The following is a 63,817-nucleotide window of genomic DNA, read 5'->3' as shown; positions in this document are numbered from 1 at the left end:
TAGAGAATATAAGTCTGTTTCTATATAATAATATAAATATTATCAGTGAGATGTAGAGAAACTAATTATTTATATTTTAAAATAGAAGACTTTGTCAATAATTATATTAATATAGAGTTAATTCTTAAATTCAATAGAAATCTAGTATTACTGTTTCTCAATCTCTTACAGAATCTATTAAATATTGAGATATTAAAACTAGATTTAATATATCTCACTATACAGAAATTAAAAACTCAGTCAGATCTTAAGATATACTGATTTTATAATTATAAATATATCATTGTCTGCTGATCATATATTCAATACTTTTACTGAGATATTTTTTTATATTTTTCTGCTGAGAATGAGTCAGATTAAGAGAAGTGATACAAGAGTGAGACTTGAAATTAATGTCTTAATACATTAAAGATAGACAGAGTTTTCATAGAGATTACACTTCAGATATATCTGTTGATTATATACTTAATATTATTATCAAGATATCTTTTTGTATTTTTCTGCTAAGAATGAGTCAGATTGAGAAGAACAGTATGAGAGTGAGACATAGTGTTGATGTTTTAAAATATCAAAGATAGACAGGGTTTTTATGAAGATTACTTCTCAGATATCTTCACAATTACAGATCAAAGATCTTTCAAAATCAAGAAGATTGTTGTATATAACTAGGTCTCTTCACCTTATGATTCATATGGCAATTTGGGCCGGGGTTGTGATGTGATAGGGGTGAACAGGGGATAATCCCATACAGGAGTTTTGAACAATGAATGGTTCATGTTTGGCTGATTAACTTCACCATCACACGGGGTTTGCGGTCAGCGATGGGGTCAAAATACTCATATTATTGAGGGCTTTTTGATGAATCTATCAGCGAGTTCTTATTCGAAAAATTGAGCGAGTTCATGATAAGAGAGCTCATCTGCTCAGATCAACTTCTGTATATCATGAAGAGATTATAGAATATAACTTATATGAGATAAGAATCTGAACAGAATAATTTTATAAATACTACAGTATTGAATGAATTCTTCTATAAGATGAGAATTATAATTATTTATTAATAGCAGTTGATAACTGCTTATTTAATGCTTTTTTATCATCTTATTAAACTGCTTCATTCGTTCAAATTCAATCTCATCATTTGTAAAGCCAGACATGAATACAGTGATAATGTAGTTGTTCGATAAGCTGAAGTATATATATTAATTCTCTAGATGAATCTTTGATTTTATTATAATCAATAAATTTAAAACTGTGTCATCTAGACTGATTACTAGACTGATCTCTAGAATCATGAATTTCACATTTGATCTCATTTGGTCTGGTTCTATACATTTCTTAGTGTGAGTCTCACCAGAACCAAGCCTTAAAAAAATCTGAAAATGAATCATTTCTGAGAGAAATGGTATGAAAAATGACCAGATTTAATTCAAGAACAGTGAAATGAGAGTAATTTCTCAGAATAAACTGTGAAAGATGATCATTCTTTCAAAATCAGAATGAGACTGAGACTGAAGATCAAATTCAGTCTTATTCAATTCATTCAGTGATTACTTATATAATCAGAATTTGATAATAATTATTAATAATGCTCATGAAACAACTAAATACATTCTTATACAAGTTTATTCTTTACTTTCTTATGAAAACTATACTTCTCTGATATACTGTGATCAGAGATATTAAACTATCTGATAATTCTATATTTTATAATCATGAGTTTCTTGATTGTTTCTTCTTGTAACTATTCTCAGTGATAGTGATAAATATCTCAGCTTGAGTTGAACTTTCACTCTATTCTCATCTCTGTCAATGAAATTGTCAGAATATTATATATTATCAGTGCAACAGTTGAATATATACTCTCAACAATTTTTCATAACTCTAGAATTGATTTAATATATACATTTATTGAATTATCTTGAAAATAGCAGTCAAATTCAGTTTTATAAGTATGTAGTTTTACCTGATTTTCAGTTGCAATCAATGTATGTAAGTTCTATTTTAAAGTTAGTATTATAGTTCTATATAATATGAAGTATTATCAAAGATTATTACTTACTAGAGAATTGTATTACACTGTCTTCACATCTCTAACATCTGCTTATTCAAATCTCTGATAGTTAATATTGTAGTAGTCTCAGACTAATTTAATATATAAGTCTCATTTCTTCTCTGTTCAATCTTGAGAAGTGTAGATATTAACTTAACAGAAGAGATCTAGTAGAGCTGCTATAGTATAGTACTCTGTAAAAGATTGTTCAGTTTTGCTGTAGTAATATACCAGTTTAATTCTTACAGTAATAATAGTCTGTGCTATAGTATCATTCTAGACTGAATTTCTTTTTAAGTGATTTAACTGCTTCTTAAGATAAGTAAATAAACTGTTATACACTTATCAGGCTGACTGCAGCATTAATGTACAAGTAATTGAGACTGTCTTTATTATCTTATAAAACTGAAACAGTAAATTAATTACATATTTCAACTGAGTTCACTTCATATTAGAAAGTTTCAATATCTGAATCTTTTTCTGATCAGAGTGTTACACTCAATAATTAATTATCTAATATAATTGAAGAGTCTGAATAGTTATCTTATATATTGAACTTTACTATATTCTAATATTCTGTATCATATTCAGTGATGTGACTGATTTATTTGTTTATTAAATATCATGAAATTATTATTATTATTTAGAGAAGATATAAATTGCATTAACAATGTTTTGAATCTGTGATATTTAAATTATTAGTTAATCTATTCAAAATTAACAGTAGTGTTATTAAAAAGCATTATTAAAAAGCAATATTAAAAAGTGTTATTAAAAAACATTATCTTTTATAAAGTGAATATAAAAGTTACTTGAGTAATTACTTTCATCTCATTCTCATCTCAAGAATTAGTCATCTTATTATTTTTATCTTAATGTCAAGATTCTTTATCAGTGTTTATATTACAAGTTGAATCACATAAGCAATGCAGAGAATATGACCTTGTTTATTATTTCAGAAATACAAAGCTAATTTTTACTTCAAGCTATTCATCATAGTGTAGTTATTTGCAGCATTATCAGTTATAATTGTAAGAAGACTGAGACTAATATCTCAATAGTTATTTTTAATCACAGTTATTAATATCTCTATTATATAATTCTCAGTATAACTACTGATCAATGATTCAAATTTAATTAATGTCTCTTGATAAGTTCAGTTCTCATCAATGTAATAACATATAACTCTTATAAATGTAAGATTGTTTGTACTAGTTCATGCATTTACTGTAAGAGACACTCTTCAATAATTCTTCAACTCTGATTCTAGATATTGTATATTAACTTTGTAATATATCTCAAGATTAAACTGAAGACAGAATTGATGTGAAATATAAAGATTTAAATTAAGTATTTGAAGAAGTGTTCAGAATTCAGAGTTTTCAATTAATTGAAGAGAAAGATTCAGAGACATATATATATAAAGTAATTATTTATAAAAGTTATCAGATAAGAGTTATGAAATCAGAGTACTGATACATGATTATTTTCATATAATTTTCTTCAAATTAGAAAGTTAGTATTATCAAAAATCATTATCTAATAAAGTAACTTATTAGCTCAGTAGTAATTTTCTGATTATATTTCTTTTATTATCTGCATTCTGATAACTTCAGATGTCAGAAAATTCCTTCAAAACTATAATTAATTCATGATAAATATTTCTGAATAGAGTTACAGTAATTATAGTAGAGAGATAACTCTTCAGTAATCTGTAATATAATCTATTAATAATTATTTCATAGTTTATCTCAGTGTTTATATTGAGTTTTTCATAAATTTCATGACCTGAAATCAGATATGAAGAATAAAGTGATTATTCATTATAATTGAAAGAGAGCATTCTGTGTTGAATTGTAAATAACATAGACTTTGTAATTCACAGTGATTTCTTAAAGAGTTTATGAATCTTCAATAGAAGTAAAAGAAGTGAAAGAAGTGCATTCAGAAAATATAATAATAATTTAAGAAAGATAATAATTTATTTTCAATAACTGATCACTGATATGTGTAAGAAGAATTAATATAAGAGAAAATAATCTTCTTTCTTAGCTTAGTTATAATTTTAGTACTAACTCAGATTGAATATCATTGATGTATAAAAGTAAATAAATAATCTTGATTAATGTCTATTATATTTCTTGAAATATATTAATATTATGAAAGAGAGTATTATCAAATTACATTATTAGATGATATTATTAAAAATATATTAATATTGTGAATATTAATATTGAAAAAATGTTGATACTTATACATTATGATGATATGATAGTTGAATATATATATATATATTATTCCTGATATTAATAATTGATTACAACTTATACAATAATTTTTGAAAACTTAAAATTAATTTCAATTATTAACTAATAGTTATAAACTTATAACTAACTAATATAAAAAGAAAAAATCTTTTTCTACTTATTATCTTTCTTCTCTTTCTCATTCTTCTTATCATTCTTTATAATTCACTTCTCATTCTCATTCTTCTTCTTCTTCTTCTTATTTGAGATAATAATCATCTCAAAATCTCTCTCTGCTGTCTTTTCAGAGAAGAGTTTTCACTGCTTTTCTTCAGTCAGATTAATCTGTATCTCAAAATCCTGTATTTTCTGATCTACTGTCTCAGGTTTCACCTTAGTAATAAGCAGATTGACATGCTCAGAGAGCAGAACTGTCTTCTCAATGTTCTGAATTATGAAGCACATTTGAGATCTGAACAAGGTCTTAATTCTCTTCTTCTCTGTCATCTTCTGCTAATTAATTAGAGAACAGAAGTGTTATCAAAAATTATTATCTCTTAATAAAAAACTTATCAGTTTTGACTTCTTTATCTCTCACTTTAATATCTTCTCAATCTTCTTCTATTACTGTTTATTTACAGTAATACTCTTCTTCTCTCTCTCTCTCTCTATCTTAGTCTTAAATCATTCTCAGAACTTCTTCTGATTTTACTGCTACTGTATAAGACTCTTCACTGTCTTCTTTTTTAATCTCTCACAGACAGTATTATCTGCATTATTTCTATACTTAGTTCAGTCTAAATCTATCAGAAGTGTTACTTAAAATCATTATCATTCTGCTTTCTTATGAAGTCTCTTCAAGATATTATAATATATCTTACAATCTGTCTCTCTGTACTTAAATATCTTCTTCTTCTCTTTCTTCAATCTGTGACAGTGCTCACATGTCTTGGTGATCTGCAGGACCGCAGAATATTTGAAGAGAGATAACATGATTCATTTTAATAAGTATTAAGAAGAGATGAAGATAGAAGAGACAGCTAGCAATGATATAATAATGATAATAATAATGATAATAATAATAATCATGATAATGATGATGATGATAATAGTGATAATAATAATAATGAAAGAGAGAGTGCATTGAAATATATTATTAACTTATTAAGTATAAAGAGACAAAGAAACTATTAACAGTTTTCAGAGATGTACAGAAACAGCTACAGTATTATATAGCAATATTATCTTCATTCAATACATGCACTATTGATATTCTTTGTATGCATTTATTATATAATCTATATCAGAGATACATGCAGAAAACAGATCTTTATTGTTAGAGAGAATGATTACAGTGATTCTCTGTTTTCATATTATAAAGATAAGTAATTCTCATTTCTTTCTTCTCTCTTTTCTCTTCTTCTTCAACTCATTACTAAGTTCAAGCTGGTATGAAAACTATTAAAACACTCTTAGAAACTCTCAAATTGAAGAGTATAGACTAATCAAATTTTAAATACAGATGAATTAAATTACATTCAATAATACTAATTATTCATTTCTGTCTTAATAAAATAACAGTCATATCTTCTCTCTTTCTTCTCAAATGAAACATGATCTGTGAAAAGTAAGTATTATATCAGATTATAATGATTAACACAGTCTCAGCATGCAGAGCTGTATATATACAGTGCATACTGAACTGAGAGACTGCATGAGTTGTAAACTGACAGTAGTATTTCAGAGAGAGCTGTATAATGTGAGAAAGCTGCAACTCTTAGTTATATACACAGAGAGTAAATCACTGCAGTAAGTATATATACATTGTATGAAAGTAATTCTTTTTAATAACACTCAGTCTCTGATATTATAAAAATAGAGTCTCTCTGTGAGATCTGTTTTTATCAGAAGTCAGAGAATTTTATATTTCTCAAGATCATCTTTACATATCTTATCTGTGAAATTAATGAGAGAAATCATTGATTTCAGCATTCTACTCTTGATATCATTTAAGTGATAGCAGAGTTCACTCTGATCACACTTTTTAAGTGTATATTTTCTAATTATTCACATTTATACAGATATATACTGATTATTTATTAAATAATATTAAGATAATAACTCATTGCAGCTATGTTACTCTCACTATAAGAGATACACAGTTGATAATAAACATTGTAAAAACTCTGAGAAGTAAGTATTTTAGAGATGCTACAGCTCTGTAATCTTGATTTTTTTTATTTTTATTTTTTATTTTATTCTTTTTCTTTTCTTTTTTTTGTCTTTCTCTTTTTTTTATTATTATTATTATTATTATTATACTTTCATTATACTCATATGCAAGCGGAGCTTATAATGAGTTCTTGTATGATGTTAAATACAGATCAAGTGTTAATTATACAGAAGGAAATACAGGTGTTGAGACCATGTCAAGATAACAAGAACATAGAAAAATACAAAGAAGTGACAATTAGATACATACGATAATAACTTCCCAGCCCAGGAACATAGAGTGATTCATTGAAGTGATTTGTACACCTCTGTATTTATTAGAAACCTGAGGTGCTTGAGTTCCGGATTTAATGTATCCTCTGCGGGTTTCGAACCCACGCGCCTTGGTTTCCCACGCCAAGGTGCTACTAGGTGGCCGCATTAACCATTCGGCCACTGAGACTCTCTTTTTTTTTTTTTATTGTGATTTTTTCTTGTTTTTGTTTTGTTTTTTGTTTTTTGTTTTTTTTTTATATTTTATATTTTTTTCATAATTAAAATTATATGAATTATGATCTGTGTTTAGAAAAGTAATAATATTTGATAATACTCTCTGTTAAATTTTCAATAAATGAGTACTATATTATAATATTATGTAAGTAAGAAATGATTTCATAGTCTCATTTAATATCATTCTCAATAATGAAATCAGAATGAAAATGTGACTAAGAATTCAAATATATTCTTTATCTGAGACTAGATTTTTATTTAAAAAGTGAATCTGAAATCTTTAATGTTTAAAATAACATGATTTGAGATCAATGTGATGAACACAAATCATGATCAGAAGTAATGCTTTTAGACAATATAATAACTATAAAGTTTGATTCTGGTCTTAGACACAGTCACACAGTCAGTCTACTGATTACTGAGACTATGAATTTTATATTTAATTTCATTTAATCTGATCTTATACATTTCTTGATATAAATCTCACTGAGACTAATTCTTAAAAAAACATGTAAAGTGACTATTCATCAGATCTTAAAATGAGATTATGACTTAGAAAAAATAAGAAAGTGATTTCATTTAATCTCATTTAATTTCATTCTTAGTATAAAGTCACTATTTTTAGACATTTTAAGGTTTTTTTAGACTATTTTTAATTTTTTAAAAAGTAATACTTTTTAATAACAATTAAATGAGATTTAAAGTCATTTAAAGTAATAAAAATAATTTAAATTAAGAAGTGAAAATCATAATGTTATTTAAAAAATGTGATAAAAGTAGACAGTAAGTCTTACTAAGACAGTATAAAACTACTATCTAATGTTAAAACTGTGTAATAAAATTAATTAAATTAATAATAAAATCGTTAAATATTCTGATTCTGATCTTAGATATAGTTACACAGTCAGTCTAGTATTATCTGTATTAACACACTTTATCACTGTTATTAATCTGCAGAAGTATAATAACTGTATGACAGAGTTCATATCTTTAAAGATGATTATAATTCACTGTTCACATTATTCTTCTTCTTGAAATTCAATCTCATTGAAGTTGTAGATATTACAGTGAAAAAAATGATGTTAATTAAAGACAGCTTTATATTAATTAAATCAGTTGATAATGAAGCTTATATTCTTATAAGATATCTATTTTGAATTTATAAGCTTTTGCTTGATCTGTTTATAATCTGACAAATGTTTGATAAATTGATATATCTATATCTTACTTACTGTGAGAGATGCAGTCCCTGAATCTGTATAATACTGTCTCAATATGTGATTTACAGCAGCTTTGATATACTTGATAATGAGCAGGTAAAAATTAATATTCAACTGATGAATTCATATCTTAATTATCTTTCTAACTGTTATTCAATGCTCTATTCAGTGAAACTCTCATAGTTCTTGATTTCTTTCTGTTGATTCTCTTATATAAGATAATATATGAGACTTTGAATTCTTGTAACAGAGATGTGATTTTTAATTTTAAATTACTTTTATATATGTTAATAGCTCTTTGCAACTGCTTCTCAGTGTAATTAGAAGATTTAGACATGATTATAATTAATGATGATTATTTGAAGATGAAGAATGAAGATATTGATAATATTTTCTGTATGATATTGTTTTCTGTACACTGTGGCGCACTCACTAGAGAGAGTGAGTAAGCATGGCACGGTTATATATATAAGTTATTATATTCTTTTTTAGAACACTTTTCAATGAAAATTCTTGAAATATTAATAATTAAAGTTCATTGAAATAGGTTTACAGAGACGGGATATGTCTAGCGCATTTTCTATTTTCTCACATCACAGTATAGTAATCATAATATTTTATATCATACAACCACATAAATTACATTTTGTGCAATTTTCGTCTTATATGCGATTTTCTACATGGCGTAGACTTGGGCAGAAGAGGGACAGGGCGGGATGTGTGATCAAAGCGCAGTTGGCACACGGATAGGTAAGAGAGAACACTGCGTGCATAAGAAGAAAGAGAACCTTCAGGGCGGGGAATTATGATATGAGCAACGGAACAACGGGTAGTAGAACAAACAAAGTTAATGAAGAAAAGGAGGAACTATTAAAGGACGTATTTCAATAAGCACGCGGTGAAAACAAGAAGTGGGAAAATTAACGAAAGGGGGAGGAAAAAAATCACAAATCAATATCAAAATCGAAACACGCAAGCAGGCAAAAACCAAATCTGAATATGCCAACAGAATCAAAAAATAGGACACTTCCCATTCCCACAGCGGGTTTCAAATAACCCAAGAATATGATCAGTGCCACAATGAAGGAGAAGTGTAACAAACAATTTGGCAGCAGCAATTTGGCAGCAGACATGGGCAAAACGGAGATTTCCAATCCACCTGTCCGATCAAAAACAAGAAGTGGGACAAAATGAAAGAGCCATACACAGGTATAGATGGTTTTTAAATAATAAAAAAGGGGAGAAGAATCAATGGTCATGGTTCTCCAAGACAAAAAAGGAGACGGGCATGGAGATTTAGCGGAATTGGGTCATAGATTTTCGAAGGCAATTCTAATGAGAGTAGGGAAAGAGAACACAAGCGCAAAATAGGAGAAGAGGGTATTGGGGATATCATGAAACGTAGTAATAAGTGTAGAGCAAAAAGGGGACGAATCACAAGTCCGGAAAAGAGATAAATAGATAGATAGATAGATAAATAAGAGAGCTGATCGCTCTCAAACCTCCTCGTCTTTGATGCGGGCGCTTAGGCAACTAGGGCGGCCAACTAGGGCGGCCAACCAACGTTGTCATTTTGAAACTTAGGGACCGGTTTTCTTCTCGCGTTATTTGTAGTTTTGGATATTCGGGTTGCCCCTTGAATCATGCGCGGCTCTTCCATGTGGTTCGGATCCAGCTTTGCGGGAGCTATCGAGAAAAGGTTAGCGAAACAAAGTGTCAATAAAATCAAAACAATAAAGTATAGGTGTATATTCAGAGATGAATTCGACGATGTATTTCTGCAAGGGGAAATAAAAATAAAAGCAGGAAAGAAGGCTAGCATTAAACTAACCTCTCGCAACGGCGCTTTTCCAATCATTTGAGTTGGTGGCCTGATGCAGGCTGCTGGGTATATAAGTTGCGCTTGCCGAGCGCCAGAGATGGTCTGACGTATCCGATAAGAAATTGGTTGTCATGCGACCTGAGAAGATCGATGTTCGGCCGCGGTTGCGTTTTGATAATATAATCTCGTCAAACAGCGTAACTCGGGGATCTCTGGATGAAAGAGATGATTGTTCGCGCTCGCTGATAAACTCATTGAACCCTGCGAAGAAATGTTAGAATTATAGATTTAGACAACATCAGTCGTGGCTCTTGGCGAGGGGCATGTTTGGATACTAATATATAATTGCGGGTGTCTTATGTCCAACATACCTTGCGTTTGTTGGAGTATAGTCATGTATTCCGCGTGCTCGTGTGGCAAGCTTTTGAGAAATGCATCCATGTTGAAAGTGTAACTCATACCGGCCTTTTTCTTGTCCCCCGTTGCAGGTCGGAGAAACTTCTTATATGTGTAGAGCAGACTTGCGAAGCACCGGACAAATGCGGCACGGACCTGTTCAGGATTGAACGCAGCTGGGCATACGAGGGTAATCTGGGATGCACAACGGGTATGGACAATTGTGCTACACGATGAGCATTTGTACATGCCTTCCTCGGCCTTTTCGTCACATATCGAACAAGGAGTCCTGTCATCCCATGGTTGTAGTTGTAGACAGTGTCCCTCTACCATCGTGGTACCAGCAGGGTTACGTAGTGGTTGTTGGGACGAGTTCGGCATGATAGTCGACGCTGCCACAGTGGATTGCGCATATATGGATGGTGCATAAACAGATGTCCCGTTGTCAGTATTGATAGTTGATATAGATAGGCTAGAGGTATGGCTGAGGAATGGAGCACTAGGTCGCCTGGGTATACTGGGCTTTCTGTCACCGAACGACGAACTTCTGCGGGAACCGGCATCGAAATGACCTGATCTCTTCTCCCGCAACGATGATTGGAGGGCAAATCCTGAATCGTTGCGAGATATAGGTGTGGGAGGCAAAGTGGGGAATTTATTTGAGGTCGGAGAAGAGCTGCCAGAAGCTTTTGGGGAGGGCGGAGTGCCAGCCTTCGATGTTGAGCTTGTTGTCGGGCGGTCATGCCCCCTAGAAAAGGGTACATCATTCCGAGCGTTTAAAAAGACATTAAAAATTGGTGAAGTTGGAGAGACGGAGGGATCCTGGCCGAACGCCGTAGAATTTACGCTCACGTATTTAGCGAGTTGAGTGGGCGGCGCCCTAGGTGAGAAAATCGATTGGTTTTCGCCAGGAAATGAGTCGAATGGATAAGTTTCAATTGCATAGGAAGGGGCTCCAGGGTGAACTCCGTATCTATTATGGAGAGGAGCAGCCATTTGAAGGAGGGATTGTAGCTTGCGACGATGATGGCGAGGTAAAGGAGTAGGTCTCGCCGTGCTTTCGATCTCATTTTGGTCGAGGTCTACAAGTACAAAGTCATCAGAAGGAAGCTCCGCCTTTTCGTACCTCCGCTCAATTCCCACAATATAGGGGCAAGGCGCTTCGAGTGCTTGGATAAGCCGGGCAGGTAGGATAGGGATAAAGACGCCTGTCCATTGAAATGGAAAGAGCAGATCAACGAGGGCTTTGCTCGCCAAGTGCAACATGGCAGCATGAGATGACAGGAGAATTATACGGGATTCAACAAGGATGTACTGCAGTTTAGTTAGGCAAGGAATTCAGGAAAGTTTGTGTTTAGAACAAGGCTTGACTATAAACTTACTTCGAACAAGATGATTATATTTGAGATTGAAAGCGAGCGGAAGAGTGCATACAAGTCGGTCTATGTTTCGGTCAGTCAAAGTCTTGAACCAAGTGGGATTTACCATGCCACATACATTTCGAGAACCAGGCAATTCATTGATCGCTTCCTTTCGGGCAAAAAGACGCAATTCTCGCACTGCGATCTCAACTTGGGTCTTCGAAGATAAGGGGCTAAAGGCTTCGGTGCAGAGGTTCACAACATAGCGCTCTAATGGCTGCCACCTACCTACCTTAGGAGAGCTAGCAGGGACCCTTTGCACAGCACCATCAGTCATTGGAACAATAACGGCCCGCAGCCATTCTTTCCAAAAACTGGTCATTGATCCATCTTTTCCTAAAATTCCGTATGCTCTCGGGATCCAAAATCCTGTATCCCCGTCAGTGAGCCCGTCAATTTTAGTTGCAGCACCTAGTCGGACCGGGCGGAGGAGATCGGCCATGAGCCCAATTTTCTCCTCCACTGAACTTATCTCATCTTCCAGCTGGTCCCTGGAGGCGGAGCCTGAAGGCACTGAAGGCAGCTGAGCAAGTAGCCTGGATAGCTTCGCTCGTTCCATGGCCAGTCGTTCACCCAGGCTGGCAGCCAGTTCCCGCTCCTCGTCCGTCATGTTGACTCGCCTCCACTCCTCACATCGCTTTTCCAATTCCTCAGCAGCTCTATGGTTGAGGGGAATCCAAATCGTCACACAGACACCATGTAGCTTAGATCCATCTCCTGACGTCATTGCGAACCCATGCCAGGTCGAGCGGGGTCTCTGGTCAGAGGACACGATATTGATATCATTCGGGAAAGCAAACATTGGAACGTAGTCAGGGAAGGTGCCTCTCTGTTTGGTCTCGTCTGGGACTCCTTTCGGCGGGTATCTGTCGAGAAGGACAGGTTCGAATTTACGCTTCAGTGGGTGCATATTAGGAGATACATCAAGCGGTTGAGGTACTGGGATTACCGAGTTGTAGTTACTTAGTCGTCTGGAAGTGCGAACAGAAGCTGTAGTAATTAGTATTAGTTAGCAGAATCCAACTGAAGATATAAAGATAGGGAAGGTTCAGAACGGGTAACAATATGCCACTACTCACACTGACGTGCAAGAGATGGTTGTCTCTTCATGCTGCTCATGTCCCTAAAAGACATATGTCTGCGAACGCTACCAATGCTCGACTTCAGCGGGTTGACCTCCTCTGCCACAATCTTCTGTGTCCTAGGTCGTGGTTTGGGCCGATTATTGGCGACTACAGCACCTGCACTGAGCGAGAGATCGGACAAAAATGAGTCCCTCTCAGCAGCAAATTTTAACAATGCTTTGTCAAAGTCGCCGTCACTGAGTAAAGAGAGTCCATTTGGAGATTGGGAGCCTTTGATGGTCATGCTGCTCCGGTTACTTGGTGTTTCAGATGCCATGGATCGATAGGATAACCTCGCCTCGTCGGATGGTTTTGGTAGCCATTGGGACGAATTCCGCTTGGAGGACGGCTGGGGTGATCCTGAACGAGAGTGGATTGCCTCTTCTGCATCTGCATCTTCTTGAATTGTATCCGTTACCGGCAGCGATTGGGAATGGTTGGCTTTGTACTCCTCCCCAAGCTTCGAGAATATATCCAGGATCTCCGGCCCATCGACACCAGCAATCCAAAAAAAGTCTGCGAGGGGACCCGGGAGTGATTCAGCAGAAGGTGATGGAGCCATGATGTCCTGTGATTACAAGTCGTTTTGGGATAGCCCTCCTCTCTTGTTATCGTTGGTATGAATTTTCTGGACGGAGAGAGACAGCGTTGTTAGAGCACCGCTAAACAATAGATCGCCCCCCCGCACCTCGATATCATAGCCTTTCGCAATGTTCGAACGGATCTCGGGTTATCCGACGGCTGGTGGCAGAGATGCAAAACAATGGAATCCCAGGCAAGACAAACAGATAAAGAGGAGGAGTTCGGGAGGATGAGCGATCTCGTTGGGCTCTCCTTGGTGCTTAGGGCGAGGGAGGTGTCGTTGCGTTTGGTTTTCTGCCGGCAACTTGGATCAGCCACCATTTAAAGACAACACCCACCAACGGTTGGAGGAAACTGGGTGTCCCGCTAACTAATTCCTGCGCCAGACGCCACTAGCAGGTCTCTTGGCGGCTGGGGTTATTGATTCAAACCAGGTAGTTATGGTTTATCGTTCGTCTCTCGTCTCTCGTCTCTCGTCTCTCGTCTCTCGTTGTGGAAAAAGAAAGGAAAGCTTTGTAGGTGGAAGCAAAACCCCGTCCGTTTGCTTCCTTTTGCTTCCTTTTTTGTCTTGGTTGGGTTCCTTTCCCTCCTTTGGCTACAGAGTAACTCCGTACAGTGTAGTGTACTGGAGATAAATTTCTTAGTTTGTGCTTACAGTCCCTGTACATGTATTATATTGCAGTGCAGGTCTTACGAATTTCTAGCTGGTAGAAAAAAAAAAAAAAAAAAAAAAAAAGACATCGTGGCTGCTTCTGGAAGGTCGAGCTAATGGGGGAGTCTGCCATTCATTCCAAGTCACTCCAAGGACCCTGTCCTGCCCTACCCCGCCCGCGACTGACAGCTAACAGGCTCGATAACTAATAATAACTGCTATAAAATGAAAAGCCAAGTATCAATTGTTTGGACAGACCCTAGGGAGTCCCACGGCTTGCATTTCTCCTTGCCTGGCTCAGCTGGGTCCTAATCACCCGCTACGTGATTATATTTTAATTTGCCTGGTGGTCGTCGAAAAAGTGGCAGATAGTTAGAAGAAAGTGAAGGGGAAAAGGTTATCATCAGCCGTTGGGCTCCAGAATCCCGCGAGGCCACCAACCAAGTCTCCGCGAAAGTTAGGTTTGACTTGTTCAGGAACCAAAAATAGTTGAACCATATTATATTCCACCGAGTTTCAGGTCGTTTTGCAGAAGGCGACCTGGACAGGAAAACCAATCATTAGTGGGGAATACTTCAGCCAGATACAAACTCGTCTAACTTTTGCTGTCGACCTGCAGGCAGGTGAAACAACTCTGGGTCACTGTGAACTAGCGCTTAACTTATTAGGTTCTACCAAGGGACGGTCGTATTCGATGCTGCCAATTTATGGTCACCACCCTGGCCTGGTTGATGAAGCAGCGCAAAGGCGAGCGGTCAATGTGGTCTCAAGGTCGCCTCACCGCGAGCTGCAGCGTGGAAGAATACAGAAATAGATACACAGATATATATATATCCTACAGGAGGGTATTATTCGCTATGAACGTTTTGATATGTGGTTGAACACAGAAAGAACTATTTCACATGCGACAGCCGACCTGTGGAGACAAACCGCTGCTGCTTGGCTCTGCCCGCCCCCAAACACGGGTGCTATGGGCGGAGTCGAGGTTCCCAAATATTAATAGGCCTCTGGATGGATGTCATGCATATGGGCCAAGCGCATCAGAATGAATTTTTTTCGGCTCCACTGTCTTGTCCTCAAGGGCGCTGCCAATCCACAAGGACAATGAAGCAGAAAAATCTTACACGTGGCAAGATGGCATTTCTTCTCTACATCTTGTATTTGCTTTTTCGCTGTGCCGAAAAGATCAGGAAATACAAACTCAAGCTTGTGGGAGTTGTATTTAAACGAACAGATTTAAAACGAACAGAACAGCGAACACTAAAATATTCAGGGGTAACTTAACGTAATCGGAGATGATCCCTTGCGCTAAAATCTTGGCCGTGGCACCCATCCACGCATAAAAGTAAAATGTGCAGGGTTCAATTATTACGAGGGATATCTCGTATATGCTATGCTGGAGATGTTTCTCACCATTCATATCCTCACGACAATTATTTCTCAACAGCTCAGATGCTCATGGCTATTATCATGATTAGACAGTAACTCGCAAAGTAGTATTTATTAGTTATTTTTGAGGCCGGGCGCATCAACGATAACAGATAAATTATTCGACAGGCCCACAATTCTCCCCAGTCAGTTGCTATGGATGTTTCGGTTAACATGTCAGGGCAGACTCTGCAGAGCCCTTGAGAACCCGGGGAAGGTCCCGCCCCCAACTCCCCGCCACATGTTGATACCAATCATTCCCAGAGATCGCCCTGGGGCCCCTTGCTTGCATTCAATTCACCTTTGGGTTCGTTTTTTGTCAGAAACATATGTTGAGACCCCGACAATAGAGATAATTTGCTTGGGCCGCTCTGGAAGCTCTCCCCATTGATATTCCCTTCCTGGTCCCCCCCCCCCCCCAACAGAAGAATTTCCAGAGGGGCCTGAGGATTACCCCAGAGCACCAGGGAGTCAGTCGATGTTAGAAAACAACGACAAATGTAACGTCTTCTATCAGGACAGCATGCAGGTTTCGTGTCAACTCGCTCCCGTGGGTGGTTTTGACAAGTGGATTTGTCACCCGAATATACTCTGTATACATTTCCCACAACCCTGGGGAGAAAGAAGCCCATCACAGCCTCTTAACGCGAACCACAAGAACTATCAAGAAGGCAAGCAATCCCAAGAGAAAACAAATACAAAATGGAATTTTTCACCAACGTGCTTCAAAAGGGGTGATAGTAAGCCGGCTGTTCTATAGGGCAAGGATTTCGGAAATTTCGAACATATCAAGGAGACCCCTGGGCATCATGGGGTACTCTGGAGCAAAGAAATGATTCCTACCACTATCCTACGTAGGAATCCCGGTAGCCGCACGCTGCACTTTGGATTTTGCTTCATCCAAATTGGCTGCTGGGTTAAAAATTATCAACATTTCTTTTGCGACTATGATAGGTTGTCGGTTGTCTGAGCGTGAAAATACGGAGAAGGGGGGGGGGTTAAATGAATACTTGATTCGGTTCCACAGGGCAATCAATGTATTGTACATGTACCATGGAGGGCTCGGGCAGCTGCCAGTTCCCAACACCATGCATGATTCCGTGCCTTCTAGCTCTAGCGTGAGACTGATGAGATTTTTTGAATGGCTGAATGGCTGAATGGCTGACTTGAACAAAGCTGAGAGATCGAGGAAAGAGGCATTTTAGTTGAGTGCCTCTACCAACTGTCACAGTGGCAGGGGGATATTGTTAGTAATTATAGCAGTGGGTTTCGTGATGTTGGGTGACTGGGTATACGTTAAGAAAACCTCCTGAATCAGCTTTGAGATTATAGATATCTACTAGAATGGCGTGAGGTGCAGTTGCCAGCTGGAAATCGACAAATGAATATGCAGAGGCTAACAGGTATTTCCCATACAAGAGTCATGTTGTTACAGGATGGCGCAGGTCTAGCGGGGACGATAGATTGTGAGTTTTGTCTAGCTCATCCGACACGATGGCCAGTCCTTCGGTACACCGAAGTCAGGATGTTCGCGTATATACTGCACATATCTCTACTCTGTCTTGTACTGTCCAACGCACTTAATTTACTTGAAACCTAAGTAGCTAATAGATCAACAAATCTTCCAAAGCAATTGAATTCATATTCCTAGAGTTTGCTACATGATATCACCGTCTCTTTGTCATAAGATTCCCCGTGGTTAAAAAGCCTCTATCTCCCATGCTGCCTCGCCATTCAATAGACAACTGCCCAAGGATAGTCCGGCCATCTCGACTTATATCCTTCTGCAGGCCTTCGAGGCCCTCCTGCTGTCCATGCTCTTGTTCCACCAAGAATGCAACTTGAAGAACATCACGAGGGTTTAGCGTGGGCGGTCCCACACTCGGTGAATCGGATCGTTCAAAGTCCCAGTTTAGCGACCTTGACTTGAAAGGTGGTTTTGGATTAAGAGTAGTCGACTGAAAACATACGAAGAATTAGCTGGGCTTTAAATGAGGTCTTGGTTGTAGGCAATGGAGAACGCTAGAAGAATCCAGGAAAAGAAGTGAACGTTTGAGAACATACTCCAAGAGATATCGCTCCATCGCCAACGTTCTCTAGTTGCGCTTCAAGTGCATATCTCAGTAATCGCGTCTTTCCATAGGGACCAAGCGCTCTATTGTCTACTTCGAGAGGTGATAGTTCTGTCGCCTTTGTTCGTACACTTAAACATGGCTGGGCAATGAACTGGTAGAGCTTCCGGAACGTGCGTACTCGTCCACTTGCCGCCTGAGTTGCGCCAGCGCCACCAATACCAGGAGCCATTTCTTGATCCCGTTGAGCCAAAGTTGTTTCTGTATAACTAACGCTAACAGCAAGGACATGATTTCCTTCTTCCTTTAAATCAAATCGAACTATCTTTTGCAAAGATTGAGCTATTGCCAATCCACTAGACTGAGAATCTTCCCCTGTCGGGGACAGTTCCAAGGAAACGACTTGAGATGGTGTCTGCATTTCTGCTATTATCCGAACGGAGCTCACAACCCGGTTTTCGGTATAGAGAGGGAGTTCATTGTTTGCACATAGTGAGCAGGAAAATGTTTCGCCCACATACGCAGATCCAAATGCTGGGGGGAGGGTAACCTGCGAAACAAAATGTCAGGCACTGGATGTTGGAGCAGGCTGGAGCTAACATATTTACATTTGGACAGAGAACGAATTGACTGTCGGAGCTATCAGAAGGGTAGCTGAGTGACGCTTTAAGAGGGACCTTTTCGTTTTCACTCGGGAGCGGATATTGGTATGATAGAGAGGGTCGTGAGAGTCTGTGTCCGTTCGGACCACGAACGGCGAGAATAACGGTATAAGCACAAGAGGGAAAGAGAACTGGATTTGTTGTAAGAATGGAACCGGAAGAAAAGCTCACCGTAAGACTGGTTTTTATGATATCAGCCAGTAATTGCGCAAACTCGACAAGCATGTACCGCGACCAGTGTTCATACCTTTCAGTGAAACTGAATGGGGCTCCTTGGCCACTTCAGCCGCCCCAGAGAGAGCGCGAGGCCGAGCCATGCGGAGGATTTCATGCAATAGTCATAGGGGATTTGCTATGTAATTTTGAATGAAATTTTGTAACAATTTCACACAGATTAGTTTAGTAGTTATACGACTATAATAAATGACAAGTATTGCCACACAAACAGCATTACGTTGTCAGATAAACGCTGCGGCGCTTCCCATGAACCACAGGCGCCTGGAGGAAAAATAATGTTCCGCACCAGTTTAGTGTCTTGGCAATTTCGCCTTTGAAGCTTTTCTTAACCTCCAGATGCCAATGTGTCACGTGATAACTCTACTTGGAGGCGTTGTACAGCGTACTATGCGTAGAAGGTCCATCCTCAGGGGCTTTTTGGGATAGCAATTTTGTGGGATGGCCTTCAATACTTTTCTTTTTTGCTAAACTTTGGCTTGAGCCACCGAGACCACGAACTATGGCGAGTGAGCAACGGAATCTACCTCTACCAAGTACGCCCCGCAGGTCTGGAAGAAAGCGTGCGTTTGAAGAGACCCAACGCAACAATCATGCTGTGACTACTACTACGCCCCGTTCAGCAAAACGGAAGCAAGTTCGACAAGAAATCGTAAGTGGCATTGCGCCTGTTATCGATTTAACGGGGCAAGTCAGCTCCCCTGAAATTCAAACTGCTCCGCGAAAGCGGAAGAAGATAGCCGCGAATTCTCCGTTAGTTGAGAAGGAGGAACGCAGACGACGTATATTCCGGACGCATCCACCTCAGACCTACTTGCAGAAGCTAGAGAGAGCAAGGACGCAGAGGTACGGGCCTTCAGGATAATATTTCTAGAGATATATATCCAATGTTTAGCTGCTGCTAACGTGTTGGCTCTTCAAAGGCTTTTTGTCGTTGGTCGCAAGAGGGAAGGCACAGAAGAGGTGCCGACGGAGAGGGTGCAGATTGTGGGGACGACTGGGAATCTGTATGAAGTTGTGATCGGGCTTGAGCCTTGGTGTACCTGTCCTGATTCGCAGCAAGGAAATCAATGCAAGCATATCATTTATGTAAGGCCCAAGCCCGAAGTTCTTCCAAACTAGAAGCAAAAGCGTATCCTTAAACAACGTGACAGGTCCTACACAATGTGCTTAAGGTATCTGGACATCTCGAGTACCAGTTGGCATTCCTATCATCGGTAAGTACTTTTGTCATCATTCTGCTGCGAAGGGTCACGAGGAAATTATTGTGAGTATCTGAAGTACTAATAATGATAACCAGGAGCTTCGTGAGATTTTCGCGAAAGCTCCGATAAACCCTCAAGAAAATGCTTCAACGGAAAACGAGTCCGGGAAACGAAGAGCCGTCGAAGGTGACTGCCCAATTTGCTTTATGGAATTTGATCCCAAGTCACAGGAAATCGTCTGGTGTAAAGCAGCTTGCGGAAACAATATCCATAAAACCTGTTTCGGGCGGTGGGCGGCAACCCAGCAGAGCAACGGAGTCCGCTGCGTCATTTGGTAAGTCCTATTTCTCTAGTGAAGGCAATGTAGGTCGAAACGTCGGGGACTGACGCGATTCCTATTTACTCTGTAGTCGTTCCGCGTGGGAAGCCGATGTCGGGGCTCCCTTGCAAGGCCTTTTGGCCGAAGGTAGAGTCAACGACGAAGGATATATAAACCTTGCTGACCACTTTGGATTGTCGGGTGAACGAGGTATGGATTCTACCTTACTCTGCAATGTTATCAATTTTTCGCGCGCATTGCCCCGCATAAGGCTTGCTTCTCAAGTTAGTCTTCGGGCCTAGTAGTTCTAACCAGTTTATTTGCTCTGTTAGACTATTCAACATATCACCAGCCATGGTCGCGACGGTATTCTCGGTACTCCTATTATTACTAAAAGCGACAAAGCCCTACAGGATGGATATATTCTACTAAACACCTAGGGATTAAAACAATTCGCCCGTTGGTAAGAAATGCCGTCGAGCAAATACCGCAGATGCCTTGTCTCGGGTATATCTTTGAACTGTTTTCGATTTACTCTACCTTTGACTAGCGTTTACGCGCATCAACATTCAATGCCCGTGCCAAATAAGACATATGTCCGGCGATGTACAGGTACTATACATGATATTTCCTATTGTACAGGATATCTTACATCCCCCTTACATTGATGGCAGGCTTGGTTCAAAACGAAAGGATTTCTCGAGAACAGGGTAGAGGAATGAAAATGTCAAGGGAGTCACCAACCAAAGCTCACCAGCAGACCCGGGAAGCGTTCCATGTCCATTTTCAGTTCAGATGGGAGCCGCGAGCGGTTGTTTCCAACCTTGAAAGTCCTCAATAATAACTTCTTTGGATTCTGCTAACCCATCGACCCATTGAACGATAATACCCTACGAATTGATTTTGCCCTAAATATTTGCCCCCTTTAGCATAAGGAAATGTAAGGTAGTGGGAACGCGAACTCCCCAGAGTGCGCAGGGGAATGCTCCGAAATATAACAGATATACGGGCAGCCAGACAGATGAACGCTCGCTGAGATATGTACTGTTCATTGAATGAAACCAGCATTTCAAATACGATCACGAGATTCCACAGGCCTCGCCTTGAAATTATCTACCATTTAGAAGTCCGTACCCATATACAGATACAGAGCTTGGAGTAAGGAGCAGAACACACTCAAATCCGAAAGTCAATCAGGGTGGGCGAACGAAAGGCATCGGTTTCAATCTCCCTGATGAATCCTTCCCACGTAGATTCTCGTCTCCAAGGGTCGACGATAAATATATAAACCAGCCCTCAAATCGCCAGAACACGAGAAACCCACCCCACACGCCCCAAACACCGAGAAACAAAACAGTAATGAGAACGAACAGAATACGAGAAGTAGTTCCCTCCCTTATCCTCGAAATAACCAGCCAGCCTCTTCAAACATAAAACAAACCTCCCTAACAAACTTAAAAACAATAGAAAAAGTTGAAACATAGAAAAGAAAAACAACGCCAGTTGTAATTACACAAGCATAACCACCACACAAACCCCCTTCCTTCTCCTCTCCAGGACTTCCTCGCCCTCTCACACCCCAAACCCTCTCCGCCGCCTCCCCCCTTTCACAATAGCCACACTCACCCCTTCCTCACCCGTCATCCAGCTCGGCATTCGCGCGGGATCAATCACGCCCAGCTCCGCCAACTCTCGGAGGCCCGCAATGACATTTGAGCCGGAGAAGGTTAGAGTGAGTGTTGATGGTCTGGTTTGGTAGTTATCATCTTCATTGTCAACGGCAACGTTATCGTCGTCGTCGTCGTTATCGCCGTGGTCATCCTCACCTCCGTCGCCCCTATGGCGAGGGATAGGAGGGTCTTGGAGATGGATTTCTAGGCGGTCGAGGGCGGGGACGGACTGATGATGTGGTGGTGGTGGTGGCGGCGCGTTATCATACTTTGGCTGTTTGGTGAATAAACTCGCGGAAGAGGTGGAGACTCCCGGGGGAATCCTTTGGCCACCAGCAGTTCCAAACCGAGAACCCACTGCCAATTTTCTTTTCTTGGCTAGCTGCAGGGTTTCCACGTTCGTTATTACTCCTCCTGATTGCTGGAATGGCATCTTTGTCTTTCCCATGGTAGTAGGAAGGGTGCTGGCAGCCGATTTGCCGTGCTGCTGTGGCAGTGGTTCATTCTCCTTCCCGCCTTCAGTGTATCCAAATTTATGTTCAGTATGAGTGTTGTAGTTTTCTGGCGCAACAGATTGCGGTAGGCGTGGATCAAGGGGACAGCCCTCAACCACCGCGTCGGCAAACACCGTGAATGCGCCATTGGCGGAATTTGTTCTGCCGGGTCCGCGCAAGGCAAGGAGAGTTTGGAGGCTCTTAGCGGTTAGGGAGGTGGGTTTTAGGGTATATCGTTCTTGGGGTCGGGAGAGTGCTTTTGGTATTGCATGGTTGACCAGTCTGCGCAAGGTACGCGCGTCTGTTGTAAGCGCATTGCTTGAAGCTGCAGCAGTGGCTTTTGCGCCTGAAGGTGATGGAGAAGAAAGCTGGGAGGAATATATATATGGAGTACTATCGGGGAAGGCAAGGTATATTATTCTCGATGAGTCGGTGAAGATGTATGGGGATTGCCGCGGCTGCTGGTATGGAGAGTCGACAACGAAAATGCGAACGAAGGTCAACGGAAGCGTTTTTGAGCGGTATGTATGGTAATGAGCCTTCACTAGCGCAGATATCTCGTGCTGTATGGATTGAAGGAAAGTTGAAGAGTGGAATCGGGGGAAGGTGGTGGAGATATCTCCTCCTGACTGGGGCTGGGCGGAATCAGCCTCTATGGGTACCAATTGCAGAGCCGTCCATCGTTGTCCGACTGGATGATCCTCGATATAACGCATGTCCACCATTGCAAGCTGGCGTAGCGATATCCCATGTCTCCAGTCTCCCTCGAGGATACGGTCAATCACCTCCCTCTTGCCGCCCTTTCGGTCCCGTAGTTCCTCATATATGGCCCTCAACTCCTCCACAGATGCGGCAGGTGGGTAGGCATTTAAACCCTCCTCATCCTCCTCTTCGAAATTGGCCACGCTACCGGGGCCAAGGTACGGCGGAAAGACCTTGACATGCTTGTCATCGAGCCATTGGAGTACCAGGTCAAGAAGGGAGGATCGGGATAGCTTTCCGAAGGCTTTTACGAGTGAAAAGGTTGTGGGGGGAATGCGGAGAGAGTCTGGGAGACTTGCAGCAGTTGGGGAGCGGACGGCTACGCGACGAGCCATTTGACGCAGCCCTTAGCTATATAGCCATTGGAACTCAAGAACTGGGTGTATTGAGAGGCCGATAGTCGTTCAGCGATGGTATGGGGTGGTTAACTATTTATCGCAATTACATCCAATATTTAAAATCCATCGCGCTTGCGGAAGGTTGGTTTGTTTTGTTTTCTGCCAAACAATCAGTCAGATAAGATCACGTGGTGATACCGTTCTTGTCCAGCCCAGCCTTCCCTTCCACTTCATAGGCATCCATTATTAATCCTGACCAGGAGCTCCGGGAGGGTTGTTTGCGGCCTCTCCCTATCTGTTTTTAATCTCAAAATGACATAGTAAGGACCGGAGGCCACTCAAGGATTGACAATCATGGCTCTAAAGATGTATGTACTCCGTACATGTACATGTAATCATCCTTCTTCCCTCATCCTTCTTCCAGAGAGTCTGCTCGCCTGGGCAACACGATTATTAATAATGCCTCCTCTCCTGGCAGTCGTCATGGCATTCTGTTGCCAACTCAATGTCACACCAGCTAAAGGTTCCCATCGCGATTAACGGCCCACTTCCCCTCAACGGATGAATAATGATGTACACGAGGTTGCTGCTATCCTTGAACGGAGGAACCTGACCAGCACACCGAGGAAAGCCTCGGCTGGACTAGACTTGGGTTGGCGAGGACTCCGTCAAGCGCACAGCAAGAATCGGCGGAGGGGACTGCGGGATGGCCCATGCCATGGCGCAAGGGTCACCTTCCCAGTCCTTATCAGTTACTAAAATGTAACAGCAACGATGCTTGCTGCTTCCTTGCTGCTTCTCCCCGCCTTGGCGCAACCAGTAGTGCCAGCAGCCTAGTCAATTTAACCTCATGAGCCAGAGTTATTATTAACTATTATTTTACATCGAAAGAAACTCTCATTCCCGATGTTGCCGCAGAAAATTTCATCAAACCCTTCGCATCCGGTAACAACCAGGAGTAGAAAATTTTTAGACTCCGATTTTTGCCGGCAAAGTTTTGCCAGTGGCAAAACCTCCTAAATTTCAACTTGAATATTCAACTTGAATACCTAGCGATGAAGTAATTTTTTGATGAAGCAGGAAAGCATTCATGGACATCCAGGCATATGGCGTTTAAGCAATCTTTAAAATTTAATAATCAACAATAAAATCAATAAATTAACAGCCTGGTAAACAGGAAATAGTCAGATTCTGTGACAATTTTTAATCACATTTTTTGTGCCTGCAACTCTAACTCTCTGAGACTTTAACCTAACATAATTCACAAGCAAGTCACTTACTTTGTAACATGGTGGAACTGAAGCAGTAGCTAAACAGCAGTGTCATATAAGTAGTATCTAGTGAGAAGCTATATGAGTAGACTTGATTATTCTGCTTGAATAGCATGCTTATATGTTACAGAGTTATTGCAAGAATATCTATAACAGGTCTACACTGAAAAGATCAGTATTGAATATACAACATATATAATAAAATAAAAAATATTAAAGAAGAAAGAGAAAAGGTAAAAGAATCTCAGTAAGAGTGAATATTTATACATGTATAAGATGAAGTTCTGAGATGAAAGAATAAGAGCTCTGACAGAGGTTTTGAATATATAAGATAAAGCTTCAGAGTGAAAGAATAAGAGCTCTGATAAAGATTTCAGATATATAAGATAAAGCTCTGAGATAGAAGAATAAAAGCTCTGACAGAAGTTTCAGATATATAAGATGAAATTCATAAAGTGTATACTCTTAACAGAGTATAATAGAATAATCTATTAATTAGCTATAGTCTGTTACATTAATTCTCTTATTCTAGAGATAAGAGTTAAACAGTAGAGCTGTGAGTATATAGTTCTCATCAGTTAAGAGCTACTGTTTTAAATAGCATAAAGTTTGAAGTTCAGATTGAATAATTATAATTAACTTATTTAATAAGATATTATTAACTATAGTTAGACTGACTGTATAACTGTGTCTGATATTAGAATCAGAATATTTAATGATTTTATTATTAATATAATTAATCTTATTACACAGTTTTAAGATTATATAGTAGTTTTATACTGTCTCAGTGAGACTTACTATCTACTCTTATTATATTTTTTAAATAAGATCATGATTTTCACTTCTCAATTTAAATTCTTTTTATTGCTTTAAATGACTTCAAATCTTATTTAAGTATTATCAAAAAGTGTTACTTTTAAAAAAATTAAAAATAGTCTAAAAAAAACCTCAAAATATCTAAAAATAGTAACTTTATACTAAGAATGAGACTAAATGAGATTAAATAAGATCACTTTTATATTTTTTCTAAGTTATGATTTTATTTTGAGATCTGATAAATAGTCACTTTGCATGTTTTTTTAATAATTAGTCTCAGTGAGATTCATATCAAGAAATGTATAAAATCAGATTAAATGAAATTAAATGTAAAATTCATGATCTCAGTGATCAGTCTAACTACGGCTATGAAATCTTTTATTAAAAATATCTTTAATTTTCTATTTAAATTCCTTAATTTCTTCTACAATCTCTGATAATTATCAGTCAGAAGTTAGTTAAGAAGAGAATAAATCAGTGATAATATATTAAAGTAAACTTGTATAAAAGATATTATAAATCTTTAATAGAGTGTTAAAATAGTAGTTATAACTGTTTAAAACTTTTATTACTTTGTATTTTATATGATAATAATTTAATATATAAAATAAATATATAATTTATATATTCTTAAGATTTAGTTATATAAGATCTTCTATTTTAATCTGAAATTTAGACTGTAAATCTGAAGTCTTTGATGCTGAACTATTTACAATAGTGAAAGCCTTCAAACTCATTAAAATAAAATCTTATAAAAGAGAAAATAGTTTAAAAGAGATATGAATATTCTCTAATAGTCAAGCTGCTTTAAAAAGACTTAGAAATAGTCAGATTCATAATGATTAAATGAATCTTGAACTGATTTTAAATTCTGTTTTGAAAATTCAAAAGAGAAGAATATTAAAACTGATAATTTATCTGCACTGAGTTCCTGCTTATATGAATATTCATAGTAATAAATTGGCTGATTTAGCTGCAAAAAAGAGTTCAGAATTAAGCAGATTTATTCAAAAAACAGTGTTCTGATCTTTTACAAAGAGAAAGATAAAAGAATCTTATTTAAATAAATAAAATGAAAGATGGTAGAAACAAAGGAAAAGTATACATTATTCAAGATTTGAAACAAAACTCAAGTGAAAATCTTGTTTAATTCAATGTAAAAAGAAAAGATTGTCATCTATAATTCAGCTGAAACTAGAACATGATTATTTTAAATCTTATATATAAAGATTTGATAATAGATTTGATTCAATAGAATGCTTATTCTGCAATGTAAATGAAAATTCTGAGTATATTATAATACACTGTGCATTAGACAATAGTCTCAGAGCCAGATTAAAAGAGAAGTATGATTTAAATCAATTAAATATAAGATTCTTATTCTCAACTAAGACAGGAATTAAATACTTAATAGACTTTCTATCAGAAACTCAAGCAGCTATAAGAAAATGACTGAATTCAGAAATATCTGAATATGAAGAGATGGAAATTGATCAGATATAGTCTGTTAAAACATCTATACATCATCTTTTAATAATTTTATTTTATTATAGTCTCTCTTTACTAGACTGACCATGTGACTGTGTCTGAGACCAGAATCAGATTTTTTGATAGTCTTATTATCAATTTGACTGATCTCATTACACAGTTTTAATATTAGATAGTAGTCTTATACTGTTTCAGTGAGACTTACTGTCTACTCTTATCACATTTTTCAAATAAGATTATGATTTTCACTTCTCAATTTAAATTATTTTTATTGCTTTAAATGACTTCAAATCTTATTTAAGTATTATCAAAAAGTGTTACTTTTTAAAAAATTAAAAATAGTTTAAAAAAAATCTTAAAATGTCTAAAAATAGTAACTTTATATCAAGAATGAGACTAAATGAGATTAAATAAGATCACTTTTCTATTTTTTTCAAGTCATGATTTCATTTTAAGAGCTGATATATAGTTATTATTATTATTATTATTATTCTTTCATTATACTCATATGCAAGTGAAGCTTATGATGAGTCCTTGCGTGATGTTAAATACAGATCAAGTGTTAATTATACAGAAGAAAATACAGGTGTTGAGATCATATCAAGATAACAAGAACATAGAAAAATACAAAGAAGTGACAATTAGATACATGCAATAATAACTTCCCAGCCCAGGAACATAGAGTGATTGTTGAAGTGATTTGTACACCTCTGTATTTATTAGAAACCTGAGATGCTTGAGTTCTGAATTTAATGTATCCCCTGCGGGTTTCGAACTCACGCGCCTTGGTTTCCCACACCAAGGCGCTACTAGGTGGCCGCATTAACCATTCGGCCACCGGGGCGCTGATATATAGTTACTTTACATGTTTTTTTTTTTAATGACTAGTCTCAGCGGGATTCATATCAAGAAATGTATGAGATCAGATCAAATGAGATCAAATGTGAAATTCATGATTTCAGCGGCTAGTCTACTCTTTACTTTACTTTTTCTTTTCTGTTCTTTATTATCTACTTATTTAATATGTCTATCTTTAAGACTTTGTTCTTTTTTCTTTTGTCATGATATTTCTAAATGATTTCAAAGTATTAGAAGGTGTTAAAATGCTGCAATTTATAAAGAGTTTTTATATTCTGAGCTGAAATTTTATAATTTTATATATCTGAAATTGATAAATGTATAATAGTTAACTTTATAGATATTAGAAAAACTCTGAGAACTAAAAGTTCTCAGATAGATATTATAGTCTCTGACTATATACATCTATAATTAAAGAATAATAATAATAATAATAATCTTCTATTTTATATTAGTCAGTGAGATTTTATTATATATTAATCTGATTCTCTTAATCTTATTTTATACTTATTATAAAGATCTCTGTTTAATTATAAGTATCTCAGAGCTTTGTTACTATATTATCTGTAATCTGAATTAAGCTATGAGAATTAAGTATAAACTGTGTGATTTTTAAAAGATTTAACACTTTTATATAATAATTATATATAAAAAAGAACAGACTTATATCTGTTAAAATAGTATTTTAATCATTGATAATCACTTTTATATATAAAAAAAGATTATATCAGTCATTTTATAAATAATTACAGAACTTATAAAGATAATTTTTCACAGTTTAAATTATTTACTCTGATATATTATCTGTTTCAGAGTGATAAGTGATTAACAAGTAGTATATAATTTTGAGAATTTAACAGATTCTTATTCAGAGAGTATCTATAAATTAATAGTCTTAATCAGATATTATGAATCTCAGTAAGCTATATATTTAATAAAATAAGCTTTATAAGAAAGCTTCAGCAACTCATTTAATATTTATTTTATTATAAGATATCAATATTATATCTTTACTTAATTAATTAATAATAATCAGAATATTTTTATAGCTCTGACTCTTAGAAAGATTAATAACAAAGTTAATAACTATATTTTATCAGATTTATCAGATTTTATCAGAGATATTAAGCAGTTTTAATAGATTTTTTTTATAATCTTTTTATAAAAAAATAGAAGAGTAATAGTTACAGTTACAGATAAAGTATCTGATACTATTTAATATTTTAGATTAAGAGAACTCTTAAAAGATTATTCAATATAGTGATTTATAACTTAGATAATTAATTATATAAGTTATATATCTCTTACATTATTCAGATGCATAGAAATTCAGAATAAAAGACTTAATATTATTTATAAAATTATAGAGTATTATTATTAGACTGATTAGTAAGATTATAAATTTCATATCTAATCTTATTTAATCTGATCTTATATATTTCTTAGTGTGAGTCTTATCAGAACTGAGTATTAAAAAAATCTGAAAATGAATTATTTCTTTCAGAAATGATGTGAAAAATAACTAGATTTAATTCTTAAATAGTGAAATAAGAGTAATTTCTCAGAATAAATAGTGAAAGATAATTATTCTTTCAAAATTAAAATAAGACTAAGACTGAATATTAAATTCTGTCTTATTGTGATTCGGAAGAATCTATAATCACTGAATAATAACACAGTCACTTCTGAACATGCTTACACTTCTGAATATGCTTATGAATGTGAAGAGGTCACAGCAGCCACTAATTAATTTAGTATAACATATATAAGAAGCCGGCATACACCTGTAATTATACACTGACTTAAGCAATCTTTGAATCATATCTCATAGCATGTCTAAAAACTGATGAGAAGCATCAACTTCTTCAGAGCATAATAATTCCATCTATGAAGTAATTCATAGTTATCATGTCAGTGTGATTCTAAAACATCTCAAAAGATAGTGTATAAAGAAGCAGTGAGTGAAAGAGTATCTGATTAATACTGCTCTGCTTGTTGAAGAAAAACTTCACATTCAAACAAATATTATGTATGTAAATAAATAAGATATGACAAAAGAAATGAGAGCAGTGAACCAGATTCAAAGAAGACTACTCTCTACTCAGAAGAATAAAAGAAGAGTGATCATTACTGAAGTTGTACAATAATAACAGGAAATGAAAATCAGAAATTATATAATGATATAATCATATAATGATATAACAATAGACATTATACAATTAATGAGAAATTATTGAAATGAACATCTCTTCTACTTAATACAAATAACACTCTTCTCTGCTATCTAAATCAAAAGATATGTAGAATCTCTCAGAGAGTTTACTCAAAGCAGTAAGAAAAGTAGCTGAGATCACTGAATCAGAATCAAAGCTCTTTACATGTACAAGAATTCTAAACAAGATTGAGACCTTGTATACACAGTGACAGACTGAGATAGAAGTCAAGCAATAATTGATATTCACTGTGAATCAAGTATTCACTATAAAGAGCTTCACTGATGCAATTGTTATTATTAATAAGAATAGAGAAAACCAGGTTGTAGACCTGCAGTGAGAGATTGAATGCTTATACAGATAGATAACTGAACTGAACCTGAAGATTTCATCACAATCATTTACAATCTCATTAGAAGTATACACATCATCTGAGATCACTGTGCAGAATGAGAATTTAAACATAAGATATATCAAGTCAGAAGATCTACTGAAGTCATTAAGCTTCAATAATAACTGAAAAAATAATGTAATAATTAGCTGACTAAGTCAGATGTAATTATATTATCAGATTGAATGTGAACTTACAGACAGATAGTTAATGAAATTCTAACAAGTCTTAATATCTACTACATTTCTACATAGAAGAGCAAAGTCATTATAAATAATCAGTGAAAAGATGAATCTCACAGACTTAGAGTAATATTCATTCTTATGAATATAAAGTGAGTTTTTCAAATGAATCTTGTATAACTTTGAGAAAGTGAATATATAAGATAAGTATTATAAATACTTTACTGAGTGTAGATAAGTAAGTGATCTTATATCATACTTCACACATTTCAGCTTATACTATCTTATATTGAATGAAGAGCTTTCAACATCTTTCTATTTACAGATCTTCATTTATAATCTTACACTTAAGTTAAGAGTGAAATGAAAATACTTAATCTTATAATCAGACACAGTGAAAGAAGCATATAATATTCTTATTATACAGAAATAAGTAAGTCAATTATAATAGAAAATACTGTATTTGAGTATATCTCAGTGAAGAATAGATAATCAGACTTCTATAATAGAAGTCACACACTTAGATGCAATGAATCTAGATTTGAATATTATTATTAAAGTACTGAATTCTCTGAAAAAGAAATCCTCTAAGTGAAAATCTTGATATTATAAGTATTAAGCTTGCTTCAATCATGAATATTGAAATCATGATGTAAAAGATTGCACACAGTATACACAGTCAAGAGAAGTAAGAAACTAGCAGAATCAGTGAGCTCAGAGACACTCACTGATATTCTATGAAAAGTCTTCAGAGTGAAAGAGATGTCTGTGTTAAATAATTCTCTGAATTCTGTGAATATCAAGAGAAAGCAGACTTCTGAATGAGATATGAATAAGAATAAAGAAGCAGATACTCATCTCAATGTCTTAAGACTTGAAATGTTAATGTATAGAAGATACTTAGATAAGAATTAAGAGATAACTGTAAAAGTATTAGCAGATATAGAAGCTTTCATATAATATATTAGTAATTATATAATCTGAAGACTGAAAGAGGTTCACTGAGTGAAGAATTCTCAATACATAAGATTATCTAATAACTGATATTTAGTGTTATCTATAAGAGTAAGTATTCTCTTACACTTCAAAGAATGATCTTACTATATTTAAGTATAAGAGCTGTAGAACATGAAATATAACCTTATTCTCAGACTTAATTAGTTTCAAAGATTCAATCTGCAGATTCAATGATGTATGTGTTATATACAGTTAACTGATAGAAAGAAAACAGTTCATACAATTCTATTAACTGATATAAGAAGAATATTTCACATCTCTGATATAGAAGAATTAAATCTGTTTATACATTAATAAGTAAAGAGAACAATTTACAAGATTATATCTGAAAGCATCTTGTATATCATACAAGACTCAGAAGAGAAGAAAACTAAGATAAAGAATATACAGAAGAATAAGTGTATAAAGAAAATTCTGAAGAAGTATGAAAAGATCTTCTGAATAGATCTTTCAATAGAATTGCTACTGAAATGAGAATTCATACATGAGATTAATACAGAGAATATGAAATCAGTTAATCAGAATGTGTACTCTTCATTACAAATATATCTTGAAGAATAGAAGTATCAGATCACAGATCTTTTAGAATATAGTCTTATATAATTCTTATTAAGCACATGAGACTTCTCAGTTCTATTTATGAAAAAGACAGATGAGAAGTGATGAATGTGTATTGATTATTAAACACTCAATAAGCTTATAATCAAGAATAAATATTGCCCCGGTGGCTGAATGGTTAATACGGCCACCCGGTAGCACCTTGGCGTGGGAAATCAAGGCACGTGAGTTCGAAACCCGCAGGGGATACATTAAATTCAGAACTCAAGCACCTCAGGTTTCTAATAAATACAGAGGTGTACAAATCACTTCAATGAATTGCTCTATGTTCCTGGACTAAGAAGTTATTATTGCATGTATCTAATTATCACTTCTTTGTATTTTTCTATGTTCTTGTTATCTTGATATAATCTCAACACCTGTATTTCCTTCTGTATAATTAACACTTAACCTGTATTTAACATCATGCAAGAACTCATTATAAGCGCCGCTTGCATATGAGAATAATGAAAGAATAATAAGAATAATAATAAGAATAAATATTCACTGTTATAAATTCAATAATAGTTGAATACAGTCAGAAATATCTAATATCTATTAAAGATTAATCTTCTCTCAGAATATTAACAGATTTATATAGATAAACTATCAGTATCATGAACTGTGTTTAATATACAATGAGAGAAGTTCAAATTTCTAATAATATTATTCAGTCTGATAAATACATCTGTTATCTTTTAAATAATAATGAATACAATTCTTTATAAATAGAATGAAATCTTATGTCTTATATATCTGAATAATATTCTAGTCTTCTCAAACTCATATAATGAATATCTGAAGTATGTTAATAAAGTGCTTATAACTCTGACAGAGTATAAGCTCTATATTAAATTAATCAAGTGTGTGTTTAAAATGAAAGAGTTGAAGTTTGTAGAATATATAGTGAGTGATGACTGTATATATCTTATTCTGAAGAAATTGAATGTTATAGTGAATTGACTACAGCTAAGAAATGTATATCATGTACAATAGTTTCTTGAATTGATCTCATATTATCATAGATTTATTAAGAATTTTACATGAATATCTGCATCACTCTCAGATCTCTTAAGAGAAATAGATGCAAATCTGTGAAAGAAGAAGTTTCATTCAATTATCTGAAATGCTGTGTGTAAAGAGGTCTTTCTCACACGGAGAGAACATGTAATAATATTCTCAGTACTTATTCAATCAGATTACAATAAATCATTCTACATTAAGATAAATATATCTGAATAAGCAATCAGAGACACTCTTCTGCAGATGAGTAAGAATGACAAGCTGCATCTGATAATATATAATAGTAGAAAACTATCAAACACTGAGCTCAATTACTCAGTATATGAAAAGAAATTGCTAGTAATCAAGCACATGCTGATGTTGTGAGATAGATATATTAATAACAGGTATATAATAACAGTGATCTCAGATTACAAAAGTCTTATCTATCTATAATTAATAATAAAACTCTTCAAATACTTAGCATGTTGAATCTCAGAGTTTCAAGTGTATAATCTTTATATTAAATACTGAAAGAAATTGAATGCTGTAATATTTGATGCAATCAGTCACAGACCTGATTTCATGAGTAAGAGTTCTACAAATTAGATATAAGAAAAGTTCACATTATTATTATTATTATTATTCAATTATAGATGTATGCAGTCAGAGACTATGACATCTACCTGAGAACTTTTAGTTCTCAGAGTTTTTCCTATATCTGTAAAGTTAACTATTATACATTCATCAATTTCAGATATGCAAAATCAGAAAATGTCAGCTCAGAATACAAAAACTGTTTACAAATTACAGTGTTTTAACATCTTTAGATACTTTGAAACCATTTGACAGTATCATGACAAAGGAAAAGAGAACACAGTCTTAAAGATAGACACATTAAATAGATAGATAGAAAGGAACTAAAAGAAAAAGATAAAGTAAAGAGAGACTGTAACAAAACAAATTATTAAAAGATAGTATATAGCTGTTTTAACAGACTATATCTGATTGATTTTCTTCTCTTCATATTCAGATATTTCTGAATTTAGTCATTTTCTTATAACTGCTTGAGTTTCTGATAGAAAGTCTATTAAGTATTTAATTCCTGTCTCAGTTGAGAATAAGAATCTCATATTTAATTGATTTAGATCATACTTCTCTTTCAATCTGACTCTGAGACTATTGTATAATGCACAGTGCATTACAATATACTCAGAATTCTCATTTATATTGCAGAATAAGCATTCTATTAAGTCAAATCTATCATCAAATCTTTGTATATAAGATTTGAAATAGCCATGTTCTAATTTCAGCTGTATTATAGATGAGAATATTTTCTTTTTACATTTAATTGAACAAGATTTTCACTTGGGTTTTGTTTCAAATCTTGAATAATGTATACTCTTCTTTTGTTTCTGCCAGCTTTTATTTCACTTGTCTAAACAAGATTCTTTTATTTTTCTCTTTATAAAAGATCAGAACATAATTTTTTGAATAGATCTGCTTAATTCTACACTCTTTTTTGCAGCTGAATCAGTCAATTCATTGTCATGAATATTCATATGAGCAGGAACCCAGTGCAGATAAATTATCAGCTTTGATGTTCTTCTCTTTTGAATTTTCAAAACAGAGTTTAAGATTAGTTCAAGATTCATTTGATCATTATAAATCTGACTATTTCTAGGTCTTTTTAAAGCAGCTTGACTATCAGAGAATATTCATGTCTCTTTCAAACTATTTCCTCTTTTATGAGATTTTATTTCAATGAGTTTGAAAGCTTTCACTATTGCAAATAGTTCAGCATCAAAGACTTCAGATTCACAGCCTAAATTCCAGAAATCTGAGATAAAATTGATATTATCTTCAGTATAAGCAATGCCTGTGCCTAATCTATTCAAATTCTCATTTTTTAAGTCATCTGAATAAATCAGAATAGAGTCTTTTATATTGATTGTAGAAATTCTCTTCAAATGCTGTTCATACTCTTTCTCTTTAGATAGTTCACTTATTTGCAAGTCTATAAGAGATTCAAGCTTTTCTCTTCAGAGAGATAACTTCTCATGATCAACTTTTTCAACATTTAAAGAAGAAAATTGATTTTTAATCAGAGAGCATAGTCTGTACAGTTGAGAAGACATTTTCTTTGAAGAATTATTTTCATTTCAATCAAGAAATCTATTTCAATCCAGTTCATTTCCAGAGTTAATTGATGAAAATGAAGAAGAGACTCTCTCTCTGATTATATAATTTAAGTTCATCTTTATAACTCTCAGAGCATAGTTCATACAGGCCTTTTCAAATCTAATAGCAGAAGAAGGAATTAAAGCTTCAATTTTTATTACTTTAATAGAAGATGATTTGAATGCTTTCAGAATTCTTCTCAAGACTCTGTTTTGCAGACTTTGAAAAAGTTCAGTTAAATTCTCTTGATTATTTCATCAAACTTGAACTTCATAATCAGCTACTGATGTAATACAGGCTATATATAACTGTCTCATAGCCTGGAAGAATAGACCTTTCTCTGTATTTGATAGTCTGATTATATTGTTCAATAGTCTTTCTGCCTTGAAAGTTCTTTGTTGAATGTGATATTTAAAATTCAACTTGAAGTTTAACCATACTTCTAATCATTTGACATTTACACTGAGTTTAATCTCTCTATTTAAAAGAGTTAGATATAGTTCTTTCTCATTGAATCTAGAAAAGAAATGAATTAACTCAGTTTTATTCATATTAAATTGAATTTAATTGATATCTGCTCTAATAAAGATTTCCTTTGCAGCTTCTTTAATTACTTTCAAATTCTCTTTGATAGTTTTTAAGCTGTAGACTAGACCAATATCATTCACATAACTTGGAGATCACACTATTCTCATATTTCTATTCTTGAATAGATATGCAGTGTATATTGCAAATAAAATGAGTGAGATTGAAGATTCTTGCAGTATAAAATCTGCTACATTTCTACACAGAAAAGCAAAGTCATTATAAATAACTAATGAAAAGATGAATCTCACAGATCTGAAGTAATATTCATTTTTATAAATATGAAATGAGTTTTTTAAATGAATCTCACATAACTTTGAGAAAGTGAATATATAAGATAAGTGTTATAAATGATTCACTGAGTGTAGATAAGTGAGTAATCTTATATTATACTTCACACACTTCAGCTTATACTATCTTGTATTGAATAAAGAGCTTTCAATATCTTTCTATTTACAGATCTTCATTCATGATCTTATACCTGAGTTGAGAGTGAAATGAAAATGCTTAATCTTGTAATCAGATATAATGAAAGAAGTATATAATATTCTCATTATACAGAAATAAGTGAGTCAATTATAACAGAAAAAACTGCAATTAAGTATATCTCAACAGAGAATAGATAATCAGACTTCTACAACACAGATCATACATCTGAACATAGTAAATCTAGATCTGAATGCTATCACTAAAGCACTGAATTCTCTGAAAAAGAAATTCTCTGAGTGAAAATCTTGATATTATGAGTATTGAGCTTGCTTCAACTGTAAATGTTAAAATCATGATATAAAAGATTACACACAGTATACACAGTCAAGAGAAGTAAGAGAGTTAAGAAACTAGCAGAATCAGTAAGCTCAGAGACACTCACTGATATTCTATAAAAAGTCTTCAAAGTGAAAGAGATGTCTGTATTAGATGATTTTCTGAATTCTATAAATTGTCATGCCTCTGGCCGCGTCAAGGCCCTGCTGTGGTTTCACACAGCTCATCACTTTCATGCGGATGATTTCATCCCGTTCAAACTGGTTTCCAACCACTTTATGACATCATTTGAATATATCATAGAAAGATCTGATTGATGAATATAAGAACCTCACTTCTATACAAGGTCAGCAGATTACTTTTTCTTAGCAGTGAGATGCTACTGAGGTATCACTCTGACTATTCTTACTTATGAAATGAGAGGAGGGTATCTGCTCATTGTCTATATAGAATAACTAGATACTGGCTTCTCATTAAAGAAGTCAGTAATTTATTTTTTCTTCTACTAAAATATATATGACAGTTACTGTATGTCTTATATAATCTTCTTAGTATACTAAGTATCATATCTGTGATATTCTTATAATAACTCTGTAGCCTACAAGCTTGCTATTCAAGCAAGATAGTCAAGCTTACTTATACAGCTTCTTAAACAACTACTCTTATATAATGCTGCTGACTAGTCACTGCTTCAGTTCTATTATATTACAATTCAAATCACTTGATCTGATTATAAGTTTAAATCAGTCAAGCTCTAGCAGACTGATATAATCTTATACATCTATACTGAGACTAATCTGATTCTACTCTCTGAAGAAAACACTACATCATTCTCTAGAGTATGTACATCTCTATCTTAGCAGAAATCTGAGATTTCTGAACCTGCTGTATATTTTAACATAGGCTCTTCAATCACTCTGCTACTGCTGCAGCCTCTACACATCTACATCTATTATAAAGATAGAGAGATTAAGATCAGAGATTCTCTGAGATATAAGAGAAACATCTTATCTGAATTTCACAGCTTTATCTGTATTCTTGAACAGAAATTCCACCTTAATCTGAGTCAGTATAATACTTATAAGATATAAGTAATATACACTGTCAATCTTCTTGAAGACATCTCTATGACTACTTGAGCTATCAAGAAGAGAGAGCTTGAGCATATCAATACTATTATAACTTAAGAAGAATTCAAGAACTTTCTACTAAATTAAATTAAAGATCACTGTAACTGCAGCTTTATAACAGTGCAGCAGTTTAACTTATTATATTAATAAAATAATAAGAATTCTTCTGATTTCAATACAAGATTTGAAGAATATTGAGAGAAATTAACTGATGATTTAAATCAATTAAAAATATAGCTTTATCTTATAAAGCTGACTTATAAGATGCAGATAATAATATTATAATATCAGAGTTTATTAATTAATTACACTGAGCTTGTTAATCTAGCTTTCTGAATCTATTTAAATAATTAATTCTCTGAGAAAAAGACTAATAAGATCTCTTCTAAGTAATCAATAATGAGATTTAAATAATACTATAACAGCTTCAATGCAGAGAAAGTAAAGAAGAATTTCAAGTATTCTGATTCTTCACTCACTGTGAAGAAATACTAAAAAAGATTTAATAAAGATCTCTATTTCAACTGCAGAGCTGATAATTACTATATCAGTGATTATAAGAAGTTAAAGAAGAGAAGAAACTGAGAAGATATCTTCTCAAAGTTAACTTCTCTTCTGACAAATATATTCACAGAAGATAAAGAAGAGAAAGAAATAAAGAATTAATAATTCTCATGTCTTTAAGTTTATATTATAATCACAATGTATACTCTGAATAAGAAGATATCAGTGAGATGTCTATTTAACTCTGAGATAAATATCAACTTCATATTCTATTTCTTTTCTTTGATAAAGAGTTGAAAGAAGATAGACCTGTCAGATTATATGAAATTTATCAATAAAATGAAATATCACTGTTTTGACATAATTCAAGCAAAGTGTGTAATCACAGACTTAGAAGAAATCTTTAAGAAAAGCAGTCTGCTTCTTCATACAGTTAATATTATAGATGAGAACATTATTCTAGATCTTCTATAACTAAGAGAAAATAATTCTCTCATTAACTGAGTCACTTAGATGTGATGATATCATCTCATTAATAAAGAGATAGTAATAGAGAAATCTGAAGATTATTATTATTATTATTCTTCAATTATAGATGTATGCAGTCAGAGACTATGACATCTACCTGAGAACTTTTAGTTCTCAGGGTTTTTCCTATATCTGTAAAGTTAACTATTATACATTCATCAATTTCAGATATGCAAAATCAGAAAATTCCAGCCCAGAATACAAAAACTGTTTACAAATTGCAGTGTTTTAACATCTTCTGATACTTTGAAATCATTTGACAATATCATGACAAAGGAAAAGAGAACACAGTCTTAAAGATAGACACATTAAATAGATAGACAGAAAGAAATTGAAAGGAAAAGATAAAGTAAAGAAAGACTGTAACAAAACAAATTATTAAAAGATAGTATATAGCTGTTTTAACAGACTATATCTGATTGATTTCCTCCTCTTCATATTCAGATAATTCTGAATTTAGTCATTTTCTTGTAGCTGCTTGAGTTTCTGATAGAAAGTCTATTAAATATTTAATTCCTGTCTCAGTTGAGAATAAGAATCTCATATTTAATTGATTTAGATCATACTTCTCTTTCAATCTGACTCTGAGACTATTGTATAACGCACAGTGCATTACAATATGCTCAGGATTCTCATTTGCATTGCAGGATGAGCATTCTATTGAGTCAAATCTATCATCAAATCTTTGTATATAAGATTTGAAATAGTCATGTCCTAGTTTCAGCTGTATTATAGATGAGAATATTTTCTTTTTACATTTAATTGAACAAGATTTCCACTTGGGTTTTGTTTCAAATCTTGAATAATGTATACTCTTCTTTTGTTTCTGCCAGCTTTCATTCCACTTGTCTAAACAAGATTCTTTTATTTTTCTCTTTATAAAAGACCAGGACACAACTTTTTGAATAGATCTGCTTAATTCTGCATCCTTTTTTGCAGCTGAATCAGTCAATTCATTGCCATGAATATTCATATGAGCAGGAACTCAGTGCAGATGAATTATCAGCTTTAATGTTCTTCTCTTTTGAATTTTCAAAACAGAGTTTAAGATCAGTTCAAGATTCATTTAATCATTATGAATCTGACTATTTCTAAGTCTTTTTAAAGCAGCTTGACTATCAGAGAATATTCATGCCTCTTTCAAACTATTTTCTCTTTTATGAGATTTTATTTCTATGAGTTTGAAAGCGTTCACTATTGCAAATAGTTCAGCATCAAAGACTTCAGATTTACAGCCTAAATTCCAGAAATCTGAGATAAAATTGATATTATCTTCAGTATAAGCAATGCCTGTGCCTAATCTATTCAAATTCTCATTTTTTAAGTCATCTGAATAAATCAGAATAGAGTCTTTTATCTTGATTGTAGAAATTCTCTTTAAATGCTGTTCACATTCTTTCTCTTTTGATAGTTCACTTATTTGTAAGTCTATAAGAGATTCAAGCTTTTCTCTCCAGGGAGATAACTTCTCATGATCCACTTTTTCAACATTTAAAGAAGAAAATTGATTTTTAATCAGAGAGCATAGTCTGTAAAGTTGAGAAGGCATTTTCTTTGAAGAATCATTTTCATTCCAATCAAGAAATCTATTTCAATCCAGTTCATTTCCAGAGTTAATTGATGGAAATGAAGACGAGACTCTTTCTCTGATTATATGATTTGAGCTCATCTTTATAACTCTCAGAGCATAGTTCATACAGGCCTTTTCAAATCTAATAGCAGAAGGAGGAATTGAAGCTTCAATTTCCATTGCTTTAATAGGAGATGATTTGAATGCTTTCAGAATTCTTCTCAAGACTCTGTTTTACAGACTTTGAAAGAGTTCAATGAAATTCCCTTGATTATTCCATCAAACTTGAACTTCATAATCAGCTACTGATGTAATACAGGCTATATATAACTGTCTCATAGGAGAAATCTGAAGAGTTTCATCAGAAGAATCTTGAGAAAAAGATAGAGTCAATATACTGTATAGCAGATGATTGAGACTTGAGAACAGATGAAGAAGTTATCACTCTTACTGTAAGATTAGTAGCAGTATCTGTTATTGAAGATAAATGTACACAATATCTCTTTACAGATTATAAGAATATCTTTTTAAAAAGAGAAGTAGTGAAGTTTTCTGATATCAAGATACAATATAAGATTTGTCTTGAAGATAGTATAACAGTATTATACAGATCTCTTTACAACTTATCTGTAAAGAAATTGAATATTCTGTGCAAATATCTTGAAGAAGTATAATCAAAGAACTGAATATACTTATCAAAGAGTTCAGTAGAGATGTCTATACTCTTTATATCTAAGAAGAATGATAGACTACATCTATGCATAGACTACAGAGGCCTTAATAAGATGACAGTTAAGAATTGCTATTTATTATCATTAATTGATAAGATGATCAATTGATTATCTGAAGTAAAGATGTTCTCAAAGATTGATATATAAGATATCTATTATAGAATCAGAGTTAATGAAGATAACATTTTAAAAACAGCTTTTTATATCAAGTACAGTAATTTTAAATATCTTGTTTTATCTTTTAATCTTTGTAATACTTCAGTCATCTTTCAGATCTATATAAATGAGATGCTGTAAGACCTTGTCAATGTCTTCTGCATAGTATATCTGAATGATATTCTAATCTTCTTGAAATCAGAGAAAGAACATGATACTCATGTTTAAGAAGTATTGAGTCACTTGAGACAATATTAACTCTATACAAACACTGAAAAATACTCATTCTACATGCAGGAGATTGATTTCTTAGATTATATTATTAAGATGAACAGCATTTCAATGAACAGAAGCTGAGTCATTATTATTAAAAACTGATCAGTGCTGTGAATATACTGCAAGATGCAGATATTTCTAGAATTTGTAAATTTCTACAGATAATTCATCTATATATATTCATAGATTACTGCCCTTCTTACAGATCTGTTAAAAAGAAGTATAAAAGATAGAAAAATAGAACTATTTATTCTCACTCAAGACACTGTATAGATGTTTATAGAATTGAAACAAGCTTTTACAGATGTTATAATACTGAATTACTTTAACTCTGATTTACTCAGTCAGTATGAGACTGATACATCTGAGAATGAGATCTGTAGAATCTTTTCACAGTTGATATCAGAGATCTTTCAATATTAAAAGAATCAGAGAATAATCATCTCTGAGAATACAGATAATAAATTGTCTGTGAAAGAAGACTTTTTTACAGAGTCTATAAGACACTGTGAATAAAGATCAGTGACCTTCTTCTTCAAGAAGTTATTACTTATACAGAGAAGGTATAATACTTATAATTAGAAGATATTAGTAATTATTAAATTCTTTAAGATCTGATGACATTATTTTCAGAGTAGTAAGTACTCAGTGCAAGTTCTCACTAATCATGTAAATCTGTGTTACTTCTTGATAACAAAGAGCTTAACAGAATATCAAGCCAGGTGAGTGAAGCTGCTTTCAGAGTATGATTTCTATATTCAATACTATTCAGATCAGCTTAATCTCACTGATATATTATCTAGATAATCTGATTATAATATCATTGATATGAAGAAGAATTCTATAAAAGAATCTCTATCATTACTGTAGAAGAAGCTGGCTGCAGAGAATTAAGATTCTCTGAAGCTCAGAAACAGCACTGATAAGACAGCTATGTGACTCAGTATAGAAGATAAAAGAAAACTCAGATCTCTGCAGAGAATTGACACTGAAGATCATGAGCTTCTCATATTATATCTTATAATTATTGAATTGATAAAGAATAAAACAGTCTACAATCTTTCAATCTGACTACTTTTGAAATTTATTAATAAGTTATAGAAGAGAGATATCTCTACTGCAGCTTGAATTCAGAAGTTGAAGAAGAAAGAATTTAGTTTAAACTTAGAAGAGACAGACTCTGAGTAGGATAATACTGCTAAGAAATCAAGTCACTGATAACTAGAAGAATATAAACTTCTACTGCTGAATGATTCAGTCTTTATCTCTTGTAGTAGAGCAGTGTATCAGAAGTTATTGAGAATTTATTATAATAATTCTCATATGAGACACTTCAGATTAGAGAAGACTGAGAAGCTTCTAAAATATAAATATATTTAAGAGAAGCTACAGACAGATGTTAAAGAGTATATTAAGACTTATAATATCTGTTAAAGAATAAAGATTCTGCAGTATAAGTAATACAGTAAGTTGATATCACTGCCTGTTTCAAAGAGCTTATAATAGAATTTATCAATGAATTTCATAGTTAATCTGCTGAAGTCAATAAGAGTCAAAGAATATAACTCAATTTTAATCATTGTTGACTACTTTATGAAGATAACTAGATATATCTCTACTTATAAAAAGATTAAAGTCTCTGAATTGACTGACCTGTTTTTAAATATCATCATTTATAATCACAGTGCTCTGAAATCATTGATAACAGATTGAGAATTCCTCTTCATCAGTAAATACTGATTGACTTTTTATTATCATTTTATAATAAGACATCTTTTCAGCACTGTATTTCATCTGCAGATAGATGATCAGACTGAACATCAGAATCAGATACTAGAACAGCATTTTTAAGTGTTCTATTTATATTATCAGAATGATTAACTCAAACATCTTCTAACTGCTGAATTCATATATAATAATGTAAAGAATACAATCTTAAAGATATCTTCTTTCTATACTTATTATAAATACAATTCTTTGTTACTTAGTAACATTGTGAACAATATTTCAAAGAGAGAAATAGACAGTCAGAATGTTAAACAGATATAGAGAACAGAGTATCTCTCAGTATCAGAAGTAAAAGTGAGATTAAAACTTTTGAATAAAATTCATAAGAAGATGATGAAAAGCATCTACTGTGCTTAAAAGCAGTAGATGAAATACTATAATTGAAAACATCTTTCAATGAAGTTCTTAATAGAGAATCAAGTGCTACTTTTAACAAAGAATATCAAGATAATAAGACTGTGTAAGAAGCTCAGTAAGTGATGACTAGAATCTTTCTCAGTAACAAGAGTGATGAATAAGCAGATATATAAGTTAAAATTATTCTCAGAATTGAAATCAATTCATTCTGTTTTTTACATTTTCTATTTAAAGCTCTATAAGTAATACTCTGAAGCAGAGCTGTCTTAGCTGAATAATATTAAGATTGAGAGTGATACTGAATATCTTATGAAGAAAATATTGAATAAGTGAATGTATTATAGCTAGCTTCAATATCTCACTAAATGAAAAGATTATTTATTATCAGAGAATTCATGAGAACTGCTTAAGTATTTGAAAAATGCTGAGAAAGAGATTCTAAGCTATGAGATAGCTAGTAGAGACTGTTCTGTTATATATCAGAGATATTAGATAAGAAATACTGCTTAAAACTTCTTATTTTTTCTCAAAGAGTTTTTAGAGATAATCTTATAATAATGAGCTGATATCTTATAAGCTCTGTAGCACTCTTCTTCTATTTTCTTTCAAAGAATTTTTAGAAGTTTAATAAGACTACACAAGTGTAAAATTCCTGAAGCAGTTAAGAAAAGAAAGAGATATTTGAAATTAATAAAGATTAATATTATTAATCTGTGAGCTGCTGCTATTCTAATAGAGCTACAGCTCACTGAAAAAGTAAAAAGAGAAATCAGAGTCTACTCACTAATAATTACATTCTTATCAAACTTATTCTTTATCATTGAAGTCTCTGACACTGATATCTTTGTCTGCTGAGAAGTTAGTACTACAGTGTCATAGAAAAGCATGCTATAGAAGAGTATAAGAGATACTTAAAGTATTAACTTATTAATTTATAAAGTATCTCAGTTATCTGCTTTAATTGAAGTGAGATTCTCTTCAATCAGTGATTAGTCTCTGCAGTACTTTCAATAGTGACACTGACTAATTTCTTCTTAAGATCAGTTATTCTGAGATGTTTTTTTATCTCAGAAATTCATACTTTCATCTTCTTTTACAGATGAGTAAGAGAAACCTTCTCAGTCTTGATAGAATCTATTAACACTTAAAGCTCTGAGACTCTCACTCTGTACTACTTGAGTATCTGAGCTTCTTATCAGAACTGATATAACATCTTTCTGTGAAATAATACTTACAGAGAGACAGAAGTCATTGTTATAGATACAACAGAAATAACAGAAGTGAGAGAAGAAGTAAGTATATAAAATTCTTCTCTTCTTCAGCTGCTTAGCACAGTGCAGATAAGTAGCAGTGCTGATCAGAGACTGTATCAGAGTCTTCTCACAGAAAGAAGATAAAGAAATTATGAGATTCTGCAGACTCAACTCAGCAGCATTTCAAGCAGAGCTTGAGTATGCTGTGAGAGAGAAACTACAGATTGAGCTTCTTGAAGCCACTGTTCTCAGAATCAAGCTCTTCTCAGATTTCTCTCTGAATGATCACACAGGGTCATACATCACTGTATTGACTGAGAAGAGAGACAGTATTGCAATGACAGTGAGAGAAGCAGAGAAAGAACTGAACACAGATGAACTGATCAGCAGAAGAAATGACATCTCACTGTAAGATATAGTGACTATCACTGCAGCTGCAAGAGAAGTAGAAGAAGAAGAAGAAGAAGATGTGATAATAAGAGTGATGCTTTCATGACTCAGTGACACTGCTGTTGTAAGAAATCCCGCTCCTCGCGGATCCTTTACCTCTATTCCTATCTCTCGTGTAACCAATAGGGCTAGCAGCCCTTGGCTACACACAACTATATAGACTGGAGTTCGTGAATACTATTCACAACTCAGCTTGAATGCTATTATACACTTAATCTCTACATTTATCTTTCTACTGTGAACACTTCTAGTAGTTAACAGTATATATCATGCCAAGCTGCAAACACCTGAATAATCGCTGCGAGCACTTATTCTTACATTTCAAGCTCAGTCAGTCAGCAACTGCCTGTTATAACTGAAAGAACTAGAAACTTATATGCTTCAACCCCTGCAAACCCTACTGCAGGCACTCAGGAGCAGCCACCTGAATCATGAATAATCCTCATGAAAGAAGTCCCAGAGGACTTATCAATCACTCACAGAACACCATTCTCTGCATCTGTGACAGGGGAACCCTCTGAACTCACAAATGAATCAATCTCAGTGAAGAACATTCTTGAGCATCTTCTGTAGAATCAAGTTATTTTTCTACAAGAAATGCTTACTGCCTGCAAACACTCTTGAACTGAGTCTCTAGACATGATCTTCAGAGACACTCACAAACTGAAAAGAAACTTTCTCAAGCTGTGACCACTTAAGGCCATCTATTGAATCACAATCTATAAAAGCTTTTGCAAGTTTGTATTTGAAATTGACTTACAAGCCCAGCTGTGTGACATGAAAGATGAAGAAGCTGTCATCTACATAATGACAGGCCTCTATTACACTGAAGTCAAGGACTGACTGAATTATCTAGAAAATGATTATGAGAGATTCTGATGATCTGTTCTCAAGACCTATCTAGAGAATAAGTTGAGAGACTTCACAAGCTGAACAGAGAACACCTGAGCTGTGATCATCAATATTAGAAAAAGAGGTAAGAAATCTGATGAAGACTACTCACAGCACTTCATAGAATTGTGGCATGAATTAGAGTCTGTGGAAACAGGGCCCTGAAACAAGACCTGAATAATGATATTCACAAAGAGACTGGATAAAGGCATGCAGAACAAGCTCATTGAGCAAGGCTCTAAGTTCTTGACTCTGAAGAAACTGATGACTCTCATTCATTGCTTATGAATCACTGTGAGAGTCACAGACCTGCAGAGAGTGAATCATTGACTGGCCCTGTGAGGGCCAGAACAACAGAGAACAGATTTGTCAGAAAAAGATGACAAGACACAGAGAGATTCACATCTGACTGCTGAGCAGAGAGAGAGAGTTTTACAAGCTTCTGTGAACAGAGTGCACAATAGAGAGGTCAAGAAAAAGAGACTCTACTTTATCTGTTCTAAATCAGAATATCTCTGTGCAAACTGTCTGAATAAATCAAAATAGGAATTTGAGAAGTTGTGAACAGAGTCAGTAACAGCCTTCTTAAGAGTCTTGAAGCTGACATCTGAATCTGTTGCTCTCTCAATGAAAATGCTTACTCACAGAGAGAGATCACACTGTGATGCTGCTGCTCTGCAAGCATGGAAAGCATTGATGAACTCAGGATCCCAGGTCACTGTGATGTTTCTAAAGCTCACAGAGTGAATGAGCTGAAAGATGAAGACTGAGAACCTGCTCTTGCAACAAGCAGAGTATGAGAACTCAGACCTGAGAGCTGAGAGACTCATAAGAGTCATCTTTGAATTGCAAGATCTCTCTGAAATCTGGAGAAGATTTGCAGAAACTGTGATTATCACAGACATCACAGATGACATGTATTTGAGACTTGCATGACTTCAAAGACACAATCTGCACATAGCTGTTCACAAGTCAGGTTTATACTTCTGATCAGTGTTAACAGATTCACTCATAAAGATAGAAGCAGTTGATACTGCAGAGTTGATTAGAGGAGACAAGCTCATCTATGTGATGACTTTGTAAGTGTCTGAGAATCTCATGATTATGAAAACTGAGCTTCAGATATCAGAGAAATACTGAGATCTCACAGAGGTGTTCAGTTCAGCTAAGACAGCTGAGCTTTCTTCTCACTGCAAGGAGAATCTGATAATAGATTTGATAGAAGGACAGAAACTCTTCTGAGAATCAATCTATAAGCTCTCTCATCACAAGACAGAGGTCTTGCAGACCTATGTGAAGAAGAATCTGAAGAATGACTTTATTCAATCTTCACAGGCCTCTGTGGGAGCCTCTGTGATATTCATGAAGAAGAAGAATGAAGATCTCAGATTGTGTGTAGACTATCATAATCTGAACTCTAAGATAACAAAGAGCTGCTACTCCCTGTCTCTGATTGAGAATGTGATCAACTGTCTCACAGAAGCTGTCATATTCACACAACTGAATGTGATCAATGCATATGCACAGCTGTGAATATGATCTGAGAATGAATGAAAGACTGTCTTTAGAACTGCACTGAGATTGTTTGAATATCTAGTGATGTCTTTTGATCTGACTAATGCCCCTGTAGCATTCCAGTCTTTCATTAATAAAACACTTCATGCATATCTGAATGTCTTCATGATAATATATCTGAATGATGTGATGATGTACTTCATGAAGAAGGAAGAACACACTGAGCATGTGTGAAGTATGTTGAAGATCTTAGATGAGGCAGAACTGTATATTAAGCTTGTGAAGTGCAACTTCAGTGCTCACTGAATTAATTTCCTAGAATATGTAATCACTGTGAATGATATTCAGATGAAATCTTCACAGATTGAGACTATTCTATCATGATCAGAGCTAACTAGTATTCATGAGATTCAGATCTTTCTGAGCTTTGTGAATTTCTATAGACAGTTTATCTTTGCATTCATGAGAATCTTCTTGACCCTTACAGACATGCTGAAGAATGAAAACAAGAAGAAGTCATTCTGTGAACAGAGAATGAAAAGATTGTTGAGAAGAGAGAACTGTGAGAACTTTCTTATCTCAGAAGCTCACAGAGTCTTTGTAAGATTGAAACAGATATTTACAGACACAGTGATGCTGTTTCACTTTGATCTCTTGCTCTTAATCAGATTGAAGACAGATGTCTTCTTCTTTGTAATTTCAGGAATAGTCTCACAACTACAGTCAAATGAGAACTGAGTTTCAGTGGCCTTTTTCTCATAGAAGATGCAATCTGTAGAGATCAACTATAGCATTCATGATCAGAAGCTTCTCATAATAGTGAAATTCTTTTATCACTGATATCACTACTTTGAGAGCCTCATGACAGTGATTACTGTTAGAACTGATCATGACAGCTTATAACAGTTTACTTCAATCAAGAAACTCTCACAGCAGCAGGTTCACTGAGCTCAGAGACTGAGTGAGTTCTGATTCAAGATAGAACATATCAAGAGAACTAAGAACTCAGTGAATGAACTCTCTCACAGATCAGACTATGTTAAGAAGACCAGGATGACAGACACAGAGAGACTAGAGAAGACAGAAAAGCTTTGTGAGATGCTCAGACTGAGTATTACAAAGAGATTGACTGAAGAGTCTCTCAATTCCCTGTGAGAGAAGAGGAGAGAGAAAGAGAAGAAGCCTGTATAACTACTCTCTACAACACTGAGAGTCAACACTCTGAGAATCTCTGTAAGAATTCTTGAAGAGAGTATCTATAATCTGAAGAGTTTGCAGGCTTTAAGAAGCACTGTGAAAGACCTGATGTAAGAAGAAACAGAGTATAAGTCTTCATAAGATCTTCTATTCAGATTGTCTGAACTGCAACTGGAGAATGAATATGCTCAGTATATTCAGAAACTGCTTACAGCAGGAATCAATTCTGCAGAAATAAAGAGTTGAAGAGACTTAAATGACCTCTTGTGAAGAGAGAGTCAGATTTATGTGCCTGTGAATGAGTTTCTACACATAGAACTCATCAAAAGGCATTATAACTCTTCTCTAGTGAGTCATTTTACAGACACTAGAACTCATGAGCTGCTTGTAAGGAAATACTTCTGACTGAAGATATGAGAACTTATGAAGAAGATAGTGAATTCTTGTGCTGTTTGTCAGGGTTTGCAGATAGTGTAGTTCAGATCATATGAAGAACTTACTCCTCTATTCATTCTGCAGAAATCTTGGGAACAGCTAGAAATGAATGCTCTTGTGAGCCTCTCTGAAAGCAAGAACATATATGATGCCTGCTTTGACAGTGTGCTGATAATAGTGAATTGCTTCATTAAGATGACACACTTTATATTCATCTGTAAGAACTTGAAGTCAAAGAATTTGACTCATATCTTCATCTGCAATGTGATCTGATTGCATGAGTTGTCTGTGAACATTATCTCAGACAGAGAATTAATCTTCACAGAAGAGTTCTGATCTGATCTGATGACTATACTGAAGATCTCACAAGATCTAAGCACAGCTTTTTATCAACAGACAGATGATTAGATAGAACATCTGATGAGTATATTGAAACAGTATCTGTAATACTTTGTCAATTACAATCAGAATGACTGAGTGCATTAGTTATTACTTACAGAGTTTGTATATAACAACTCAAAGCATGTCAGCACAGGTAAAACCCTCTTTGAGATGCTCACTGAGACTTATTCACAGATGATCTTGATGAACCCGCAAGAGTACACTATAGAGTGTGATGATGCTCATAAACAGGCTGAGAGAATTCAGAAGATCTGGGAGAAAGTCTGCAAATTCTTGAGAAAGGCTCAAGAGTATTAGAAGAGATACTATGACTTCAAGCATATTATGAAGAGTTTCAAGAAAGATGATAGAGTCTGACTAAGTCTAGAAAACATCATCATATAGAGATCTAGTAAGAAGCTGAATCTCTTGCAGACAGAGTCTTGTAAGATTATGAAGAAAGTTAGCTCACAGTTCTACAGATTGAAACTGTTATCTGAGTTATAGATATACAATGTTTTTCATGTCTCTTTACTCTGTAAATATAAGAAATTCTCAGAAGAGAACTCTGTGACTCATCACTCTGTCTGTGAAGCACTAGAGAGTGAAAGAGAATATCAGATCAAAGAGATTGTTAACTCAGAGAAGTGAGATCATGAGCTCTGATTCAAGGTTCAGTGATAAGAGTATTCTGACAAGATGAATGAGTTCACTTAGAAATCATTCAAGCAGATAAGATATCTGCAGAAGCTGAGACATGACTTTCATACTGTAAATTCTGATAAGCCAGAATGACACAGTCTTCACTAAGAACCTGATTGTGATAAAGACATTAACACTGTCATTTGTAAACCCTAGTCTACAAGATAATGAGTTTCTACTGAGATGAACAGTCTACAGTGTATGCAAGGAAAGAAGAAAACATGTTCTCATTAAAGCTAAAAAACAAGAAAATAAACAGGACTGTGAATGCAATTTAGAGATTAATAAAGAAAAAATAAAGAAAACTCACACTCACATCATCAATATCTGTGACACTCAATTCTCTCACAACTATCAATTTCTCTCTTCAAAGAAGCAGAGAGCATCATGCCTGCAGTACAGACAATTATTGCATTTGATATAAAGATTATCAGAAATGCACAGACTTCAGAGAAGCTGAATACCAGAGTGTGTACAGTTGCAGCAGAGCCTTGAAGACTGGCCATCTGCATGTGTGATCAGATATCTCTCACAAAGCTGTGTCTGCTCTCTCAGTTGTGCTGAAGTATTCAGCCTGAAAACAATGAAGATGCAAAGAGAGAGCTCATCTGCCCAGATCAACTTCTGTCACAAATTCATGACATTCACATTGCCTTGACTACTCAGATTTTACAGGTACTCAGGGACTCATCTCTCATTGACAATGAAATTGCAGAAATGCACCGCGGCGCGAGGATCATTGATAGAGAACCTAGACATATTTGCATATACCTGGTCAGAGATTGTGTGAGCAGAGAGGAGATGATCATAGGCCTGTAAGACTGCAGAAGACACTGACAACATCAGGAGCTTTGCAAGAACTGTCAGCTAGAGTCTGTAAGAAATTACTTATGAGAAGACTTACAGTAAAGAGGGGGACTGTGCTGCTTGAAGCCAGGGACTGGCCTGGGGGAGGAATGGGGTGAGCCACTGGCCTGAAGATCGGGTGCAGTGGCAGGGCTGAGAGGGATGGAGGCACAGTTGTGGGCGGCGGCGCCCCTGCTTCATCAGCTGATAAAAAGTGACTGGAGAAGTTGCAGAGACACTCACAAGAAGCTCAGCAGCAGCCAGACATTGTTTGTGAAGATGTTGAAATTGAAAAAATTTTTATTCTTGAGAAGTTCTTGAATTAATACACAGACATTGTCAGGAACACTCTCTCTCTGTCATCTAAGTGAAAATACTTCACAGATGAATGAGAATACTCACAGTTTATAAGAATGAGAGCTGTTACAGAAAAAGGAAAAAGAAGATGAGATTTCATGAATAGATCTGGGATATTTATACTACTCTAGAGAGGTTTGCTTACACTGTGAGTAATTCTACAGAACAGTCAGATCACTCTAGTAAATAAGAGTGATTATGAATTGCAGGCCTGAATCTTTCTATATAACTACAAAGAGTGATTGCAGACTGCAGATATCTTGATTCTACAATTCTACAGAGTTGATGAAAGAATGAAAAATTCCTCACAATTCTACAGTGTCAAAGAGCAATGATTTGTAAGAATGAATGAAAGATCAACTCATGAATATTTCTCTTTGATAAGAGTGATCTCACAGAGAGTGATTCACCTGTAAGATGAATCTATGTGATGATCACACAAGAATCTTGTGAAAATGATTGAGAGTCAATCAAAACCCTTCTATATGAAAGATGTGAGATGAATCTGCATGATAGTCAGAGAAGAATCTGTAGATTACAAAGAATCTCATGAAATAAGAAACTGAGTGACAGACTCTTTTCTCTTTGTAATAACAAGGGATTTTTCCTCACTGAGGTTTTTTACAGATGTGAAGAGTTTTTAGTGAGTATCACTGCAGTGCTAAGCTGACTATAAAGTCACTCAGTGAAAGGCTTCGCGGATGAAGTCTTAGAGAGAGAGAGATATGTAAGAAATCCTGCTCCTCACGGATCCTTTACCCCTATTTCTATCTCTCATGTAATCAATAGAGCTAGCGGCCCTTGGCTATACACAACTATATAGACTGGAGTTCACGAATACTATTCACAACTCAGCTTGAATGCTATTATATACTTGATCCCTATATTTATCTTTCTACTGTGAACACTTCTAGTAGTTAACAGTACATATCACGCCAAGCTGCAAACACCTGAATAATCGCCGCGAGCACTTATTCTTACAGCTGTCTTCACCTTCAACCTGGCTTTCTTAATGATCACAGAGACTGCAGCTGCATCACAAAGACATTTATTATTCACTAGAAAATATCAGAATAAGCTTCTTATTATCTCTCAAGAATGATGCTCTCATGCACTCACTGTTACAGATGAAGAGAGAGAGGAGAAAAATGTGTTATAAAGAAAGAGAAATCTTTTCAAAAAATCCTACTACTACTGTTAACTTTGTCTCTAAAATTCATCACTTTTACAGAGAATTTCATATATAGAACAGAATATAATGAGAGATCTGTAAGTCACTTATTAACTACATTTTTCACATTTTAAATCAATATATAAGAAACTCACTTATCACACATTTAATTTGAATGAAGATGAGAAAAGAAAGATCTACACAGTCAGCAGAAAAACTCATCTATTTCTTTATACAGTATATATACTATCAATCAGTTGATAATTATTACTATATAATAAAGATAATTTCTAATCTGATAATCTTAAGAGTATTGAAACTATGCTCTTAAAGAGAAGAGCATTGTCATATCTCTAATTATATCAAGATCTCACTGCAGTTTCACACAGCTTATCACTTTCATGCAGATGATTTCATCTTATCTGAATCAGTTTTCAATCACTCTATGATATCATTCAGATATATCATAGAAAGATCTGATTGATAAATATAAGAACCTCACTTCTATACAAGGTCAGCAGATTACTTTTTCTTGATAGTAAGACATCACTGAGATATCACTTCAGCTATTCTTACTTATGAAATGAGAGAAGAGTATCTGCTCATTGTCTATATAGAATAGCTAGATGCTGACTTCTTATCAAAGAAGTCAGTAATTTGTTTTTTCTTCTACTGAAATATATACAAGAGTTACTGCATGTCTCATACAATCTTCTTAGTATACTAAGTATCATATCTGTGATATTCTTACAATAACTCTGTAGCCTACAAGCTCACTATTTAAGCAAGATAGTCAAGCTCACTTATACAGCTTCTCAAACAACTATCTCTACATGACACCGCCGACTAGTCACTGCTTCGGTTCCGTTATATTACATAAATGCTCAGAGAAAGTAGACTTCTGAATGAGATATGAATAAGAATGATGAAGTGAATACTTATCTCAATGTCTTGAGATCTGAAATGTTAATATATAAAGAGCACTTGAATAAGAATTGAGAGATAACTGTAAAAGTGTTAGTGAATATAGAAGCTTCTATATAATATATTAATAATTATATAATCTGAAGACTAAAAGAGATCTGCTGAGTGAAGAATCTCTGATATATAAGATTATCTGATAACTGATATTTAATATCATCTGCAAGAGTAAGAGTTTCCTTACACTTTAGAGAATGATCTTGCTATATTTAAGTGTAAGAGCTGCAGAATATGAAATATGATCTTATTCTCAGACTCAATTGATTTTAAAGATTCAATCTGCAGATTCAATGATGTACATATCATATATAGTTAACTAATAGAAAGAAAACAGTTCATATAATTCTATCAACTGATATGAGAAGAACATTTCATATCTCTGATATAGAAGAATTAAATCTGCTTACACACTAATAAGTAAAGAGAATGATTTACAAGATCTCATCTGAAAGCAGTCTGTATATCATACAGAACTCAGAAGAGAAGAAAATCAAGATAAAGAATATACAGCAGAATAAGTGTATGAAGAAACTTCTGAAGAAGTATAAAAAGATCTTTTAAGTAGATCTTTCATCAGAATTGTCATCAGAATGAGGATTTATACATGAGATTGACACAGAGAATGTGAAATCAGTCAATTAAAATGCATACTCTCTGTTGCAAATGCATCTTGAAGAACAGAAGTATCAGATCACAGACCTTCTAGAACATGATCTCATATAACTCTCATTAAGCATATGAGACTTCTTAGTTCTATTCATGAAAAAGGCAGATGAGAAGTGATGAATGTGTATTAATTATCAAGCACTTAATAAGCTTACAATCAAGAATAGATACTTATTATTATAAATTCAATAACAGTTGAATACAGTTGAAAATACCTGATATCTATTAAAGATTAATCTTCTCTCAGAATATTGACAGATTTATATAGATGAACTGTCAGTACTGTGAACTGTATTTATTATATAATTAGAGAAGTTTGAATTTCTGATAATATTATTTAATCTAATAAATGCATCTATCATCTTTCAAATAATGATGAATACAATTCTTTATAAATAGAATGAAACATCATATCTTGTATATCTGAATCATATTCTAGTCTTCTCAAACTTATATAATGAATATCTGAAGTATCTTAATGAAGTGTTTACAACTCTGACAGAGTATAAGCTCTATATTAAATTAATCAAGTGTATGTTTGAAATGAAAGAGTTGAAGTTCATGAGACATGTGATGAGTGATAACTATATACATCTCATTCTGAAGAAATTAAATGTCATAGCAAATTAGCTGCAGCTGAGAAATGTATATTATATACAATAATTCCTTGAATTAATCTCATACTACTGCAGATTCATCAAGGATTTCATATGAATAGCTGCATCACTCTCAGATCTCTTAAGAGAAATGAATACTAATCTGTGAAAGAAGAAGTTTCATTTAATTATCTGAAATGCTGTGTGTGAAGAGGCTTTTCTCACACTGAGAGAATATATGATAACATTCTCAGTACTTATTTAATCAGATTGTGATAAACCTTTCTATATCAAGATAGATGCATTTAAATGAGCTATTAGAGACACTCTTCTACAGATGAGTAAGAACAGCAAGCTGCACTCAGTGATATATAATGATAGAAAACTATCAGACACTGAGCTCAATTACTCAGTGTATAAAAAGGAATTGCAAGTGATTAAGCACATACTGGCATTATAAGATAGAGATATTGATAACAGATATATAATAATGATGATCACAGATCACAAAAGTCTTATCTATCTATAATTGATAATAAAATCTTTCAAATACTTAGTATGTTGAATCTCAGAGTTTTAAGTGTATAATCTTCATATTAAATACTGAAAGAGATCAGATACTGTGATATCTGATGCAATCAGTCACAGATCTGATTTCATGAGTGAGAGTTCTGTAAATCAGATATAAGAGAAGTTTGTATTAAACACACTGAAAGAATGCAAGGAATCAGAATGAGTGAATGCAATAATCTCTTGCTTAAAGAATGATAAGATATCAGATAATAAGTATCTTATGAAAGTGATAGAAGAGATACTTCTGAACTTTAAGCTGAGAAAATTAAAAAATGATATTATGCTTTACTGTAATCTAGAATATGCAGAAGCTCTCTATCTGAAACATTTATTTAGATATAACTTAATAACTCACATGCACAAGGAATTCAGTCACTTAGAAAGCTCTGAACTCATGAGTGTACTTCAATTAAGAGTGTACTGATCAAGTATAGCTGAGAACATTCAGATATATGCTCACAAGTGCCTGAATTATCCGATTGTGAAAGAATCTAGAAAAGAATTAGAATATGAGAAAGTACAACATTAGATAAAATGTATAATACAACTATTTAAATAATGAAGAATGAATCTTATAGATATATTACTATGAATATCAAATGAAAATCATTCAATAATTACTACTATTGACTACACTACTGACTGACCAGTTGTAAAAGCAGTTTCAGAGATGATAGAGAAGATGATGATGAAGTTTCTACATAATGAGATCTATATTAACTATGAAATATTATATGAGATTCTAACTGATAATGATATGAATCTTGTAGAAGAAGCAGTGAGACATTTTATGAGTCAGTTATAGATAAGATATTGTAGAACAATGTCATATCATCTGTAAATAAATGAGAAAGTGAAATGCTTGAATAAAATCTTGAATAACATGCTGATAAAATATCTAGTGAGCAAGTCTATAAGACTATGAGATGAATATCTTAGACAGGCACTATTAATCATACAGATTCAACAGCATGCAGTCTTCAAGCATTCATCATTCTATCTGTTGTATGAATTGCATCCGCGCATTCTGAAGAATGCTTCAGAAAAGATGAGAGAGAGAACAGCAGTTGCAGATGTATCAGTTGCAGACACAGTAGAAATAATAGTTGCAGATACAACAGTCACAGACATAGCAGTTGCAGACATGAAATCAAGATTGAAAGAGATCAGTCACACATGTATAAAAGCTAACAAGTTACTTCTGAACTGAGTAATTCAATTGAAAAGAATACAAGACTTACTAGTTAAGAAATCAAGTCTCAAGATAAGAACATGAATTCTTATATGCAATGAGAGTTCTGAGAAGTTTCAATCTAGATAATTTAAGTTCTATAAAATACTTAAATCACATTCTCTGAGAATATACACATTGAAGGAATCAAAGAGACAGATCTTATACAACTTGATAAATGATTCACATCTTATAAAGATAAAGATATAAGATCTGAGTAGATTACAATCATCTACAGCACTCTCATCAGCATTGAAAAAGAAGAGACTTATAATTGAAAAGTCTTGTAAAGTAAGAGAAATCATAGACTCTTATAAATCAGACAATCTCACTTATTCTGATCTTTTCACAATTATAAGAAAAGAATGAGAAGAAATGAAGAAATCAGACAAACATTACACTTCAATAAGTGATGAGACTGTAGTCAGTCATATAATAACACACTATAGACAGTGAATATAATGTGATAAAGAACAGTCTCAGAGTAGCAGACTTGTACATGAATCAGATTACAGAAGAAAAAGAAATTCAGAGTTGAATTCAACTATTTATATTAGTTCAATTGCAAAAATAACAGAGGATGAAGTATCTGAAACAGCTGTGAATGCATGAGACTAAGTCATTATAACTTCTGAGAACACTCAGAGATCAGATGAGATTAGTTTCAATGAGCTGTTCACTGTAGTGATCTGAGTGAGTGAAGAGAGATAGTATAATGCATGAGACAGAATCACAAGATGAAAGCTGCTGAACCTAGTCACTGAATGCTGTATTATATAGAGATTGTATAAGAGTAGTAACTAGCAGACAAAGAAAAAGTATAAGAAAGAAAAGAGAATAATGAATTAATTATCAACTGTAAAAGTTAGCTGTAAAAGATAAATATTATCATACAGATCTCATTTATTTTCATATATTATATATTTAATCTATTTTCAACATCATATCATCTGAAAAATATCAAAAAGAAAGAAAATCTCAAAACTCAAGATCTGTAAGAAATTCAAGAATCACAAGCTGCTCTCATAATAATACTGTACATATCTTCAATTTCTCTATCACTCTGTGTATGACATTAATATCATTTATCACAAGATTGACTGAAATGTCAATATAGAAATGTGTACATGTGTGTATAGAAAAATTGAAGAAGAGTGCAGAACCTGCAGAATCAGAAGCTAAGACAGAGAGAGTAGAGACAGAAGAAATGAAAGAAGAAGAAGATACAGAACTGAATAAATAACAGTAGAAGCTACTCAGAGCTGAATACTTATAATCTGATATATACACAATCTTTCCTGCAGATATTAAATCTTCTAAAGATTATATATTTCACACTGAATCTCTGCAGTCTGATTCAGATCACTGATAATATAGTAATAAAGCTCTGAAATACTTGTAATTAAGCAGAAGCCTTTATGATGAGTACTAAACAGAATTAAGAAGATTGAACTAATGTTCACTGAGATTCTACTGAGTAATATGATATAGAAGACCTGATATAATTAAATCTTAAGAATATACAAATCACACACTCATCTCATACACTGAATTACTGCTATGTTAAACATATAATGATAGAAATTCTAGACAGTTATAAGTACTGTCTTGATATATTATCAAAGATTTATAATGTCTTTCATATAAGCTTACTTCACTGCACTATCACTGATCCGTTCTCTTCTCAACTAACTTTCAATTGACAGTTATCAGAGATTATAGAAGAAGACAATGAACTTAAGTAAGAGATTGAGAATATTCTTAGTAAGAGACTCTGCAGCTGCAGCTAACAATATCTTGTGAAATAAGTTAACTATGATTACTCAATCTGAACTCTGAGCTTCATATTATCTGAAACAGTAGCTCTTGACTGATGAGAACTATATACAATCTCATTTCTGAAAAGAAGAAGTTAATATAACAGGCTGTGTCTAATCAATTATATAGACTATTTTATTATACTTCACAGATTTCTACTGTTCTGATTCTCAGTCACTGATTCTCAGCTGAAAACCTATGAAATTTCTATTCTTCTGCCCTGAAGCTTCACTGTGTACACTACTATGTATGTGTATAAATATTCATTTCAATTGCTGATTCTCACACTTTCTCTCTTTTCTTTCCTTCTTTAATGTTTTTCACTTTGTATTATAAGATCTATATATTATATCAATCTATTCAGTGTAGGCCTCTCATATATCTGAATATGAAGAGGTGAAAATTAATTAGATATAGTCTGTTAAAACAGCTATACACTATCTGTTAATAATTTTATTTTATTATAGTCTCTCTTTACTGTACTTTTTCTTTTCTTTTCTGTTTTTTTCTATCTACTTATTTAATATATCTCTCTTTAAGACTCTGTTCTCTTTTCTTTTATCATGATATTTCTAAATAATTTCAAAGTATTAGAAGATGCTAAAATACTGTAATTTATAAAGAGTTTTTATATTCTGAGCTGAAATTTTCTGATTTTGTATATCTCAAATTGATAAATATACAATAGTTAACTTTATAGATATTAGAAAAGCTCTGAGAACTAAAAGTTTTCAGGTAGATATTATAGTCTCTGACTATATACATCTATAATTGAAGAATAATAATAATAATAATAACTGATTCTTATACTTTCTCTTTTTTTCTTCTCTAATATTTTTCACTTTTATTATATAAGATCTATATCTTAATACTGATTTATTTAGTGTGAACCTCTTACAATTGATAAAAGTTATCAATACTTTTATATTAATACAGTTTAATTTAAAAAGGTATACTATTATAATTTATTTAATAAATTATCAATTGCAAATCAATTCTACTTACCTGTCAGACTGTCACAATCTGTCACAGTATTTTAAGCTAGCAAGGTCTGTCTGATGTTAATATAGAGCCTCATGAGATCTACTCTATAAAGAATGCTATCAAAAGAATTACACTACTCAGATTTAATGATATAGCTAAGAAATACTACTATGTTTTAATAAGTAATTATATTTAGCTTCTAATCACTCTGCATTCTATTTATATAAGATTGTCTGACTACAAGAGCTTTTATAGTGACTCTTAAATCACTCTATTTTAAGAAGTTAAATGCTGAAATCACGAAAATCACTCAGATCTCAAAGAGTCAAATCAACTGTATATATAAACATGCAATTGAACATGGATTTAATCCTGAACTATCACATATTATACTTCACAATAAATGACTTAGAGATGCTCTTAAATCTGACTGAATAACTCAGAGAAGTAGTAGCATTAAAGATACTATTCTTATAAAAATTTAACATGATTAATAAAGATTATAGAGTTAGAAAATGACAATGAATATAGAGAAGAAAGACAGTATGAGCAGATGAAGAAATAGAATACTCATCTGACTGTGAGGTGAGATTGGCAAGCAGATTACACATTAAAAAGATAGCAGTGAAGACAATGAATAATCAAGAACTGAATATTCAGTATAAATTACAGTGTGAATTTCTGCCAAGATTTGTGATACTGTCTAGCTGTCTTTTTGCCAGTGCAATTCTTTTGATAGCGCCCTCCGTACTTACATAACGAGATCGGGGGGCTTACCGACTTTTCTAATTCCTGCAGAGAGGAAGGAAACATCCCACGCAGTGTGATGACAAAGATAGCGCCGAGTCTGGCTTCATCCACCCCACGACCTCTCGGCTGTCACACAAAAGCCCACGCCTCCCAAAACCACTTACCCGCCCACTTATCTCACCTGTTTCCCTCTCGTACTCTCTCTCTCGCCAAATAACCATCGCCCTTCATCCAACCCAACCCCCGCAGTATATCGCAATATATCGCCGGATACCGCCAGCCAACCTTCCCCAGTCGGCTCTCGAACCACGACGCTATCCAATCCAGTTATTTCCCCATCTCCGTTCAACGCCCCAGAGCAATCCGTACAACGCATATATACAGAGCGTGTTAAGATATTATTGGGGAAACTCAGAAAACAAGAAGTGTAAACAGAAGCCACTCTTTCGTTGCAGGGGGAGTTCATATTTCTGGGGGGCTCGATCTGTCACCAGAAGAGAGTCATGTCAGGCTATAACGGGCGGCGGGCGCCTAATTTCTCGCAATACCTAAACGACCTCAATACCATTCCATCTCCGTATGACCTGGCACAGCAGGAACAGGAGCAGCAGGCTCTATTCGACGTCGATGCGGAATTGGCCCTGTTCACGAATGCAGAATTCCTCGACTTCGATCCCGTAGGCGATCTGCCAGTGGACATGCCCGTGAAGTTTGACGGTGAAGGAACCGATATGCGGAGTAATAAGGACTCATCGACAACGGTTTCAGGTGATGGGAAAAGTGTAAAATACATTGATATGCTTAATGGTGAGTTATTTTGTCTACTACGTCGTTATCATCTTTTCTTTTCTTTTTCGCGGTTTTTTGCAGACCTCCCCTCGCCCAGCACTTTTGAGTCATCAATGGTAAATACACTTGCTGTGTATTTTTTCCCCATTTTGATAGTCTCAGCCTATCCACGGCTATTCCTCTGGGGTATTCGATGCACGACTGGGCGATTTTGCAATGCTTTTCCACTTCTCCCCGTTGCCGCTAGCTCTGCCCTATCAGGTATCAACACGGATGGCACCCCACACAGCCCTGCTCTTCTTCTCCTCCACAACCCCTAGTCTGGCTGCTCTCATACCTAGTTTCTATCCTTGCTGCGCGCGATCAGCGCATGGTGTGGAAGCCTAAGCTCCTTTTATGGCTTCTACCCGCTGCAAGACGCGGGAAGCACATGCTGGCGCTCACACAGCACACACTGCCACGTGACAGCTGCGTCTGGTTGTTCCATCATCCATCTATCCAATGGTGGATTGCTTGAGAGAGTCTTGTAGTTTGAAATAGGAACTTCCCTGGACTCTCCCCGCTTTTTTTGCTTGTTCTGCTGTTGCGGGGGGAGTGAATTGGATGGATGCGCTTTCGTAACCACCTGGTTTGACAGGCAGGCTAATGAGAATGATCCAGACTTCAACCTCCCCAACTACACGACTGGTTATCCTTCGCCAATGCTGCCCCTGCAGACACCTGCCTATCCATCTCAACCACAAGGCTCCAATCACAATGGAACTCCGTTACCCCACGGCAACCTCGATCGTTTGATCACATCGCAGCCCGCCCCGGCGATGTCTCCATCAAACCCTTCACCATCCCCGTCCACAGCAACATCGACACATATGAATCAAGGCACCAAACGGAAACAAGACGCTATGACACCCGGAAGCCAAAGCATTGATGAAGCCGCACGTCTCGCACAGGAAGAAGATAAACGACGCCGCAACACAGCCGCCAGCGCCCGCTTTCGCATCAAGAAAAAGGAACGCGAAAAGAACATGGAACGCACCGTCAAGGACGTCACGGCCAAGAACGCGGCGCTTGAAGCGCGCATCACCCAGCTCGAGATGGAGAACCGGTGGCTGAAGAATCTCATCACGGAAAAGAATGGCGGTGCCCTTGGCGATGGTGATATTGCAGGCATGTTCGATAAGTACCGCGCCAGCACCGAGGCGGCGCATCAGCAAGAACAACAAAAACCATCAGGCAATGTTGAGACGAGAGCGGCGTAGTAATAGAAGTGGCGAAAAGTTTTAAAATCTTCGTTTTGTTTACGGTCTTGCTAAAAACTCGACACGCACAGCAAACGCTTGCCGTCAACCATCAATGCGTTCACGGCCGCCTTGGAATGTGTCATGTCATGCCACGTCCTGTCACGTTTTAACGCAATTTATAAGTGCTCCAGTCACTTTCTGCCTTCTCTACCGCTTCCTTTTGGGGCGTTTTGGGACGCGCGCATTCCGCTTGAAGATTCCTTTTTTGATTACCTGCCATATTTTCCTCTTAGCAACCAAGTCTACTCTATATATTGCCGATATGCCAAGCACCGGCTCTCCGCCACCCACCACCCACCAGCCCCTTTCCCCTAGTACCGCGTGGAATATTTTAAAAGAATAAGGAAGAAGATGAAGAAATACAAAAAAGAGGGAGAGAGTGAGAATTCCGTTGGATTCATCTATTCGTCCATCGAGACGCCGGTCAAAATATCTGGGATCGAGACTTCCCTCCTCCACCTCTCTCCGAAGTGAGGAAGGGAAGACGTTCCCGGGTATGAGAAAGAGAGAGTGGGGGCGGGGGCGGGGGGGGAGTGCCTATGTCCTATTGTTGTGTCGCATATATATATATATATATATGCATCCGTAGATGATTTAATATTTGACATGGTTCTATTCTTGGTTTGAAAGAGGGAATATGTTTTTTTCTTGAAATATATTATTTTTTGTTATCTATGGGCGGGGTGGTGTGTCTTTCACAGGTCACGGGAGGGATGTTTTGTTCTATATATACATGAGGGATGGGAGGTATTTTGTCTTAGTTTTGTCATGTTATTCTTGTTCTTGTTCTTGTTCTTGTTCTTGTTCTTGTATTTCTCCTTTGTTTCTCATACATATATATATACAGTTATCTCTTCATTATACATATATTCATTCGCTTTCCACATTCTCATTTTCGAGGATGCGCGTTGGGTTTCTCTGTTATTTATGTATATATTATATTCTTGCGGTCTCTCTTTTGATTTTAAAACTGTCTTACCTGGTTTTAGATTCTGTTTTTTCCTCATCATCATTTTCCTAGGGGCCAGTCAGTTCCTTGAAATGGAATTATACACACACACACACACACACATCTATAAGTTTCACTTGCTCTTAAAAGGAGA

The 63,817-nt window shown here is 34.8% G+C and overlaps 5 protein-coding genes and 1 pseudogene across 6 annotated transcripts in view; 2 read left to right on the top strand and 4 right to left on the bottom strand.

Annotated features, from left to right (window-relative positions):
* Positions 1-6,884: 6,884 nt before the first annotated feature.
* BDBG_17072 lies at positions 6,885-6,973 on the bottom strand (annotated as a pseudogene). The gene has a single exon. The product of its transcript is annotated as a tRNA-OTHER (tRNA).
* Positions 6,974-8,688: 1,715 nt separating this feature from the next.
* On the bottom strand, positions 8,689-14,273 carry BDBG_04845 (dDENN domain-containing protein). The gene is made up of 6 exons (XM_002624935.2): positions 12,959-14,273; positions 11,956-12,869; positions 11,841-11,900; positions 10,434-11,772; positions 10,072-10,323; positions 8,689-9,926 (listed from the first exon to the last, which is right to left on the bottom strand). Exons 1-6 carry the CDS (start codon positions 13,563-13,565, stop codon positions 9,787-9,789), a joined length of 3,312 nt encoding a protein of 1,103 aa, XP_002624981.1. The 5' UTR covers positions 13,566-14,273; the 3' UTR covers positions 8,689-9,786.
* Positions 14,274-16,971: 2,698 nt separating this feature from the next.
* On the bottom strand, positions 16,972-18,855 carry BDBG_04844 (DUF974 domain-containing protein). The gene is made up of 5 exons (XM_031721860.1): positions 18,647-18,855; positions 18,571-18,577; positions 18,346-18,469; positions 17,730-18,287; positions 16,972-17,623 (listed from the first exon to the last, which is right to left on the bottom strand). The coding sequence occupies exons 1-5, from the start codon at positions 18,714-18,716 to the stop codon at positions 17,333-17,335; spliced, it is 1,050 nt and encodes a 349-aa protein (XP_031578358.1). The 5' UTR covers positions 18,717-18,855; the 3' UTR covers positions 16,972-17,332.
* Positions 18,856-18,988: 133 nt separating this feature from the next.
* On the top strand, positions 18,989-24,594 carry BDBG_04843 (RING finger domain-containing protein). Its single transcript, XM_002624933.2, has 7 exons — positions 18,989-19,479; positions 19,557-19,722; positions 19,788-19,850; positions 19,934-20,172; positions 20,249-20,367; positions 20,490-21,540; positions 21,625-24,594. The coding sequence occupies exons 1-6, from the start codon at positions 19,136-19,138 to the stop codon at positions 20,549-20,551; spliced, it is 993 nt and encodes a 330-aa protein (XP_002624979.1). The 5' UTR covers positions 18,989-19,135; the 3' UTR covers positions 20,552-21,540; positions 21,625-24,594.
* BDBG_04842 (CHL4 family chromosome segregation protein) lies at positions 20,663-24,264 on the bottom strand. Its single transcript, XM_002624932.2, has one exon. It carries the CDS (start codon positions 23,416-23,418, stop codon positions 21,730-21,732), a length of 1,689 nt encoding a protein of 562 aa, XP_002624978.1. The 5' UTR covers positions 23,419-24,264; the 3' UTR covers positions 20,663-21,729.
* Positions 24,595-60,509: 35,915 nt separating the features above from the next.
* The window catches only part of BDBG_04840 (positive sulfur transcription regulator METR), a 3,756-nt gene continuing 448 nt past the window's right edge, over positions 60,510-63,817 (top strand). Inside the window, exons 1-2 of the mRNA XM_002624930.2 lie at positions 60,510-61,431; positions 62,074-63,817. The exon at positions 62,074-63,817 is cut by the window's right edge and continues 448 nt beyond it. Coding sequence (XP_002624976.1) covers positions 61,128-61,431; positions 62,074-62,672 — 903 coding nt within the window. The 5' untranslated portion in view covers positions 60,510-61,127 and the 3' untranslated portion in view covers positions 62,673-63,817. The remainder of the gene's footprint in view (positions 61,432-62,073) is intronic.

Source organism: Blastomyces gilchristii (assembly GCF_000003855.2).
Source record: "Blastomyces gilchristii SLH14081 genomic scaffold supercont1.8, whole genome shotgun sequence".
Lineage (NCBI taxonomy): Eukaryota > Fungi > Ascomycota > Eurotiomycetes > Onygenales > Ajellomycetaceae > Blastomyces > Blastomyces gilchristii.
The sequence above is the reverse complement of the archived record's forward strand: the minus strand, read 5'-3'. Positions and strand labels throughout refer to the sequence as shown.

Coding starts and splice junctions, on each gene's coding strand:
- BDBG_04844 (XM_031721860.1), bottom strand. CDS start 18,716: ATGGCTCGGCCTCGCGCTCTCTCTGGGGCGGCTGAAGTGGCCAAGGAG. Junction 18,288..18,345: donor AATTCGTTCTCTGTCCAAAT/GTAAATATGTTA, acceptor TTTGTTTCGCAG/GTTACCCTCCCCCCAGCATT. Junction 17,624..17,729: donor ATGGAGCGATATCTCTTGGA/GTATGTTCTCAA, acceptor GTATGTTTTCAG/TCGACTACTCTTAATCCAAA.
- BDBG_04842 (XM_002624932.2), bottom strand. CDS start 23,418: ATGGCTCGTCGCGTAGCCGTCCGCTCCCCAACTGCTGCAAGTCTCCCA.
- BDBG_04843 (XM_002624933.2), top strand. CDS start 19,136: ATGGCGAGTGAGCAACGGAATCTACCTCTACCAAGTACGCCCCGCAGG. Junction 19,723..19,787: donor AATGCAAGCATATCATTTAT/GTAAGGCCCAAG, acceptor ACAACGTGACAG/GTCCTACACAATGTGCTTAA. Junction 20,368..20,489: donor TGGATTGTCGGGTGAACGAG/GTATGGATTCTA, acceptor TTGCTCTGTTAG/ACTATTCAACATATCACCAG.
- BDBG_04845 (XM_002624935.2), bottom strand. CDS start 13,565: ATGGCTCCATCACCTTCTGCTGAATCACTCCCGGGTCCCCTCGCAGAC. Junction 10,324..10,433: donor TATACTCCAACAAACGCAAG/GTATGTTGGACA, acceptor ATTTCTTCGCAG/GGTTCAATGAGTTTATCAGC. Junction 9,927..10,071: donor GAAAAGCGCCGTTGCGAGAG/GTTAGTTTAATG, acceptor TTTTCTCGATAG/CTCCCGCAAAGCTGGATCCG.